This window comes from Calliphora vicina, chromosome 5, assembly GCF_958450345.1.
Source record: "Calliphora vicina chromosome 5, idCalVici1.1, whole genome shotgun sequence".
Taxonomy (NCBI): domain Eukaryota; kingdom Metazoa; phylum Arthropoda; class Insecta; order Diptera; family Calliphoridae; genus Calliphora; species Calliphora vicina.
The window spans coordinates 90622555-90694643 of record NC_088784.1 but is presented as its reverse complement, the minus strand read 5'-3'; the positions used below and the strand labels follow the sequence as shown (position 1 = coordinate 90694643).

The 72089-nt window shown below is 30.3% G+C and overlaps 3 protein-coding genes across 3 annotated transcripts in view; 2 read left to right on the top strand and 1 right to left on the bottom strand.

The window, feature by feature from the left end:
• LOC135960224 (dymeclin) overlaps positions 1-2736 on the top strand; it is a 5331-nt gene extending 2595 nt beyond the window's left edge. Inside the window, exon 5 of the mRNA XM_065511460.1 lies at positions 2550-2736. Within this exon, the coding sequence (XP_065367532.1) occupies positions 2550-2699 (150 nt within the window). The 3' untranslated portion in view covers positions 2700-2736. The remainder of the gene's footprint in view (positions 1-2549) is intronic.
• Positions 2737-20003: 17267 nt separating this feature from the next.
• Positions 20004-20832, bottom strand: LOC135960518 (kunitz/BPTI-like toxin). Its single transcript, XM_065511823.1, has one exon. It carries the CDS (start codon positions 20797-20799, stop codon positions 20443-20445), a length of 357 nt encoding a protein of 118 aa, XP_065367895.1. The 5' UTR covers positions 20800-20832; the 3' UTR covers positions 20004-20442.
• Positions 20833-25356: 4524 nt separating this feature from the next.
• Positions 25357-30566, top strand: LOC135961455 (uncharacterized). The gene is made up of 5 exons (XM_065512955.1): positions 25357-25404; positions 25466-25525; positions 29943-30095; positions 30182-30340; positions 30414-30566. Exons 1-5 carry the CDS (start codon positions 25357-25359, stop codon positions 30564-30566), a joined length of 573 nt encoding a protein of 190 aa, XP_065369027.1.
• The last annotated feature ends 41523 nt before the right edge of the window (positions 30567-72089 follow it).

Sequence of the window (72089 nt, the reverse complement as noted above, 5' to 3'; positions counted from 1 at the left end):
TGAAAAAAAAATTTTAGTAAAAAAATTATTTATTGGTGAAAAAATCTGGTTAAATAATAGTTTTACCGATTTTGACCCATTGTCGGTCCGAATTCCTATGTGGTTATATAGTCGTTGGAAAGGTCTTTGAAATGTCAATTAGAAATGCCACACTCTTCCAGGACATCCTACAGTCCATAATGCATAATAAAACGAAGATATGGATGGTGAACTATCTGAGTGACAAGCAGCCGTTCATGGAGTTTACGGATAAATGCTCAAAACACCGTAAAGTTAAAGTGGTCCTGTCGCCACTTCTGTTTAACTTCTACCTCTTTAAATCCCACTGCCTCCACAGGGTGTGGAGGTAATCTTCTATGCGGACGACAGCACTATATTGGCAAAAGGTCATAACATTGATTAGCTTTGCGGTATGCTAAATGGTTATCTCAATGATATTCACAACATTTCTCATCACGTAGGTAAAACTCAACTTAGGCATCATGGTCGACGGCGTATAAATTCCGACAGTGAACCACCCGATAATCTTGGGAATAATTTTGATAGCCTTTTTACATCCTCAGCACACGCTACCGCAATCACTCATAAACTACGAAATAGGAACAAGGTCCTCAAGGCACTAGTCGGCAGCACTTGGGGTACCTACAATATGATTGGTCGGGCAGTTGTCAACTACGCATTGGAGAAATGTTTAAAGCTGTCAACATGCAGCCTTGAGGACCGTCACAGGCTGCCTTCAAATTACCTCCGAACAAAACCCTCACGAGGAAACTAAGGTTCTACCGGTAAAGGAACACATGTTGACGCAACAGTTCCTTCTGGGATGCCACCGTAGGAGTTATACAAACTTCGACTTCACACAGTTTTGAGTCTCTCCCAAGGATCTACGCAAATACGAGGAGAGTATGTGCTGGATCCATTTGATCGCCGATTACAGCTTTGAACGACATTCATAGAGACGCCATCAATTCCGCGGTAGCAGGAAACCGTACGAATGTCGTGTTGGAGGTCCCCCAACACCGATAGCAGACGCCGAGAAGATTCTGCCGCTTCAAACAAAAGTCGTTCTGGCACAACTACGATCAGGATGGAACAACAGGTTTAATGCCTTTTCGTCCCATATAGACCGCGCGGTCCTCAACTTATGTCCTCATTAACCCTTCACATATTCAACTGTTCAGCCAACCCTACTTTACTACCTCCTGTGGATTTATGGACTCATCCAGTCGAAGTAGCACAATACCTTCGTCTTGAACATCATGCAGAACCCCCGGATTAAATATTGTAAAATTTGTAATGCTGCTACAACAACAAACTGTAATGGCGCTTAGACAGATTGACAGGACTTCACTTTTTAAGTGTCATTCACAATAGAGCAAATAACAGGCAGAGCGACGGAGGGCCACAATTTTATAATAGAGGCTCCTTCTCGATGTCGAGGAAATCTTCTTCTTTGATATCGGCGGATCGGGCCTCAACAATCACAGTCTTTACGAAGTTTTTAACGACTTAAAATATTTGACTTTTTATACTAAAAATCGATTTTTGGTATAAAATATGTGTGATCACAGATTGAGTTTGTTTTCTCTAAAATCGCTGTATTAACGATTGAAGACATTTGAGTTTTTTTATAAAAAAACCGATTTTTGGTTTAAGTGATCACAGATTGAGCTTATTTTCTCTAGAAATTCAATATTTACGAAGTTATTAACGATTTAAAATATTTGACTTTTTTTATACTAAAAATCGTATGAAAAATTTTGTCATTCTGACATTGCTATTTAAAATCGAGAAAATCGGCTGAGATATAAGGAAAAAACAAGGACAACCTCGATTTTTGACTTATTTCTGATCTATGTCATTAATATAGACAATATGGATATCTAATGATAGATATTTCAAAGACCTTTATAACGCCATAGTAAGTCGGACCTACAATGGATCAAAATCGGAAAAAAATATTTTTTAACCAACATTTTTTTTTTCAACCAAAAATTTTTTTTTAATCAAATTTTTTCCACTAATAAATTTAAAAAAAAAAATTTTTTAAAAAATTTGCACCAAAAATATTTTCAATTGACAATAAAATAAACAAAAACAACATCGAAAATGATACCAAACATCAAATAACTAATTCCAATAGTTATATTAACATAGTTTTTAGGCAAATTATTTTTTTTTTTAAAAAATAGGTATAAAAAGTTTTTTTTAAAATAGCTCTCTAGTTTATACTAAAATCGATCTTTGGTTTTCAGACTGATTTTTTAACAAAAAATTAAATTTTCACAAAAAAAAAGTTTTCAGATTTTTATTATACCCATGTCCGTCTGTCTGTTGAAATAAACTTCCCAATAATAATGATACCAACATTTTTTTTACCTAAATTTTTTTACCCAAATTTTTGTTCACCAATTTTTATTTTTTTATAACAATTTTTCTCACCAAGAAATTGTTTTTTACATTTGGTGAAGGGTGACTTTTTAAATTTATATAAAAGAATTGTAAATTTTAAAATAATTTAAAATTTTAAAATTTTGTTTCTTTTTTAGAAATTTCCAGATTTAAAATTCAAATACGTCGAAGAAGATGCACCCGAAGAATTTTTCATTCCATACGTCTGGACGTTAGTGTGTAAATATGGCTGTGTACACTTTAGCTCTGAGAGCATTAAAGGTGTGACCACTGAAATTTCCTGCTAATATACACTCGAGTTTGAAACATGTTTATAATAATATATAACAAAAACAAACAACTTGACTCCTTTTAAGTAGAATTCATAGTTTAAACTTTATATACAACTTTAAACGCTATAAAATTTAACTTAAACTCTATACTATCTATAGTCCAAAACATTTTTTTTACATAATACATGTATATTTAAATTTAAAGCTTTTTGTGTTTCTATGTATTTAATGCTTTTTTCGTTGCTGCTTTTTAAAAGAACGTTTTTATTTTGTATATCTTTGTTTTTCTTAAATTATTTCATTCTGCTTTTATAAATTGCTATTAAATTTAAGCCATTTTTCTTTTAAACAAACATTTTGAATCCACTCAATTGATAATAATTATAGAAAAACCATAAACAAAACAAAGTTACAAAATATATTTACAAATTATTAATTATAAATATTATGTATGTATGTTGAATCTTATATTTAAAGAAACTTATAATATGTATTTAACCAATTCCAAAATCCTTCTTTATATTAAAATTAATGAGAATCCACAAAATCGAAAAAATCTGTCCATTGGAAATGTAAAAGAGAACAAAACAAAATAAAATAAAATGAAAAATTGTATTTAAAAAAAAAAATTATGACCTGTAAAAATACATACAACTTCTTATCTTATACCCTGTAGGAAATCAAACTAATTTATAAGTAACTTAAAACTGGTTTTTTAATAAGCACATCTAGTTGATTAAGTGACTATTTTCCTTGTCGCCGACACATTATTTTAACATAGGCATGTCATAGGCGGTAGTCATCAATTGGCCATCTCTGCATGACTTTTAAATTGACTACAAATTACTTATTTTTCAACCAATTTGTAGTGAATTAGAATATAGTTAATTAAATATTGGTTTATACGAAATTATTTAAAAACCACTTTTTTTAAAATTCAATTATAAACAGTTTTATTTATGTTAATTTTTGGAAAAATGTATTACTATAATAAAAAATACAAAATTAAGGTATACCTTTATAAGGTGTTTGATGAGATTAAATTAATAAAATCAAGTACATTTCATGACTTAAAAGTAGGAATGAAAACAAGTAAAATGAAAAATAATGAAAATTTGTACTGGTGGAAAAAATTGGCCATAATTGCATTTTTGAGCTTTTGAACAATGGAAGGCCGTCAATATTAATGTCAACCAATATTTCGTCACAATCTTTCAATAAATGCGAAACCCTTTCTAATTGTTTGGAAATTCCAAAATGGGAATATAACCCAGGGGAGATTTGAGAAACGATTAAACAATCACTTTTCTTGCAAAATGCATTAGCACTTAATGGCACATCTATCCCTTCTCCTTTTAAAATTGCCAAGAGTTCATCAAAACTTTTACGCGATGGCTTATTTCTATGATACCACTCTCCTAATTGTTCACGTAAGGTTTTCTTTTTGGCATTACTAAAATAATTAATTTCCACATCTTCTTCACAAAAATTAGTTTCACTTGAATCTTCTACCACTTCCATTATTGAAGGATCACTTTTTTCAGAATTTTTTTTTCTTAATTTCTGTAAATATTTTTCTTTTTCTGCTTTTAATTTTCGCATTAAGTGCCTTTTACTATACATTTTTTTAATTAATTATTTTATATGTAACAATATCACTTTTATGAATTTTATAACAAACTTTTAGTATTTAATAGGTTTTTTTTCGTTATTTTTATTAAAATTGAGCACTACCTAAAAGACGTTGTTGGCTTTATTGACATTTGATTTCATGACATGCTTCTTTTGTTTTCATTTTGTTTTTATTTTTTTTATTTTCTTATTTTGCTTTTATTTATTTCTTATGTTTATTTCTAAGCAATACGTTTGGTTGATATCTGCATGAGATTTAAACCAATTTGTAGTCACTTGAAAAATAGTTAATTTATAATTAGCGTTTTTAACAACCGACTATTTTATTTCCTACAGGGTATTAACTACAATAACATATTTCAATAAAACAATTAGACATTAATGAAATATTAATAATATAGGAAAAATAAATTGCAATAAAACTATATAAACAAATATAATGAATTCAATTTTATTTTTTAATATATGCATTAAAAAAACAATATTATTTAGTTACTAAGCTATTTAGAAATTGACATAGATTCTATTATTTCTAAAATTTCTTTTATTAAGACATTTTTTCGTTTAGAAAAGTTTTTATGCTAACATGTACGTAGTACATCAACACGAGCCAACAAATTAAAATTCGCTGCCAAACATGCGCACAAAATTTTATTGTTTACAAACTGAATGCCAACTTTGGAGTTCAACGACTTTGATTAAATATAACTTGCCACTGCATTGAGTTTTAGAATTAGTTTTCGAAAAAGAAAAACTGCAATAAAAAATTATGCAAATTTGTATAAAAATAAACCAAACAACCGTCATTTAATAAAATAAGTGCGTAGTGTACGAAGTAGAACATATCCTACAGCCTCAACCCATAGAGTCGAAGAAATCTTTTAGAAATATTGTTTTTACGGTGGCAACGCATCTTTATCTCAGCAGGAAGAATATCGAACATTAGACCAAATTATCCATCTCATGCAGCACGATTGCAGCAACAGCGTGATATCCTACGTAGTAGCAAAATCAGCCAAGGAACAAATTGAGCAATGGACGGCAGAGTTTGATCGTCTCGGAAATGAACATTTAATGCAGCACGATTGCAGCAAAACCAACTAAAGAACAAATTGAGCAAACGACATCAGAGCATGATCGTCTCGGAAATGAAAACCTAATAAATGGTGAGAAAACCATTGCTCAAAATGTTCTGGTCTACCATAAAACAGTCTATCTGGAACTAAAGAGCACAGAGACCTCGCAGAAATCGCGTTTGATAATAGGCTTCCACAGAGCATCTCCATCTTACTCGGTTTGCTGCTGTTGTTTCCACGCCTTCCCACTCGAATTGCATTGTCTTAGTTCTTAGAGTATCGTTGCCGTGGGATTCCACTCTAGCGCCATACTTGTGATACTATCGGGTAACTTCCTGATAGTATGGCCTATCCACATGCATAATTAGCGTTTGATTTGTTTCAGTATGGGTTCCTCATTGGTTAAGTTCCAGAGATCCGTGTTGCTGATGGTGTTGGACCAGAATATCCTGCATATGATTCTCAGGCACCTGTAATTTGTGCGTGATTGTGATCGATATTAGCAAAGTTTCACTTCCGTACAACAGAGTAGAATTTATACATGTATTGAATATTCTGAGCATGGTTCGTCTGGATATTTGCGAGTTTCTCCATACTGAATGCAGTCGTCCGAAAGCCCCTTTCGCTTTGCTTTGTTGAGCCTGTTGCTTGCGTCTGTTTCTGCGCCGCCATTTGTTATTACTTTACTGTCTAGATTTTATTTTAACTGGTTGGTCTTGTAGCATGTAGGTATAGCTTTGGTTTTCTTGATATTTATCTTAAGTCTAACATTATACGCTAATCTTTCCAGATTTTGTAGTTTCGTCTGCATATTGAAGATTTTGTGCGAGAATAGAAAAATATATCCGCATAATCCAAATCCTCGAGTTGGCACGAGAGACTCCATGTAATTCCTCTTCTCTCTAAACAGACTTCGCTAATTATATCATCCCGCACGATGTTGAACAGTTGAGGTGATAAAGAGCATCCTTGTTTTACTCCAGTATGAAAAGGTTGACTGATGTTCCCTTTGTGAACAACTAAGAGTTCTGCATCATCGTACATAGCTCTGATGATTCGAATTATTTTCAGGGGTACTCCTTTCCTACTCAATGCTATCCATACGGCAGTTAGTCTGATGGTAACGAAGTCTGATGGATGAAGTCTATGAACAATAGATTCTTTAAATTGCTCTATTGTAATGCGTAGAGTATTGGCATGATCTAAGCAGCTCCTATTTAGCCGGAAATCTGCTTGTTCATCTCGCAGATTGTTCTACTTTTTTCAGTTGTTATTATTCAGCTGCAGCTTAAGTTCACTTTTTTGAGAAATCGGGTTGCATGTGTCGTCTGATATCCAGGATTTTCTTTGTGGTTGCACTGTACCCAGTGTTATATCTGCGACTTGTTTTTATCCTGACACGATATCTTTCCACGAGTGAGGTTGAGTCAATGGTAATTGTTCACGAATTGTTGTTTCTAACTCCACAACCGTGCGTTCCAATGGTAGTGCGGATTCTGGTATTGTCGCTTCCTATCTTCGCGTTAATGTTGCCCATGAGTATTATCATATCACTTCTTCGGATCTCGCGTCTTCTGTTGGTTATACTGCTATGCACACTACTGAGTTTGTGGTTTTCTTCGATATTGTAATATGCTGCATGCAGATGGGAAAAAGTGAGCAATTCAGGATACTAGTTCTCGCGTTCGTATACAATCGAATACATATTCGAACGTGCGAGTTCCTTTTATTTTCTCTCATTCGATGTCGAATAAAGTGTATAGAAATGTATATTGATGGCATTCGAAAACCAGCGAGTTTTTACTCGAGGCTAAAATTACATGGTTCTCAGCAGTTGCGAGATTATCTGAGAATTCCAATTCCAATATCTGACACAAACTCAACGGTGTTCCTCGTCAGCTCTTAGATCAAGCAGGTTCTCGACATATCGGTCGAACACAGACGTTTTCTACCTTCATCGGAAGGTGAAGAATACAAATAAGGATATGAATGTGTATAGAGACGATTGTAGCGAAATACAAGACATCGCTACCGGTTGTTTCAAGATGACGAAGGTGGATCATCTAAACCATAAGTCAATGGGGTCAGTTAGTTGACCAAATTGGAAAAATTAACAAAAGTATAGTATCTTAAGGTTTTTGGAGAAAACGGGAATAATTCCCTCACGTTAGCTGATTGCCACAATTTGCTCTATCCATATCCGTCTCCATTTGGTTTCCAAGAAGCTGTCAGCAACTTGTGTTGCTCTTCAGATTCTAGTGCAGGATCCTCTACGCTGAGACATCCGGAGATGAATGAAGCTGGTTGGTGCAATATTATTAACTGCTACCATGAGCGAATTGTTCCCTGTTTTTCTCAAAGCCATAAAAATACTGTTCAGTTTTCATAAATGGCCGACTAACGGCCCCCATTGATTTATGGTTGATCTGAGGTGGAACAGATTTTCTCCAGCTCCCGTTACCAGTGTTCTGTCTGTTTTCCCCGATTGGACGACATAATGTGTTTAAGATTAACGTGCGTACCTGCCCGAAGGCCGCCATTGTGTGACTTGCAAGGAACACACAATTGGCAAAATTTCGTACATTGACTGCACAGATTAGTGCACTAGTGCACGGCTATCTAATCCATGACATATAGCTAGCTAGTCAGTCAGCAAAGCCCAGGAAGTATCTGACTTCCATGTTGATAAAAGTCAAAGTGGTTCTGACTCCACACACAATAAACCTCGACCGAGAGAAATGACCATTATGTCACGAATACCACCACTCCAATACATGTCATGAGTACGCAGCCAAATGATATCTGTTACTTTTAATGGCCCAGTTGAGTTGAGTCAGCAACAGTACCTAGTAAGCTACAATTGGTTTTCCGAAATTTGTCACTAGCACAAACATCAGTCATTTAATCAACAATCTTCTAAACGCTTTGGATTTTAAACCACAGCCATCATGTGTTCACTGAAGTGACCACACCATCGATTCAACAGCACAAGATGAGACTCTAGTCAGCTGCGAATTTAAATTAATAAATTCTAACCAGGAATGAGCCCCGTGCATCCTCGGAGCCCCGCATTCGCTCCATATTTACCTTTGAAGCATAACATCAAGGGGTGAGTTTTTACCAAGCTGTACCCACCATGCCCCAAAGGGGTCCAGAGTGAAGGACACGCGATTTCTGTTCATACTGCTTACAATCTCAGAAAGATAAATCCTGTTCATCGAAAGTAGTCAGTATGTTTGTGATAACCGCCAACTTATATATTGGTATATCTGCACCGATATTCACAAAATCTAGTAGGATGCAAAGTACTGATCTGTGTAAGATTTTTCTAATGTGGTCCCATATGGAAGCCAGCACCAATTATGACCGAACTTCATAAAATTCCGTACAGCGATTTCTATATAAATCGGGATTATTTACGTCAAACCTGATAATGGTACTTGTGTGATCTTAAGTCGGAAGAAATTTGTTCGACGGCTACGATAAATCAACCATGAAACCACATATCGCCTGGATCAATTTGATCCATATTTTCAAATATAAAATCATTGATCATGGTGCGAAAACGATCTCCATTAATAGTAACACAAGCTCCGGCTTCATTTTTGAAGAAATAAGGTACGATAATACCATCAGCGTGTAAACCGCACCAAACGGTGCATTTTCTGAATTGGATGGAGTCTGTAGGATCTGTTGTGGATTGGTCTCACTCTTATTTTATAAACAAACCCGTTAAGCCAAAAATGAGCCTAATATCTAAACACAATTTTGGGATAAAATAGTAGTCTATAAGTAGCGTGAATCGATTATTGATTTTCAAACTAAATTTGGAAATTTGGTAGCGTTTTTCAAGCGTAATTTCTTAATGATGATTTGCCAGAGTATACTGATTATAAATGTCAAAAAGTGAGCTCAGTATGATAGTTCGTTTGACAGTTAACCCTTTCGTAAGTTCTATTGGGCTTAAATAACACTCTTTACAACGGGGAGTTGACAAATCCACAACATTTAGTTGTCAATTCTTCGTTGAAAATAATAGAGCAATGATGCTATCATTATTTTAACTGGGTGTACGAATTGTTACGGTTTAACCTTTTTAAAATGTTGGTTTATTTCCTTTAAATAAATCAGATACTTTTGATTGCAAATAAAAGCCGTTTAGTAGTTTAAAAATTGTAGCAACCCTTTATTTATTTAAAATGTACAACAACAACGAAATTAAATAGTCACTGAGTGTTTTTATACACGTTTATAAATTCGCAGATATACAGACTACTTTATAATGTACAAGAATTCACTGGAAAATACAGTACACTTTAAGGCACTCAGTTGATGTTTATTTACATAGCGTCTATCATGAACTAACTGACGACTGCAACCCCTGCCACTATTTATACACACGCCATCTCTCGTGAACATTCTACAACGATCTTAACGGACAACTTCTATATCCGAATTCTAGAGCTTTCGAAGTTAATGTTCAGTGTTGCCATACTTTCAAACAATGCTAACAACAGAATGCTATCCACATTCCATTCTACTGATGGAAATGTTTATAAACACTATGAATGTTGATGGCAGTTGCTACCGACCGTTAAATTCAAATTGCTAGTGCAAATTCGTAACAGTATTATAGTCGAACAATCGGTGGAATGGCAATCTCATTACTTAATCTTATTTCAAAATACATTCAATAACTGACTAAAGATATCTTCAATATATAATACATTAATGCAACAGTAGCTCACTACATCACTATTAGCAATAGTTACAAACTATTTTTAGTTATTTATAAACATTTTTGCTCAAACTAAATGCGGGTTAGTTATAGGTTATTGACTTTTACCACAAATATATTGTATTGTATTGTCTTGTTTATGTGTTATAATGAACTTTGGGAAAAACCCGGAAACGGATACAAAAAAAAGTGAAATAACAGTTAAGAGAGTCAGAGAAAGATAAACATAAACAAAAACCAAAAGACATAGAGAAAGAGAGCTATTAAGAGAAATATGTAGCTAGATAGTAAATGAGTGAAGTTCATTTACTTGTTGGTCAATTGTTTGCATTAAATATTACAGGTTATTGACTTTGACTATAGCAACTACAACTACTGCACAATTGAGATCGTGGCTAAACCTTTTTGGCTTAAAGCCAAAACAACTAATTTATTAATTTACAACTTTAACAATGATTATGTGTAAATAACATTTATACAAACTACAATAAAACTTATTATTTGCAAGTATGTAATTATTATTATTTATTATTATAAAAAAACACTTTAGAAGAATTCTCTAGAAAATAAAAGCTTTATATTGCAGTCATAAACAACAAATGTAAATGGAAATTTAAACAATAAATGAAAAAAATAAATAAAGCAAAGATATATTGCAAAAGATCATGGTAAATAGTACTCAAAAATAAACAAACCATGGCTAATAATTATGATAATATATCTACAAGAGCCAACCACTAACACCAACAACATCATAATAATCATCGTCATCATCATCATCATCACACAGCCATTAGTATCTATAACTTTGCGCGAATATTGTATCTATGGATAAAAACGGAAAATAGTAGAAATAAAATACGAAATTCGCAGAAACTATAAATAAAACTATGTAAAAAAATAAACACAAACAAATATAAATATAAATAAACAATGCCTAGAGTCATTATAAAAACCAGCTAACAAAAAAATAAATCACTAATGAATGCATAGTTTATGAAAAGACGGACGGATGGACAGACGGATATGATAAGTTTGTAGTAAGCAAACCAAACGATTTTTTTTAAATCAATGAATGGTTTAATTTTTGGAATCATAAATAAATATTTAACGGTTACATTTTTTGCAATACATACTTCTTTTTCCATTATTATTATTTATTTAAAAAGATTTGTTAACAAACCTTAAACAGACATGTATAAAAATAAATAAATTTAAGAGGCAGTACCCCAATTGGAATTTAAGTTCTGCAATAATAATGTTACGTTTCATAAAATAAATGCAGTTTATGCATTTATAATAATTATTTTTGAGATTAATGAAATTTAGAAACTTTAAATATTTGAATTTTGTTTTTAATCACATCTTTTTATACCCTTTCCTATATATAAGTTTGTCATTCCGTTTGTAATTTCCACAATATAATTTTCCGACCCTATAAAGTATATATATTTTGGATCCTTATAGATAGCTGAGTCGATTAAGCCATGTCCGTCTGTCTGTCTGTTGAAATCAATTTTCTGAAGACCCCAGATATCTTCGGGATACAAATTTTCAATAATTCTGCATTCGAGAGTTTCCTATTTAAAATCAGCAAAATCGGTCCACAAATAGGTGAGATATGAGGAAAAAACCAGGACAACCTCGATTTTTGACCTATATCTGGATTACTAAGTCATTAATATAGACAATATGGATATCTATTGATAGATATTTCAGAGACCTTTGCAACGATGTATATAAGACCATAGTAAGTTGGACCTACAATGGGTTAAATTCGGAAAAATATTTTTTAACCCGAATTTTTTTTAAAAAAAACTGAAAAAACAAAAAAATAAATTTCGTTTACCTAAAAATATTTAAAATTTGTATTTTGAAGTATAATTTGGTGAAGGGTATAAAAGATTCGGCACAGCCGAATAAAGCTCTCTTACTTGTTTAAAATTTAAACTGGATTCAATATAAAACTAAGGAACAGTTGGTTAAGTAGGCGAATTCATCTAAAAACATCTAAATTGGATATTTATAAAGGTTGGATACCGATTAGAAATGGTTAAACGGTAATGTGAACCGCTATTTTGGATTATTTCGGTAACGGTGCACTGTGGGATCGATAGGAAAACTGTGGTAATAATGAATCTGAATCTTCTAAACTACAGGAGGGAATGCAAAATGATGTACTAAGGAATCGTAGAGCAGGACATAGACATTCAGAAAATGTAATTTGTGGCCACTCTAAAAGAAAACAAGGTATGTACAGGCTATCAAAATCAATCACCTCTGGTTGGCCATTTTCTGAAAGACTATGTCCTCTTCTACGACTCATTCGTATATTATTTTGCTATAGATCTGGTGGTTTAGAAGATTCATATTTATTACCACTTTTTTCCGATCGACCTCAATGTCTGGTGCTATATTCCGCTGTGGTGAACATTATATATTGGGAAAATCATAAATTGTACTAAAAATATTAAATTTTTTAATTTCTAAGACATTGTTAACCCATCTATATCTGGGGTCAAAACTATCCAATACTAGCTGTATTGATCTATATCTGGATTATTAAGTCATTATATAGATAATATGGATATCTAATGATAGATAGATATTTCAAAGTCCATAGTAAGTTGGACCTACAATGGGTCAAAATCTTAAAAAATATTTTTTAACCCGAATTTTTTTTTCACCAAAAGTTTTTTTCGCTAAATATTAAAAAAAAAAATTAAAATTTAAAAAAAAAATTTGAAAAACAATTCGAAACATTTTTTTTTCCAAAAAATTTTAAAAAACAACTTTGAAAAATAAATAAATTTTGTTTACCTAAAAATATTTTTAATTTAAAAAAAAAAAAATTTTTGGAAAAAAAATTCGGGTTAAAAAACATTTTTCCCGATTTCAACCCATTGTAGGTCCAACTTACTATAGTCTTATATACATCATTGCAATGAACTTTGAAATATCTATCATTAGATATCCATATTTTCTATATTAATGACTTAATAATCAAGATATATGTAGATCAAAAATAGGGCAAAAATCGAGGTTGTCCCGGTTTTATCTTTATATCAAGAAATTAAGGCAAAATCACGCCGCCTGACCAAAATCCTCATCACACAGCTCCTCGTTGTGGGTGCATTTATTTCTCATGTTTTGCATGAGGATTTTCTGAGCCTCAAATTGGAAAATTGTGTGCCATTTGTGAGCCGATTTTGTCGATTTTAAATAGCAACCGAGCCGGAAGAATTCCCGACATATTGATGTATGAATCATGTATGTAAGTTATTTGGGGGCTAGGGAAAATTGATTTCAACATACAGACGGACATGGCTATATCGACTTTGCTATCTATAACGATCCAGAATATATATACTTTGTGGTGTCGTAAATGAAAAAATGTAGAAATTACAAACGGAATGACAAACTTATATATATCCTTGTCACTCATAGCGATCTTTGTGGTCAGTTGACATCAAAATTTCTTGAGATAATTTGTTCTGCAAGTCGTTGCTTGAGCGGTGTGGCAGGTAGTGGTGTCTTGCTGAAACCACATGTCTTCCAGATCTATGCCTCCGTTATCTTGTTCCTGTAACGAATTCCGTTCACAGTCACTGCAATTTTGTCCTTACCAAAATCCGCACCATACAGTTCCTTGTTGTGGGTGCATTTATTTCTCATGGATTGCATGAGGATTTTCTGAGCCCTAAATTCGACAATAGTGTATATTCAGGAAGCCATTCAGATGGAAATTCGCTTCATCATCAAAGATTTTTTCCGGAAAGTTGGTATTGACTTCACTTTGCTCCATTGAAAGAATTGCCGGCGCATTTCATGGTCTGCTGTTTACCTGAAAATATAAAAAAAAAGAGGGCCAGATAGAGATGAAAAGCGAAAGGGGAAATTCTGAAAGAATAAAGGATTAGAAGAAGTAAAGAAGGAGGATGTCAGAAGAAGAGAAGTGAAGGGCGATGTCCCACAAACCTAATACGTAGATCTCCTAGTGAGGGACAATGGCAAAGAAGATGATAAATGGTGTCATCATCCTCTTCATTTTGACAAACTTCTACAGAAGTCGTTAAAGGGCAGGCCAAGTCTCCTTTGTCAAATATGCAGTATCCGGTTATAACCGCCACTAAATTGCTTAATTGTGAGAGTGTCAGGCCAAGAATATATGTTTAGTCGGGGCCATATCCCGATCTTGTCTGAGCGAGCTCATAGTAAAAGTTACTAATTTCTTGATTGTAATTAGATAACGGAATCCCGCATAGGAAGATTATGACTTCGTCAGGCATCATGGCACCTTTTTTCGCCAGAAATTTAGCAACACAGTTGCCCAAAATATCTCCGAGTCTATGTACCCACATGAGTACGACTGTTGAATGTCTCGCCATCCTATTTAATTATGCCTGGCATTCCTGAACTATGTTCGATGTTGTGTACTCACCTGTCAGAGATTTAATGGCCGCTTGACTATCAGTATATATACCATTATCCCTGCCTGATATCTTGTTATAACTGAGACAGTTAGCCGCCCTCTTAATAGCCGATTCTAAAAGATAACCAAATTCCGAACTCCTGAATATAGACATCTGCGCGAACTCCATCTCCCTTCCAAAAACCATCCATTCATTCCATGTTGTGTGGAATTGAGAAACCGAAGTTCCTCGATAGGAAGGGTCTGGAAGTTCAATAATCAATATTACCTGAAAGATTCAGGCATTTATCCTGAAGGCCGTAGTAGAATGCCATTTTTCTGGCCATTAAATCCACAGGGATCCAGTTTAATATAGTAAAGAGCGACTTTGTTGTTAAGTTAAAAAGATATAACATGACTACTTGATTAACTACTGCGTAGTGTATTTTGATTACAGCCACAGATACGAAACAAATGACAGTTCTCAAAAAATTAATATCGAGCCATATGAACCAGCTGATTCATATCTGTGTAATCTGTGATTATAGCTATCGAGTTCGAATCAAATTTTTACCATTTAGTTTCAAAAATGGTACTTTCAAAGATGAACCTTAAAAAAAAACATTCTTATCCTGTGATCTGTGTTAGTAAAATGAGTTCTATGACTAAAATGATCGAATTGACAGTTTTAAAATGAGCCAAACCTCATTTTGAGTGGGTGATCGAAAACGTGTTATTATTTTGCGGTATGGAGGTCGAGCCGGTCTTATTTACATATACATACGCCTTTGATTTTATGCAAATAAAAACAAGATTTCAAAAATAATATGTTTTTATTATTTTTCACACATTTTCTTAATGAATGAACGAAAACGATAGTAAATGCAAATATTTTTTATTATTTATTGACATTGCTGTCTTCCCCAACTAAATAATTGACAAAATATTTGGAATATTTTTGCCAATTTGAAATAAATCTCGTGTGTTATTGTTGTATCTAAAAAAAATGTGGCTTTATTAAAACGATTTGATTAACACCTTTAAATTTAATTAATTGTTTTATTTTGATATTTTCTTGTTTTTTATTTGGTTAAGGTTTATTCATACATACATATGTACATAAATACATATTTTTATTTATCTAGCAAATTCGAACGTTATATCGACCGATATTATTGTTCACAAATTAATAAACAAAAATAAAACGTTTGTTTATTTGTCAAGCTGTCTCTGTTTGCTTTGGATTGTGGACATTTTAGCCATTATATCTATATATTAAGCAAATTATTAAATCTATCTATCTATTTTAAAATACAACCAACATATTAGCAAGTAATTCTTTTCAAATGACTGCTGCCGGTATTATTATTATTATTATTATTATTATTATTATTATTATTATTATTATTATTATTATTATTATTATTGTTGTTGCTTATTGTTATTATTGATTTAGGAGTATATTTTCTATTATTATTTTCGATTTGTTTGCAAAATTTGTTTATTATTAATTTTTATTTCACGTTATTTGGTTTTTCGTTATTATTTATTTGCATTTTTCGTTGGATTTTGGTTTAAAGCGAAGTTGTTAACCTAGACCCAACTTTGGGTGCTTGGATTGTTTATTTTTATTTTATTTTTTTTTTGACGGCCTTTAATTATTTGTTTAATTAATGTTAATTGTAATTGAGAAGCTCATTTGCTTGCTTGTATTAATTACTATATACATAAATATTATTTTGTATATGCTTAAATTTGTTTTATTTGTAATTTAATATGTCATTAATAGTTTCATTATTCTTAAAGCAGGTGGTGATTGCTTAGTTTTAGTTGTTATACCCTACATCAGGCGTTTGTGCTGATGTTTGAAAGCACAACAGATATTAGTCCATCACACACCTTGAGACATAACGATCGACTCAGAATCACTTTCAATGAGCCGATTAAACCATGTGTGCAAAGTACATATTGCAAGATATTTCGATCAAATTTTGTACATACATTGTTTTCGGCCCAAGGACAAAGCCCCCATACAAATGTCTACCCGAAACAGGATTTTTTTTTGTCATAATTGTCTGATTTATATAGGTATCCACACAAACTCCTACACAAAAGTTTTATATAAAAGGAAATCAATCCATGATTACTCATAGCTCCAATATAAGGCCCACTTCCGAAAATCACTTTAACGAGAATAAATCTCTTAAAAATGTTGATAGCCAAATAAAATTTAATAAAAAAAGTTTTTTTATGTAAATAAATCACACGAACTAATTTCATGGCGATCATTTCATTTTTCTCATAGCTCCCATATAAGGATCACTTCCGAAAATATCTTTAACGAGCATAAATCTCATAAAAATTTTGGTATCCAAATAAATTTTAACAAAAATAAGTTTCATATAGAAATAAATTAGGAGAACTATATACGGTCCTCTTCCGAAAATCACTCACGAAAAAACATTATTTAAATTTGTCTTTCATTTCTTATTTACTAGTTTTTATATCTGGATTACTAAGTCATTAATATAGACAATATTGGTATCTAATGATAGAAATTTCAAAGTCCATTGCAACGATTTATATAAGGCTATAGTAAGTTGGACCTACAATGGGTCAAAATCAGGAAAAATATATTTTAACCCGAATTTTTTTTTATCAAAAATGTTTTTTGCCATAAATTCTTTTTTTTAATTTTTAAAAATTTAAAAAAATTTTAAAAACTTTCAAAATTTTAAAAACAAATTTGGAAAAAGCTTTTTTAAGAAGGATATATAAGATTTGGCACAGCCAAATATAGCTCTTCTACTTGTTTTTCAGAAAGAATTTTAAAAAAATTAAAAAAACTTGAAAAAAAAAATTTGGTAAACATTTTTTTTTTTAATTTTTAAAAATTAATTTTGAAATTTTTTTTTTAAATTTTGTATACCTAAAAATATTTAAATTTTGTATTTTAAAGTACAATTTGGTGAAGGATATATAAGATTCGGCACATCCGAATACACATAGCTATAATACGTTTGTGTAGATGTTTGTAACGCCCAAAAATATTAGTCTAACACCCACCTTAAATTATACCGATAGACTCAGAATCACTTTATGAGTCGATTAATTTGGAAGACATTTCGATAAAATATGGTATATACACTTTTTTTAGGCCCAAGGACGAAGTCTAGTTTCAATACTAGCTGAAATCGGTCCATTATTTCCCCTAGGTCTCATACAAATGTCCTCCCGAAATACTTTATACTATGGAAATCATGTCACCTAATTTCATTCCGATCTTATAATAATTAGTCTATAATTAGTCATAGATCCCATATAGGGCCCGCTACCAAAAATCACTTTAACGAGCATAAATCTCTTAAAAATGTTGGTATACACATAAAATTCAACGTAAATAACTTTGATGGCGATCGGTCCATAATTAGTCATAGCTCTCAATAAGACCCTCTTCCGAAAATTACTTTTTTAAATTTTTAAATAAAAAAATGGTTGCTTGTTTTAATACATGTCATTGAACAATTTGACAGAAATGGATAAACTGTACTTTTTATAGGGACTTATAGCTTTTTCTTGTAATAAATTGTGATAAATTGGACTAAGCGCTTTTGCTCATCACTACAAAACAACAACAAAATGCGAGATAACTCCAATTTTTTTCTTTGTAATCAATGTATTTTTACTTATTGTACATTACTGCATTAAAATCTCAATTTCTAAAAAAAGTGGACTTAGAGCCTTTGCATGTTAAGCCAGCGATTTGCTGATTTTATTAGAAAATTTAAATTTTTAAAATGCAATACAATTCATGTTTATTTATCTTTTTTAATGAAATTTTACAACCTTTTCTCAAGCAACTTTTCAAAAATCCGAAATTCGATTTGCAATTAGCCTAAATTGAATTTCGGAAGGCTCTGGACTAAGCAGTTATAAAAAGTTTGAAATTATTTTTCATTTATATTGCAATATTTTCCAAAATGTTAAAATAATAAAAATAGAAATACAATTGATGTATTCACATGGTCAGCTATTAGTCGTATTGCCATAATGTCGTAATATATTATAATAATTGTCGTTGTGTTTTAAACAAAAAAAGCATTATTTTATGACAAAACAATAAACATAGTTCAAATATAAGTCTTATTAGTTTAGAATTTCTTTGTTTGAAACACAACAAAAATTTGTTTAAACTATCATAATATATTAGGACATTATGACAATATGACCAAATAGTAGACCGTGTGAATACCCCAACAATTTTTTATTTTCTTTATTTCCAAATTTTATTATTGAAAAATTCACAGACATTTATTGTTGGGGAATAAGGTAGTTCATAAGACCATTTCTGCTTAGGGCAGATCATCAGAAAATCTTTTCCCAAAAGCTTTAATGTAAAAACATTTTTCGAATAAAAACTACTTTTTTATTTTATTTTAAAAGTACATAACTTTAGCCTCTGTATTGATTTTTAAACAATTCTTGTTCATAAATACTTATAAATTTGTTGGTAGATCTCTTCTAGTATATACCATATACATATATTTCAAATATGATCGAGAACAAAAATTTGCCATCATTTTTAATTTTTCAAATACCCGAGGTACCCCAATTTGAGGCATTAAGTCTCCGTCCTCCCTTGGGTTTTAAAGTTCAAATTATAACATTTATCTCATCTACACCTCCTCTTTAGCTATGGAAAATTTTATTTAAATCGGACTATCCGTTTGGAAGTTACAGATTTATTTACACTTATTTTTATTTTATAAAATAATTTAGTGGCAGATTTCCTTAAAACAAAATGGCGGTTCAATTTTTATAATTGTTTGATTTTTCTACAAACTTTTCTTTCACGGTTTTTGGTAGCTCTAAATTAGAATCTAAAGGTAAAATGCGAACTGGAAGAAGATCTATGTTGTAGATCACCTTTTAAAATGTCTTTATTTTTTGAAAGCCTGTAAATAATTTCAAGTAGAACTTAATACTTTTAAGAAATTTTTCCGGCATATTGAATCTGTTATTTGCAATTTTGATAATAGCTGTTTAGATTCTTATTGAATGGAGTCGAACATGAAAAGTTTAAAGTGAATTCGATTAATCGAAACATTTTGAGTTGTGGAAATTCAACTTTGGATTCTTAACTAGAGTTTAGCCAATTCAATCGCTTTTCTAATTTTTTTTCGAAATATTGAATTTCAAAACTATTAATTTTCACATATTGTTCCAAATATTCAGCTTATTAAAAAAAAACAAATTTTAAATTGCTAAAAAATATCGCCCGGCTGAGAGAGAGAATTAAAAAATCCTCAAAAATCAAAAGTGTAATTAAGCGAAAATAAAACAGAAAATCTACAAATGTCGTGGACCAATCTTTTAAATTATTATTATTTTTTTTTTATTTTATTAAATCTAAAACGTAGACCTAGAGTTTGAAATTAAATCAAAAACACAACATATAAATCTTTTTTTTATGTAAATATATTTTTTTATTTAAATTTTATATTCATAGTTTTTTTTTTAATAAATATGTATATATTCTTACACACTAGCTTAAAATAAATACTAAGATGTTTTTGTTTAAAACTAAAAATGTTTACAACCCAAAAAAATATTTGAATTATTGTTTGAAAAAGCTTCAAAAAGATTATAACTAAATAAAACCAAACGATCTAGAAATATTTTTCCGGGTTATGGGTTCCATTTTCCATGAAATGCATACAAAACTATAAAAAACATTTTATGATTATCACACGAAAAAGCAGACTTATTAACTACAAAATAAAGTTAAATAATTCAATATGAAGCTTAAAAGTAAAAGTCTTTAAAAACTAAAAAATAATAATTTGGTGAATAAAGTTTTTGGGTTTCTTTTAAAATACAATTAATGTTTTTTTTGGAGATTTACATGCCCTGACAGGTGGTCATGCAGGCCTTAAAGCTGGGGAAGTTATTTTCATTGCCATCACAACCGCCAAATTTGAATTCAACACACTCTTTCTTTTGCGCATCATAGCTCCAGCGTGGTATGAGGGCACGGCAGACGCCTTTACGGGCTGGCATACGGCAGAATTCTTTGGGTTCCATTTGATTTGCATCTTTAGCACCGGGTACATCATCCAAAGACATGGTATCAAAGAAAGCACTAACATCGTCATATAAATCCCAGGGTCTGGCCATGGTGGGTGTTGAAATCAGGCTTACTATCAAGCTGGTGGCAAATGCCAAATATAAAATTTTGCTGGGCACTTTGGAGAACATTTCTAGTTTGTTTATTATTATTTATTACACTTTCTATTTGATTAACTTTTAGTTATGAAATTGTTTTTGTTAATGTTCACTTTTTAAATTTATTATGATATAATTTTCAATATATTGTTTAAATTTTGTTTGTTTTTTGTTTTTTTCTGTTTCTGCTTTGTTTCACTGTAGGATTTTGTTTGGTAACTGAACATGGTCTGTATGCTGCATGTGGTTATATAGTTTTTCGCCAACATTTCTTTTGCCATTTGCGATGACGTGCTGTTGTTGTAAGCAAAAACAAACAATCGAACGAACGAACGAATGAACAAACGAACGTATCTACATTTAAATTTACGAACAAAACGATCGCTAGTCAGACACCTTTCAAATGTGTGTTAAATAGCTGAGAACCATCATGAACGATGATGGTAGTTAGTGATGGGCCTGGTGGACTCTCTTAAATTGTTTTATTATTGTTGTTGTTGATTTTCTTAGTGTGGTATTAATGTAGTGTTGCCAAAGCTTAGGTTTTTATACCCTACACCACTATAGTGGGGAGGGTATTATGCGTTTGTGCAGATGTTTGTAACGCCCAAAAATATTAGTCTAACAGCCACCTTAAAGTATACCGATCTACTTAGAATCACTTTCTGAGTCGATTAAACGATGTCCGTCCGTCTGGCTGGCTGTCCATGTAAACCTTGTGCGCAGAGTACAGGTCGCAATTTTGAAGATATTTCGATCAAATTCGGCACATATTATTTTTTCGGCTCAAGGACCAAGCCTATTGAAACTGGCTGAAATCGGTCCACTATTTCACCTAGCCCCCATACAAATGTCCTCCCGAAATTGGACTTTATCGGTCATAAATGTTTAATTTATATATGTATCTCCACAAATTCCGCTCCAAATAAGTTTTATATACACAAAATTCATGTCACCAAATTTTGTTACGATCGGTCCATAATTAGTCATAGCTTCCATATATGCCCGCTTCCGAAAATCACTTTAACGTTGGTATACACACAAAATTCAACATTGTTAACTTTCATATAGACACAAATCACACGACCTAATTTCATGGTGATCGGTCCATAATTGGTCATAGCCCACATATAAGGCCCACTTCCGAAAATCACTGAAAAATATAAATTATTGAAATTTTTAAAAGAAAAAGCTTTTGCTCTTTTACTTAGTGTAGGGTATTATTTGATCGGGCTTGACCGACCATACTTTCTTACTTGTTTTATTTAAGTGGAATACTTACTCATTAGAGCGACTCATTTTCTATGGAGAGGAAAAAAGTGATTTTGTTACCCCTCTCTAAATATACCATGATTTGTTTTAGTATGTCTCCCAACATATTTTGGGAGACATCTATCTAAACTTTTTCTGATTTTCTTTAAAAGTATAGACAGACAAGCCCCACTATATAATACCCTATACTGCACAGTGGGGCAGAATCAAAATTTTTTGGAAATAAATCTGGCATTTCTAAACGGCTGCTCCGATCGGGATAAATTTTGACATCGACGTAGACAGCGAATATTTGAGTTTAAGTTATTAAAATGCTCCAGGGGCGGCGCTATGGGGGCTCAAAGTAGGGTACCTTCGACATGTAAAATTTTGGTCTTGAGAAACATGCTTGCGTGTGCTTATGCGTGTGCTTATTTATCTCTTAAAATTTCCGAGTTATAGGCATTTGAAAATTGAAATTTAAAAATTTTGTCATACCTCGGTCCGCTTTTTTAAAAATATAATCTACTTTTGGACCGAATGGACACGATTTTTTTGTTAGTTAGACAACTAAATTATCAACATTATACAAAAGATTTCAGAGCAATATGAATTATGGATCCAAAAATAAACGATTTTCAATTCAAAAATTAAAAAAATAGTAGAGTTTTGCTTTTGGGCGAAAAGGAGACTTGACTCTATTTGTACTAAAAAAACTGTAAGGTAACATGTCCTATTATTTTAAATATATCGCCCTAGGAATATGACCTATTTTTTGTATCAAAATTTCACATTGCCACATGTTCTAAAATCCCAAAGCTCGGAATCAGAAAACGAAAAGTAGTTTTGGAAACCTTGGTGTGTTTCCTATTTATCCCCAAAGTATTTTCTCAGCATCGAAGGAAATGTGGACCCTATGGGCAAAAATGTAAAAACACCATTTTTGGTATTTTTGCTCAAATTTTAAGGAATTCCAGGATTCACTTTGACCTTTGACAAGTTTTTTTAAATTTTGTTATTTAGAATGACAAATGTAAAAAACGTTGAAAATTTCATTGAGTTTTGTTAATAAATAAAGATTTTATTACATATTAAATATTTGTTGAGTTTCTAAAACTAAAATTGTGTCAAAATTTTAATAGGATTGCAAATATTAGGTACAATTTGATCAACATTTATTTCGAGCTAATTTTTTAGTTTAAATAAGTTAATTTTTGGTCTTACAAAACAAATTTCAAGTCATTGTCTCAATTAGATTCAAAAATATGCCACTTTAAAACTCCGGCCTTCAAAAATATTGCACTTTTTTAAAATAAAAAATTTGTAAAATTTTCTTAATATTTTTTTCAACAACAAATTTGTCCCGATCGGACCAACCGTTTAGAAATGCCAGATTTATTTCCAAACATTTTTTTTCTGCTATATTAGGCTGTGCCGAATCTTATATACCCTTCACCAAATTATACTTTAAAATAAATTTTTTAAAATATTTTTAGGTAAACAAAATTTAATTTTTCTTTTAATTGTTTTTTAATTTTTTTTAAAATTTTTTTAAAATTTTTTTGGAAAAAAAATGTATGACAAAATAAATTTTTTGATGAAAAAAAAATTCGGGTCAAAAAATATTTTTCCCGATTTTGACCCATTGTAGGTCCAACTTACTATAGCCTTATCTACATCGTTGCAATGGACTTTGAAATATCTATCATTAGATATCCATATTGTCTATATTAATGACTTAGTAATCCATATATAGATCAAAAATAGGTCAAAACTCGAGGTTGTCCCGGTTTTTTGCTCATATCTCCGTTATATATGGACGGATTTTGCTGATTTTAAATAGCAAACTTCTCGAAAGCATGTCTGACAGAATTATTGTAGATTTGGATCCCGAAGATATCTGGGGTCTTCAGAAAATTGATTTCAACTAACAGACGGACAGACAGACGGACATGGTTTAATCGACTCCGCTATCTATAAGGATCCAGAATATATATAGTTTATAGGGTCGGAAATGCAAAATGTAGAAATTACAAACGGAATGACAAACTTATATATACCCTTCTCACGAAGGTGAAGGGTATAATAAAAAATTTTGGTTCACTTGACATGAAATCCCCCACGTAATGATATAATCAATATACCCCTCATATTTTTCGATTTTTATATCCTTCACCTTCTTGAGAATGGTATATATAAGTTTGTCATTCCGTTTGTAATTTCCACAATATAATTTTCCGACCCTATAATGAATTGAAATTCTGGATCCTTATAAATAGCGGAGTCGATTAAGCCATATTCGTCTGTCTGTCTGTTGAAATAAATTTTCTGAAGACCCGAGATATCTTCGGGATCTAAATCTTCAATTATTCTGTCAGTCATGCTTTCGAGAAGTTTCCTATTTAAAATCATCAAAATCGGTGAACAAATGGCTGAGATATAAGGAAAAAACCAGGACAACCTCTATATCTGGAGTACTAAGACATTAATATAGACAATATGGATATCTAATGATAGATATTTCAAAGACCTTTGCAACGATGCATATAAGACCATAGTAAGTTGGATCTACAATGGGTCAAAATCGGACAAAAATGTTTTTTAACCCGAATTTTTTTTCTCCAAAAAAAAAAAACTAAAAAAAAATTTTAAAATTTAAAAAAAAAAATTTAAATTTAAAAAAAAAAAAATTAAATTAAAAAAAAAAAATTTTAAAATAACAATTCGAAGAAAAAAAATTTAAAAAACAAAATAAAAAATTTTCTTTACCTAAAAATATTTTTATTTTGAAGTATAATTTGGTGAAGGTTATATAAGATTCGGCACAGCCGAATATAGCTCCGAAACCGATTTCACACTGGAGGTGATCAACGTTTGAGACCCTGTATTTCAATCAAGTCAGGAGTTTCGAATTTAAATGTTTATTAGATTTTTTTACAATCCGTCCCACTGTAGTGAAATGTAAATTAGTTTCATATAAATTACAAACAATTATAATTGTATTATTGAAGTAATAATTAAATATATGTTATTTATAACTAAATATAACATTAATTCATATTCAATATTCATAAATATTTTGATAAAAAATCCATTTACTATTCAATAATGTTTTCATACAGCAACGTTTTTATATGTGTTATAATTTTAATATTTATTTGCAATAGATGTGTAGTAAGTATGAGTAAAATTAACTCAATTGAAATAATATTGAAAATAATAATTTTGATACAGCATACACGTGTACGTTTTACAAATATTGTGTGTAAAAATTTGGATCCTTCTTTTGCCAATATCGAACGTTGTAAATTGATTGCAGTTTCCAGAGATGTTAATTATATGGCGCTGAAGGCTGTTTTACTGCAAACTCCAGTCACAGATTTTCAGGTAAATCAATAGATTACAAATTTTGCTCTAAATAAATAATTTTAATTTATTTTTCTTGCAGTTGAGAATCCAAATTATGAAAAAAGCCAATGGCTGGAAACCATTTCTATACGATGTAACAGTAAGATGTAATTTTACCAAAAAATTAAATCCCATTACCAAACTGATGTGGAATGCAGTTCAGAATTTTTCAAATATTAAACATGATTGCCCCTATAATGTATGTATGTTTAATAACGAAACTTAATTTTATATGTTTTAGGGCCATTATTACAACTTGCCTTTATAGTTAAAGGTAACTTTAAGCCTTAAAGTTAACTTTAACTATAACGGCAAGTTGTAATAATGGCCCTTAATGGAATTTCTCTTTATTATTGAATATTAAAGCAAATTTTGGAAGCTGATAATCTGAAAAATGTAATCATAGAAAAGGCTTTAATAGGTCTGCCAGTTCCACCGGATGAATATGCATTTTTTACAACTTGGAAGGCATATAATCTAACGAGAGCAACAGTGAATTTTTATGGAGTTTTTTATTAATTGAAAACCATGGTGATCGAAGCGGTTTAATTCGATTCGTTTTGGGTAAATTTGTAAACGGTAAATTAGTCATATTTATATAGTTCAAATTAAAATTTTTTTTATATACATACAGTTGTTGAAAAAACAATGGAAACTTTTTCAAATATTCCATATGTAGCCCAAAATTTAAACAATTTTTTTAAAATAAATTTTTTTTTTTTAGTATTTTACTTGTATAGTTTTATTTATATAAATTAACTGAAAAACAAACAACATAATTAATTATATTCTGAAAAAAGGGAACAAAATTAAAAAAAAAATAAATTCACTACTTCGCTACTGACAAAACAATGGAAACTTTTAAACTTCTGCAAGAAAGAAGTGTAAAACGAAAATAATATTTAAATGAACGATGTAAAAAGCATCCTGTTTACAGTTATTTTATTTTTAAATTCTGGTAATTTTTTCACAATTTCTTTTTCTAAGTTTTTTGCAGAATTGCTTTTTTTCAAAGTTAACGAAAATGGCTAAAGTTAAGATTTGTGAAGACTTAAAAAATAAAATAATTAACGATTTTAAAGCTGGTTTAAAACAAAAAAGTATCTGTGACAAATATTCAATAAATAAATCAGCAGTTTCAAAAATTATAAAGAAATTTCGTGAGACCGGTTCTGTAAAAACTCAACATTTAGGTGGAAGACCTCGTAAGACTACTCCTAGACAAGATAATTTAATAGCGAGAGAGTTCAAGAAATTCCCAAAAATAACTGCTCGAGAGGATGTTAATAGCCTAAAATTAGAAATAAGTACCCGAACAGTTAGTCGCAGGGAAAATGAGGCTGGTCTTGGTTGCTATCGTCCTGTGAAAAAACCACTCATTTCTAAAAAGAACCGTTCTGCTCGTCTACAATTTGCCAGGGATCATTTAAATTGGTCGATACAGAAATGGAATACTGTCCTCTTTTCCGATGAATCCAAATACAATTTAAGAGGCAGTGATGGGAGAACATTTGTCCTGTGAAAAAACCACTCATTTCTAAAAAGAACCGTTCTGCTCGTCTACAATTTGCCAGGGATCATTTAAATTGGTCGATACAGAAATGTAATACTGTCCTCTTTGCCGACGAATCCAAATACAATTTAAGAGGCAGTGATGGGAGAACATTTGTAAGACGACCAAAGGGAAAAAGATTGGACCCAAAGTACACAAATAAGACTGTAAAGTTTGGCGGTGGCAATATTATGTTATGGGGATGTTTTTCAGGGCAAGGTATGGGCCCAATTCATATTATAAAAGATACCATGACAGGTATAGGATACATAACAGGTATAGGATACATAACCATATTAAACGATGTTATGTATCCATACGCTGAGGAAAATATGACCCTAGTTTGGAGATTCCAACACGACAACGACCCGAAACACACCTCTAGGGTTGTAACCGAGTGGTTACAATCCAAAGAGGTACTTGTTTTGAAGTGGCCTGCCTAATCGCCAGATCTCAATCCCATAGAAAATCTATGGGAAATTGTAGATCGTAAAATAAGGACCCAAGAAAGGAAGATTTATCGGAGGCGGTTATAAGGGAATGGCAAAATATTTCAAAGGAGACCATTGACTCTTTAATTGGTTCAATGCATCGTCGATGTGTAGCAGTTATAAAAAATAAGGTATACCCAACAACATATTGAGTTATTGCAAAGTTTAGACCATATTTGTTAAAATAATACCTAAGTTTCCATTGTTTTGTCAATGAAGTAATAAAGAAATCTTTTAATTTTGTTTTCTGATTTTTAGAATTTAATTAATTATGTCCTTTGTTTTTTGTTAGATTAAGTTAATAAAAGTATACAAATAAAATACTACAAAAATGTTAAAATTTTTTAAAAATTTATTTTATATTTTAGGCCACTAATGAAATATTTGGAAAAGTTTCCATTGTTTTGTCAACCACTGTATTTTAATGAATTTAATTATTGAGAGCGTGAACCTTATTGAAATCATACAAATTTATTGTAGTATAAATACGGTTGACTACCATTACCGCTAACGTTTTCCCTTTAATACCCTTCCAGTTCGATTGCCATTACCGCTAACGTCGGATAACGTTTAGAGGTTGACCATTTTATTTGAAGTTTTCGGTCAAAGTAGTAAAACAAGTAAGAGAGTGTTGTTATATTCGGCTGGACCGAATCTTATATACCCATCACCAATTATAGATTTAGAAATCATGGACCGATTCTTATCATTTTCAAGAGAGTGGTGTCTGTCTATCTTTTGAAATCAACTGGGGCAAAATAATAACTTGTTCGTCCAATATACATACAAATCAGTTTTTTTACGAAGCAAAAATTCGATTTAAAAAAGTGAAAATTACTGTGTGGTGTAGGCTATTATATCATCATACTTACATATTTGTTTTAACTTTGGCTTATAATTAATTACATAGAATTTTAAAATAATAATAATTATATAAATTAATTATCCATTAAATAAATTGTAGCTACAATTAAACTTTAACAATTAATTTTACCATATATATATGCATAAATTTAATATAAGCAAATATTTCAATAAAAAAAATCATTTAAAATTCAATAATGTTTCCAAAAAGTAACGTTTTTATATTCTTTATAATTCTAATATTTATTTGCAATAAATTTGTGGTAAGTACAATTAACTTAAGTTGAATTATAGTTTATATACAGCAAAAACTTTGGTATTATTCAAATAACTAGTTATATGTAATGACTTTAATAATGGATTGATTGTAAGGACATCCAGAGAGAAAGAACGCTTGGTTAGTTATTGTGGTACGATACAGATCAAGTGACGGCTGGTTGTGTACTTGGATAAATATATAGTGAAGTTTAAGATAAGGAAAAACAAGTAAGAAAATATGGTCTGTCAAGTCCGACCATATAATACCCTACACTAAGTAAAAGAGCAAAAACATATTTCTTTTAAAATTTCAATAATTTATATTTTTGAGGGATTTTCGGAAATGGGCCTTATATGGGAGCTATGACTAATTATGGACCAATCATAACAAAATTTGGTGACATGAATTTTGTATATATAAAACTTATTTGGTGCGGAATTTGTGGAGATGCATATATAAATAAAACATTTATGATCGATAAAGTCCAATTTCGGAAGGACATTTGTATGGGGACTAGCTGAAATAATGGACCGATTTCAGCCAGTTTCAATAGACTTGGTCCTTGGGCCAAAAAAATAATATGTATCAAATTTGATCGAAATATCTTTAAAATTGCGACCTGTACTCTGAGCACAAGGTTTACATGGACAGCCAGCCAGACGGACATCGTTTAATCGACTCAGAAAGTGATTCTAAGTCCATCGGTATACTTTAAAGTGTGAATATTAGACTAATATTGGGCGTTACAAACATCTGCACAAACGCATTATACCCTCCCCCTATGGTGGTGTAGGGTATAAAAGCGTAAACTATTTGCGGGTTAAAAAAAAAACTTTTAATGGCAGCGTTTGAGGAAATCAAAAAAAAAACTTTTAATGGCAGCCTCAGAGAGGAAATCAAAATTCCGAACTGTTTGCATGATATAAGCCTGAGAAAATGAACAGTTTTTTGCTTTATTTTTTTTCGTGTTGCATTGCACAGTGGTGCAGAATCGAATTTGTTTTTGGATATAAATCCGGCATTTCTAAATGGCTAGTCCGATCGAAATAAAATTTGTTATTAAAATGGGTCCTACATATGCTCCATGGTTGGCCATAAGGGAGCTCAAAGTAGGCTATTGTCGAAGGTATTTTTTTTGTTTCCCATCCGATTTGTCCCATTGAAAAGTATGTAAACTAGTAATTGCAAGTCGTTAGCAAGTTTTATCAAGAACTTGCTAACGACTTGCAATTACTAATTAACATACTTTTCAATGACTACTACATACCGCATGCATTACCTAGATGTGGTCTTGTTATGAAATACTAAAATACATTAATACTGAAAATATTGCCATATAATTTCGTTGCAGTATACACGAGTACGTCTTACAAATATTGTGTGTACAAATTTGGATCCTTCATTTTCCATCATTGAACACTGTAAATTGGTTGCTGTTTCCAGGGATGTTAATTATATGACCGGAAAGGTCATATTGCTGCAAATTCCAATCACAGATTTTCAGGTAAGATTTAACCCAGTAAAAACTTTTTATACATTTTTGAAGCCGAAACAGATTTTTTGAAATATTAAATGAATTTTTTCTTGTAGTTAAGAATCCAAATTATGAAAAAAGCCAATGGCTGGAAACCATTTCTCTACGACATGACGGTTGGATGTAATTTTACCAAAAAATTAAATCCCATTACTAAGTTGATATGGCATGCAGTTCAGAATGTGACAAATATTAAACATGATTGCCCATATAATGTAAACTCATTTATTTTATTGCAAAATTCTTAATTGTTTAATTTTCTTTATATTTCTTTCCTTCATATTTAAGCAAAACCTGGAGGCTGATCATTTAAGCAATTTATTTGTGGCGAAGGCTTTATTGGGTTTGCCAGTTCCTCCCGGAGAATATGCATTTTTTACCACTTGGAAGGCATATAATGTAACTCGAGCAACAGCAAATTTTTATGGAGTTTTTTATTAGTGTAAATACTTTTTAAAGTTGCAATGAAATTTGTTAATTACTTTTTAATAAACTATTATTTACTTGAGAAATATTGCAGGCATAGGGTAACATAGAGACGGGACGTCAAACAAATGTGTTTAATCATATGGTGATCTTAACACCGGATAGAAACAATGCATCTATCACCGCCATTGAGTGACTTGCAAAGAACAATCAATTGTCAAATTCATGTACATTGACGAGACGTCACACAGTGGACAGAATCCAAATTTTTTTGTAAATAAATCTGGCATTTCTAAACGGCTGGTCCGAGATAAGATTTGATGCGGTCTTAGCCAAGGAATATCTGAGTTTATGTTATTAAAATGAGCGCCACAAATGCTCCAGGGACGTGCCATTTTTTGTTTCCCATTTGCTATTTATCACTTATAATTTCCCAATTAAAGGCATTTCAAAATTGAAATTTTAAAATTTTGCCATACCTTGGTCCCCCTTTTTACAAATATAGGGCGTACTTTTGGACCGAATGAACTCGAATTTGCGTTGCTGGTTAAACAATTAATTTAGCAATAATATTCAAAAGATTCCGAAGCAATCTCAATTATGAATCCAAGACTAAACGATTTTCAATTTAAAAATTCAAAAAATAGTAGCTTTTGCTGTTTTTTGGGCGAAAAGGTGACTTAACTCTTGTTTTATTAAATAAAAACTTTAAGACAGTTTAACAAGTTTATGTTTTTCTGTAAAGTATCTTTACGGAGAACATTTTGATGTAAAAAACATTTACGCCCTTCGGAAAGGGTATATATATTTTTGTCATTCCGTTTGTAATTTCTACATTTTTCATTTGCGACCCCACAAAGTATATATATTCTGAATCGTTATAGATAGCGGAGTCGATATAGCCATGTCAGTCTGTCCGTCTGAGTGTTGAAATCAACTTTCTGAAGCCCCCAAATAACTTACATACACGAATGATACAACAATATCTCCGAAATTCTTCCGGCTCGGTTGCTATTTAAAATCGAGAAAATCGGTCCACAAATGGCTGAGATATAAGGAAAAAAACAGGACAACCTAGATTTTTGACCTATTTTTGACCCATATCTGGATTACTAAATCATTAATATAGACAATATGGATATCTAATGATAGATATTTCAAAAAATTTTTAACCCGAAAAAATTTTTTTTTAAATTAAAAAAAATGTTAAAAAACAATTTCGAAAAAACAACTGGAAAAAAATTTAATTTGGTTTACCTAAAAATATTTAAAATTTTTATTTTAAAGTATATTTTGGTGAAGGGTATATAAAATTCGGCACAGCCGAATATAGCTCTCTTACTTGTTTTTATTAAAATTGCAACTTTGGGCCACATGTTCTAAAATCCCAAAGCTGGGATCAGAAAACGGAAAGCAGCCTTGGAAACCATGATGTGTTCCCTATTTATCGCCAAAGTATTTTCCAGCCCCGAAGGAAACGTGGACCCAATGGATAACATTTTTAGGAATTGCGGGATTCCCTTTGACATTTTTTACAAGTTTTTTTACACTTCTAATTATTTAGAATGACAAATTTAAAAATCGTTGACAATTTCATTGAGTTTTGTTAATAAATAAAGATTTTATTATATATTTATTGAGTTTCTAAGACTAAAATTTGTATCCAAAATTTTAATAGGATTGCAAATATTAGGAACAATTTAATCCACATTTATTCCAAACAAACTTTTTGTTTAGATAAGTTAATTTTCTTACAAAGTCAATATTGGTATTTAAAGTCAATATCACAATTAGATTCAAAAATATGCCAATTTAAAACTCCGTCCTTCAAAAATATTACACTTCGGATGGAAAGCAAAAAAATGGCAAGTGTTTAAAAATTGTACATGGTGAAGTACCCTACTTTGAGCCCATATAGCGCTGCGCATGGAGCAATTATTCATTGTCTACTCAATTTTATACCGATCGGACCAGCCGTTTAGAAATGCCCGATTTATAGCGATAGCGAAGTCGGGTGAAAATCGGGAAAAATATTTTTTAAACCGAATTTGTTTGTCAAAAAATTGTTTTACTATGTATTAAATTAAAAAAAAAACACATTAAAAAAAAATTGTCATAAAATTTTTATTTTAAAATATAATTTGGTGAAGGGTATATAAGATTCGGTACAGTCGAATATAGTTCTCTTACTTGTTATACCCTTCACCATGAGTGGCAAGGGTATATATAAGTTTGTAATTCCGTTTATAATTTCTACATTTTTCATTTGCGACCCCACAAAGTATATATATTCTGAATCGTTATAGATAGCGAAGTGGATATAGCCATGTCCGTCTGTGTGTTGAAATCAACTTTCTGAAATTCTTCCGGCTCGGTTGCTATTTAAAATCGAGAAAATCGGTCCACAAATGGCTGAGATATAAGGAAAAAACCAGGACAAACTCGATTTTTTACCTATTTTTGACCCATATCTGGATTACTAAATTATTAATATAGACAATATGGATATCTAATGATAGATATTTCAAAGACCTGTGCAACGACGTATATAAGGCCGTAGTAAGTTGGACCTACAATGGGTCAAAATCGGAAAAAATATTTTTTAACCCGAATTTTTTTTTTCACCAACATTTTTTTTGACTAAATATTTAAAAAAAAAAATTTAAAAACTAAAAAAAAATTGTTTAAAATTAAAAGAAAAAATTATTAAATTTAAAAAAATAGTAAAAAACAATTTCGAAAAAACAACTGGAAAAAAAATTAAATTTTGTTTACGTAAAAATATTTAAAATTTTTATTTTAAAGTATATTTTGGTGAAGGGTATATAAGATTCGGCACAGCCGAATATAGTTCTCTTACTTGTTTGTATTAAATTGGTTTCGCTTCCTGAGGACATTTTTTCTATAATGTGAGTCTGGCCGATAACAATAACTTAAAAAAAACTACACAAAATTTATAGGAAATTTGTACACAAGTTGTTTGACAGATCAAATGCACTTAAAATATTAACTAGTATTTTTTCTTGCCCCGGGAATTCCTTATTTGTTATGAAAAAATCCCAAGACTCAACAAATTTATGGGGTATACAAAAATCCCCTCTTTATTTAACATCAACAATAAAACTCACTCTCTTTGCCAACATATTTATCATGTACGAGAAATTCATTCATATGTTGTTTGAAAAAAACTCTTACTCTTTGTTTGACACTCACTCTTTACAAATTTCATTGTATTTTGGCCAACTGCGCATGCGTCACGTCTTACACTTTTCCTTGTTGATTAACTTGTATTTATTTATGTAAATATATGCTTGTAGATAGACGTGTATTTAGTTATTTATTGTATTGTATGTTGTTGGTGGGGTATTCTTCAAATGTATCATTTAATTTTAAATACAAACACCATCCATCCATCCGTCTGTCTGTTTGTTTGGTAGTTGGCCTTTAGTTCTTCAAATGAATTTACCCACTTTATAAGCGATGTGTTTTGGTTACGTGACGTCATTTTCTCTGTAATTACCAATTTGCAATTGTAGTTGGTTTTTATGCCTGTCTCTTTGTTGGCCTATCTGTTTGTCCGTCCGTCTGCCTGTCTGTCGTATACTAGTAGTGTTGTGGATTTTTTTTATTTAATCATCACTTCGCTTTTGCTGGCGCATTTAAAACGTAAGTAAACAAAGCCATGACGTTTTATTTTTTTTTTAATTTTTTATATTTTTTTTGTACAATTACTTTAACGTGCAAATATTTACTACTTGTAGCTTCGCAATAAACCAACCTGTGTGTGTGTGTTTATGCAGGTGGGGATTTTTCTAGCCATTATGCTTTGTTTCTGAAGTGTCTGAGGTTGTTGATGCCATTCCCGGTGGTAAAAGTATTACATTTTTTTATATTATTGTTAAAAGTACGGACAACAATATAATTTTTTTTCAAGAAGAAAAATTTAAAGAGGAATTAATTTTTTTTATTGTAAGAAAGTAGTAAAGTACTTTTATGGAGAGCAACAAATAATTAGATTAATGAATTATTTTTATAAGTGAAGTTTAATTGTGTTAAAATAAGAAACAGTTAAGAGAACTAACAAAATTTTGTTGAAGCTGAAATTTAACAGTGAGGCCAAATAGGCAAAGAGCTCCATTTAACGTATCACATTGTAAGATTCTTGCAATCATTATCCGCATTCGGTTTTCATTCTCAAATCTATTTTTACACACCATATAGTAGTATTTTTGATGTTTTGTGTGAATATACAGATATAGTTTTATACAACTTCCCCGCCAGTTTCGTTTTCCTAAACTTTAAAAATCCAAATCTTGAGCTCCAAGCACTTTTTTAAAAATTTTCTTTTTGATTATGAATCGTACGAATTATAACTATTTTTTTAAAAATATAAAAAATTAAATTTTTAAAAATAATTTTTTTTTAAAAATAAGATAATTTCTAAGTTACAAAAGTTAGCAAAAATAAAATTTTGTTGAAGTTGAAATTTAACAGTGAGGCCAAATAAGCAAAGAGTTCCATTTAACGTATCACATTGTAACATTCTTGCAATCATTATCCGCATTCGATTTTCATTCTCAAATCTATTTTTACACACCATATAGTAGTATTTTTGATGTTTTGTGTGAATATACAGAGATAGTTTTATACAACTTCCCCGCCAGTTTCGTTTTCCTAAACTTTATAAATCCATATCTAGAGTTCCAAGCACTTTTTTAAAAATTTTCTTTTTGATTATGAATCGTACGAATTATAACTACTTTTTGAAAAATAAAAATTTAATTTTTCAAAATTTTTTTTTTATTTTAAATTTTTAAAATAAAAAAAATAATTTAAAAATTTTTATTTCCCTAAATTACAAAAGTTAGCAAAAATAAAATTGATCGATTTTGATAATTTTTTTTTAAGAAATTGCATACAATATGAACTAATATCAACATCTACATAGATTTTCTATTCAAATTGCTCTATATTTCAAAATAAAAATTTTGATCAAAAAGTTATACTGAAATACAAAATTAATATTTTGGTAAGTATTGTGCAGAATTTCCAATTACATATTGATAAATTCACTGAAATTTATTGTTGGGTGATAAGCTAGTTCTATAAACATAATTAAACTTTTCATTAAAACCTTTTTTGGTATTTTCTCCCACAGCGCCGAATCCTTTATACCCTACACCAAATTAAATTTAAAATATTTTTAGGTAAATAAAATTTAAATGTTTATACCCTACACCACCATAGTAGGGAGGGTATAATGCGTTTGTGCAGATGTTTGTAACGCCCAAAAATATTGGCCCACTCCCACTTTAAAGTATACGGATCAACTTAGAATCACTTTCTGGGTCGATTAAACGATGTCCGTCCGTCTGGCTGGTTGTCTGTCCATATAAATCTTGTGCGCAAAGTACAGATCGCAATTTAGAATATATTTCGATCAAATTTGGTACATATTATTTTTTTGACCCAAGTACCAAGCCTATTGAAATTGGCTGAAATCGGTCCATTATTTCACCTAGCCCCAATACAAATGTCCTCTCGAAATTGGAATTTATCGGTCATAAATGTTTAATTTATATATGTATCTCCACAAATTCCGCTCCAAATAAGTTTCGTATATACAAAATTCATGTCATCAAATTTTGTTACGATCGGTCCATAATTAGTCATAGTTCCCATATAGACCCGCTTCCGAAAATCACTTTAATGTGCATAAGTCTCTTAAAAATGTTGGTATACACACAAAATTCAATACAAATAAGTTTCATACAGACATAAATCACACGACCTAATTTCATGGTGATCGGTTTATAATTAGTCATACCATCCATATAAGACCCACTTCCTAAAATCTCTCACGAATATTAATTTTTGATGTTTTTGAAAAGACAAATTTTTTGCTCATTTACTTAGTGTAGGGTACTTGTTTTTTTTTCAATTATAGTTTTTTTATTTTGTTTTTTAATTTTCATTTTATAACTGTTATTTTCAATGATTTATTTTTATCACAAAAATATAAATCCCAATTTGGGTTTTTTTGTATATGGACGAGTTATTTTCGTTCTCTGGTTTTTTAATTTTTTTTTTAAAAAAAGTTTTTTCCAAATTTTTTTAAAATTTTTTTTTTATTTAAAAAAAAAATTTGATGAAAACAAAATTCGGGTTAAAAAATATTTTTCCCGATTTTGACCCATTGTAGGTTCAACTTACTATAGCCTTATATACATCGTTCTATCTATCATTAGATATCCATATTGTTTATATTAAAATTTTTTTTGGTGAAAAAAAATTCGGGTTAAAAAATATTTTTTCCGATTTTGACCCATTGTAGGTGCAACTTACTATGGCCTTATATACGTCCGTCTGTATGTTGAAATCAGCTTTCTGTAGCCCCAAATAACTTACATTCGATATATACGCTATAATAGTATATAGCCACAAATGGCTGAGATATTAGGAAAAAACCAGGATATTCTCGATTTTGGGCCTATTTTTGTTTTCTATGTATATCTGGATAACTAAGTCACTAATATAGACAATATTCATATTTCAAATACATTTCCAATGGCGTATATAAGGCCAAAGTAAGTCGGACCAACAATGGTTCAAAATCTGGAAAAATATTTTTTACTCCGAATTTTTTTTCACCAAAAAAAATTTTAATATAAACAATATGGATATCTAATGATAGATAGAACGATGTATATAAGGCTATAGTAAGTTGAACCTACAATGGGTCAAAATCGGGAAAAATATTTTTTAACCCGAATTTTGTTTTCATCAAATTTTTTTTTTAAATAAAAAAAAAATTTAAAAAAAATTTGGAAAAAACTTTTTTTAAAAAAAAATTAAAAAACCAGAGAACGAAAATAACTCGTCCATATACCAAAAAACCCAAATTGGGATTTATATTTTTGTGATAAAAATAAATCATTGAAAATAACAGTTATAAAATGATTTTTATTTAAATTGTTTGGTATGACCTTTATTCGTTTTTGTTGTTTTTTAATGGTTTGGTGTGTGATAAACAATTCATTTGTTTTTGTTCTTAACACATTGACTGCCAAGGCACTTTCAGTAAATAAGATGCTGGGGGCCACAGCATTTTCTTTGCGTAATCTATTCGAAAACGTCAATATTGGAATTTAGGCTACTGTCAGTAATATTTCCTGCTTAGAAACAGATTTTTTTTATAAATAAGAGGGTCTTACGAAATGTCGAAAATAATTTTTTTATTGGATACTGAGTTAGAAAAAATATTCAGTACAAGTTCAGAAAGTGATGAAGAATGTGAATATTACAGTTTTGATGAGGAACTTCCAGACAACATCGAAACAATTGTTAAAATCCAGCACTATTGTCTGACATGGCTAGAGAGAATAAAAGTCGTGTCGGACATATGTGTCCGACGTGGCGTAAACCGCATAGTGCAGTGTCACACATATGTGTCCGACGTGGCAGTCAATGTGTTAATAACTGTTACTTTCCTTTTATTTACATACCATAATTAGTGATTTTTAACAAATTATGGAAATAATATGATAGGTATGGAGTAATGAAGGCTGAGTAACAGAAATTAGAATTTTTTTAAAATTGTTATTAATCTTTTGATAAATTTTTTTCATGTTCGCAAATAAAAGTCACAAGCTGACCTTTACGAAAAAAATAAATTATAAATCACTCATCCAGATTATTTGTGTTTGTTTCTTTCCTGTTTCTCTTAACACCAAACCTAAAATGTTCTCGAATAAATCACTATCTCAGTGATATATCACAAAAAATTATTTTTAAATGGCTGCGAATGAGAATTTACCATTGAAATGAAAGTGAACCCGTTATTTTCAGTCTCTGGAAAAAACTTTTTCAAAAAAAATTAAAAAACAATTTCCAAAAAAAAAAATTTTAAAAAATTTAAAAAAAAATTTAAAAAAACTTTTTCCAAAAAAAATTTAAAAAACAATTTCGAAAAAAATAATTGAAAAACAATTAAAAACAAATTAAATTTTGTTTACCTAAAAATATTTAAAAAAAATTTAGTTTAAAGTCTAATTTGATGAAGGGTATATAAGATTCGGCACAGTCGAATATAGCTCTTTTACTTGTTTTGTAATATTTAAAAAAATATTGCTTCTCAGCATTTAATTTTAAGATCTTGGAAGCATCGAAAATAAGGGCCACCTTAATGTATATCTTTCATGAGCTCTTTTTAAATTAACAATTTTATTAGCGTAATATATACATATTTATTCTTCTCTAGCTATATCATTGGGGTAATATTTATCATTGTAATGTTCATAAATAGTTTTAGTTGCGATTGGAAATTATTATTGTCGCCAGACTTACATGTGTACAATAGGATGGTCCTATTTGTAATAAAACAATATCAAAATCTTAAATTTTATCAAAATTTGCAGGCAGATATTAATACACTACGTTATAAGTTAGTTGATGATTTAGTTGATTAGCTTTCCAAAGATATACTTATGTATAAAATTTTTATTGTGTGCACTCTAATGTAAAGGGATATTTGTGTGTGCAGAATGCGCGTACAGTTTATGCCACCACAATACCAGCCAGCCAGCAAGCAGCCCAAGAAGATGCCACAATAATTCATTCAATTTCTTTATGCTCGACAAACAATTGTTAAATCTGAGAGTATCTTGACTTGTACACTGATTTGTTTCACATCCAAAGGGAATAGCAAATGTTAAGGACAAACACACAATACAAGTTCCTAGATAACCAATGCTCATACTCCTCCTGACCACCCCCACTCACTCTCTAACTTCCTTTAAACTTCTCATACAAATCTATATGACATAATCAGATAACGTGTGGTGTTTTGTACGTCTGCTTTGGTAACAACAATACATATCTGAGAATTAGTGTGCAGGTGTAGTTTTAACCCTTCAGTTTGTGTGGTGATAATGTACCTCTTTTAGACAGTAATTCTCAGCAATGTCTTGTAACATGGCTGATTCCAATATATATTCTGGATCATTATAGATAGCGGAGTCAATATAGCCATGTCCGCCTGTCCGTCTGTATGTTGAAGCCCCCATATAAATTATATACACGATTGATACATCAATATATCGGGAAAATCGCACCACAAATAGCTGAGATACCTAGATTTTTACCTATTTTTGACCTCTATCTTGATTGCTAACTATCGACGTACATATATATTGTTTTAGGAAAATGGGTCAAAATGGCTGATATCGGTCCATTATTTCACCAATTTTCCCCATTTTCAACTTTTACCCAGAACTGCTGGGCATATTCAGCAGTTTGCAGGAAACGTGTGAAGTTTGTTGCTGCTGCTGCAGCAGCAGTTGAATAGCATTTGTTTTATGTTATACTATTGGTTTTAGTACTTTTGTGGAAATTAACTAAATTGATAGTCAAACATACGAGTTGACATCAGGTGTGTTTTAAATTGAGCGGACGAAGTGAAAATAAAACGAGATGAATGTCTTGGCGTGTTAGGATTTATTGTTTGAACGTACTATGCGGTATTGGAAGAGAGAAACTAAAGTTATTGAATATTTATGTGGTCTATAAAGAAAATGTTTTTTTCTTTTTAGTTTGTTTTCAATTTATAGAGTTGCATAATAAATTCTGAATTTATGCAAATGTTTCCATTGCGATTTATAGGAAATGAATTGCGTTTTAAACATTTAGTTATTTAAATTTTTATCTTACTAAATATATATTTTAGAGGGGGGTTTGATGATCATAATTTTATTTGCTAAAAAATATACTATTTTTTTCTCGCAATTCTATTCGTTTTTATACATATTTATATTATAAGCTAAAGGATTTTTAAAGGTTAATATATTTCAAGGGCCTTTAAATTTATTTATCAATTTTTAGTATAAAAAAACTCAATTATCCTAAAACTGTGTAAATACTAAATACTCAATCAAGGATCATTCATACTTTATACCAAAAATCGTATTTGAGTTAACAAAAAATTGGAAAACGACCCAGCGTGGTTATAGGTCTTGCTGAGTACATTACAAATTGTGACTAAAATTTTCAAAAACACCCTCAAATTCAGAAGTTATTCCAAAAAAACTTTTTCAGTGATGTTCGTCAATTTATCGACCTTTAACTCAGACAGTTTTAGTCCATCTTTAAACTTTTTAACGGGTTTGTAAAGAAATAAATGAATTTTTTGACGAAAAGCTTATAAAGCTAATTTAGCTCTTAACAAAACGTGGTTTTAATTTTTCAAATCGAATGAAAATTGTAAAAGTAATTCAATTTTTCATTAACACCTTTTTTAGTATTTTCTCCCCGTGTATTTCTATCATGGTAAATGTTTTCGAACTTTTTTCGAAAAAGTTTAATACCTTTTGCAAATATAACCGATTTTAACAAGTAATGTCTAATTTTTATACCCTCCACCACCATAAGTGGTGAATGAGGGTATATATAAGTTTGTCATTCCGTGTGTAACATTGAGAAATATTCATCTGAGACCCAACAAAGTTATATATTATTGATCCTTATGAAATTCTAAGTCGATTGAGCCATGTCCGTCTGTCTGTCCGTCTGCCTGTCTGTGTAAAACACGCTCACGTCCAAAATAGGCAAACAAAATTGGTAGACTTGCAAAAAAAATGTTTACTGTTCTCCTAAGCAGTTTGGTATTGAAAATCAGCAAAATCGGTTCAGTGGAACCAGAGTTATGAACCAAAATGAGAGACAACCTAAAAAAAAACATGATAATATTAAAATTGTTTTCCTTATTTGTGCAAATATATTGCAGATAATACCATAAAATTGCACACACGTTATTTTTATGTTAAAGGGACTAACTCTGACGAAAATTATAAGAATCGGTCCATGATTTCTCCTAGCCCCCATACAAATTCTTTCCCGAAATATGGTTATTAGGTCTGTAAATGCCTACAAAATTGCAGTATCCACACAAAATTCAGGAGAATTAAGTTTCGTGCTTAAAAAAATTACAACCCCAATTTTTTTGTGGATCGGCCCATATTTGACCGTAGCCCCCATATAAAGTTCATTTCCGAAAATCACTTAAATAAGCATAAGTTGAAATTCATCATAAATAGTCCCCATGTATACCAAAATCGCTGTACCTAATTCTATGAAGATCGGCCGATAATTGGTTATAGCTCCCATATAAGGACCACTTCCGAAAAACACAATAACCTACATAAATATCTAAAAAATATCAATATCAAAACAAAATTTTACATAGATTCATAATTTATACTTAGAAATCATACTACAGGATTTTGTGAATATCGGTCCATATTTGACCATAGCTCTCATATAAGGTCCACTTCCGAAAATCAGTTAAGTACTCATAAATCTCTTATAAATATCTTTATCGTGCTAAAATTCGACAAAAATAATACTCATATACATAGAAATCACTGTACTAAATTTTACGCAGATTGGCCGATAACACAGTGCAACAGTGAAAAAAACACACGATCATGACAGTATAGATTCGACTCTACTACCAAAGGGTAGTAAAACCCTATACTCAGTTTGCCCATTTTGGTGACCGATTTTTTTTTATGGGCCCCCAAAGTTTCTGAAAATCAGTGGGGCCTCTAAAAAAGGTGTCATCAGGTTTTGGTTAACAGCTAATTCAGACTTTGTGCTACGGCTTAACTTTATATGGCAATAATATAGCTAAGAGTCCGCCAAATAAATTTTGTTAAAATTTGTTTCCAAAAAATAGCTTTTTCGTGCACTTTTGTTGAAAGAATATAGGAAGAAAAATTTTTTTTTTTACTTTTTTTAGAATAACTTCCAGGGACTCCTAATTTTTCAATAACAATATCTCGCAAAGTTGTAGCTACGGTAAATTTGAATAACTCTCGTGAACATATCAATGCAATCCGAACATACCTAGGTATTCTAAATAGCTGTCAAAAATCACTTTGTAGCTTAAAATTTGTAGTTTTTTACTAATTTTTGACTCTAAAACAATAATTTTTTGTTAAAAATGTATGTTCGAGTGTATACTTCTCTATTGTGCTGGAATAACGAAGAATGGACAAATCATTATCGGTATGATCCGGGCGCATAACTTTATCCAATCTTGATCATGCAAGACCGGCTTGATGCAAGATATGAAAAAACTTTAAAATTTTTGAAAGTGGGCAAGGTTTGTGGAACTTCTGAAGTGTAAATATAAGCTTTTTATATAAGTTTTTGATATCGGTGGAAACCTTATGACTTAAAGATTGACATTTTAGTGAAATGAATAATTTTGTGACGTCATTTACCTTAAAAACTAACTATATTATAAAATGGTGATTTTCCATCAAGAAAAATAAAAACTTTGAATTAATGTAAAATTTGAACAGTTACAGACATAACAATAAAATTTGGAAGTAATATAGACCTAAATATTCGTAAGTCAATGGCATCACTAATGTTGCCATTCTTTGTTTTTAAACACCGAAATTCCTAAAACGGCGAAAATTTGTTCCAAAAACTAAGTTTTTTTTAGAAAATAGCCCACTTTGACGTTATTTACAGCATGATAGTAAAAACGTTCTGTATGTATATAAACAACATATGGGGCTATACAAATGTCATGAGGTTTTGAGGGTCGGTGTTTTGCGTTTTTAGAATTTTTTACTCAAACCTAATTTTTTTTTTTCAAAATTGCCCAAGTTTGGATAGGGCTGGGGGGTATAATGTCCGCTTAAGTTAGTCAAATTTTACCTTATATGTTTTTGCATTAAGTTCTCTTTCCAGATCATAAAAAAATTTATATAGTCCCGAAGAAAATTAGTTTTTTATAAAAGAAAAAATATGGGGACTTTTTTGGGAAAAAACTTAAAAAACACACGCATACAAAGTTGAAATATATAAAAAGATGCTTCAACTTTGGATGCGTGTAACTTTTTATAGGGTAAAAATAATTTTTATCAGATTTGTTTTATTTTCTTTAGCATTTTATCGCAAATATACGTCATATATAAAAAAACAAATTTCGACCTTTCGTAGGCCCATCAAATTTAAAATACGAAAAAAAGATCGGGCAAAATTTAAAAAAATATTAAACCCAAATATCTCTTGAACTAAAAGAGATAACTACAGATAAAATCATATTTTTTGTAGACCTTCTCAAGGTCTATCTATATTTGAAATTGCAGCTCATTCGGATCATAAATGACTTTTTGGCAATTTTTTTATAAATGTGTGACATTGAAGGTCCACCCACTGATCCCCATTCCGAACACCTCAGCCGAGTAAATAATACAGCACAACATAGAAGTGTGGACTTGATAATACTATTTTTACAAAAAAATCTTTGTTTTAGCGTCAAAAAATAGGAAAAACGAAAATTGTTAAGGTACAAAGTGATCTTTATGTGCTATGTAGAGTGACTAGACACATTCAGAATGCATTGATATGTTCACAAGAGTTATTCAAATTTACCGTAGCTACAACTTTGCGAGATATTGTTATTGAAAAATTAGGAGTCCCTGGAAGTTATTCTAAAAAAAGTAAAAAAAAAAATTTTCTTCCTATATTTTTTCAACAAAAGTGCACGAAAAAGCTATTTGTTGGAAACAAATTTTAACAAAATTTATTTGGCGGACTCTTAGCTATATTATTGCCATATAAAGTTAAGCCGTAGCACAAAGTCTGAATTAGCTGTTAACCAAAACCTGATGACACCTTTTTTAGAGGCCCCACTGATTTTCAGAAACTTTGGGGGCCCATAAAAAAAAATCGGTCACCAAAATGGGCAAACTGAGTATAGGGTTGTACTACCCTTTGGTAGTAGAGTCGAACCTATACTGTCATGATCTTGTGTTTTTCCAAAAGTCTCCATTTGTTGCATAGTGTAATTGGTCATAGCTCCCCTATAAGGCCCATTTCCGAAAAAGATATTAACCTTAAAAAATATTTAAAATATATCGATATCAAAATGAAATAACGCACAGGTCAGTAATTTGTATTCAGTAATCATACTTCTGAATTTTTTGAATATCGGTCCATATTTAGCCATAGCTCCCATATAAGGTTCACTCCCGAAAATCACTAAAATCTTCATAAATTTGTTACAAATATAGTTATCAGGTTGAAATTCGAAACAAATTTATACAATATATATAAAAATCGATGTACCAAATTTTATGAGGATAGGCCCATAATTGGTCATAACCTCCATATAAGAACCACTCCATAAAAATCTATACTGAACCAAAATTGTACACCGATCAGTAATTTGTATCCAATAATCGTACTACAAGATTTTTTAAATATTAGTCCATAATTCGGCATAGCTCCCATATAAGGTCCACTCTTGTTAATAGCGTTGTTTATATGAAATTCTACAAAAATAGCCCTTAAATACTTAGGACCATAATAGGTCATAGCATTAATATATTAAACCAAAATAGTACACAGATCAGTAATTTGTATCCAAGAATCATAATACTGAATTTTGTGAATATTGGTCCATAATTGGCCACAGCTCTCATATAAATACATAAAAATTACGTTAAAATATTTTATGACAATCGAACGATAATAGGTCATAGCTCCCACATAAGTCCCACAACCAAATATTTTGAAATTTGTCTAAATATATTTGTATACCCTTTTTTATACTCTGTTTCTTCACTTGATGTTAAAAGGGAAAAATGTTGATCCAAACGTATTAAATAATTATATAAATTGTTAAAATTCATACGTTCAAACAGGAATTTTAGTTATAAATTGCTAAATTAGAAACAATTGTTTGTACATTTGAAATAAAATATCTTCTGCGTAAACTAGTCTTTCTGACAATTGTTATATTATTTCAGTTGTTATACCATCATATTTAGGTGGAGGGTATTTAAGATTCGGCACGGCCGAATATAGTACTCTTACTTGTTTCTATATAAAATTGTCTTGAAAATATTGTGCAAAAGAAAAAAGATTTTCATAGAAAAAAATTAAAATAACTATCGTTGAATTTAAAAAATTAACAAAAAAAAAATAAAAAGAAATGCGAAACTTTTTATAAAAATTTACCTAATTTTTTGTAATATACATTTTATGAAAGCTTAATTCTTTGCCACTCTATAATTGTTTAAAATTTTAAAATCGGTCTAAAAATGTGTGAGTTAGAGGTACTAAGGTACAGGCAATAATAGGTGATTATATAAACAATTAAAAGTAATTTTATTAATTGGAACAAAATATATGTATTTCAACAAAAAAGTTAACAAAACCTCAATTCCTTAAAAAAATATTGATGAAAATTAAAGAACATCACAAAATTCATATTTCACTTAAATTCGTTCAATTATATTAAATTATAATTAAAACTTTAAAAATTAAAAAAAAATTTAATATTACATAATCCTAATACTTTGTAGGGTATCATTTGCTATTTTTTAGTGCCTTTACGATTTTAAATGAAGCGTTGATATTCTGGGCACTGACAGTCTTACCCAATTATTTTATTTGTGGATAAGGGCAATTCAAATTATACCCAATTTTCTGATAGGTAATAGCACACACAATATAAAAATATTATTTTAAAATATTTCCAAAACATCAACTTTCTAAAACTAATGAATAAAATTTGACTACGATGGTGTACGATTTTAAGTGACATTCACTGTATATTATAGCCAAAAAACTAAAAAAAAATATTTTTGGGATTTTTTAACACTTTTTTGGGAATTGCGGGATTCCTGATTACAAATTTAAAACATTGGACTCAGTAATGATTTTTAAACAATTCTTTTTTTATTTGACATATAAATTTGTTTTTAGTTCAATGAAAGAAAAATGCCGCAAATCGGGAAATATTCGGACCCGCTATTATCAAAAACTGGAGTAGGGTGGGTAAAAATGTTTAAAATTTAATTTTCAAATTCGAATATCTAAGCTATAAGACTTAATTGATAGCTAAGATGATGTTTTTGCAGTGCTCGACGAGGAGATTCTAAATATGATTTTTTTTTAAGCAGAAGGCAAATGAAAAAATAGTATCGTATTAAATATTTAACATATCCGAGGTGTCCTAATTCGCCCTTAGTAGGCCCATGAGGTCCTAATTCAAAACTTTAACTCGACAACACTTCCTCTTTTCGTATGTCAAATTTCATTAAAATCGGACCAACCGTATAGAAGTTACAGATTTATTTCCCTAGCGTGAGTTTTAGGTAAAAATAAATATCAAAAATAGTACCGTAGTTATTACCGAAAAACCAAATGAAGTCAGGATAAAAACAAAACAAGTAAGAAAGTATGGTCGGTCAAGCCCGACCATATAATACCCTACACTAAGTAAAAGAGCAAAAAAATGTTTCTTTTAAAATTTCAATAATTTATATTTTTGAGTGATTTTCGTAAGTGGGGTTATATGGGGGCTATGACCAATTATGGACCGATCACCATGAAATTAGGTCATGTGATTTATGTCTATATTAAAGTTAACTATGTTGAATTTTGTGTGTTTACCAACATTTTTAAGCGATTTATGCACGTTAAAGTGATTTTCGGAAGCGGGTCTATATGGGAGCTATGACTAATTATGGACCGATCGTAACAAAATTTGGTGACATGAATTTTGTGTATATAAAACTTATTTGGAGCGGAATTTGTGGAGATACATATATAAATTAAACATTTATGACCGATAAAGTCCAATTTCGGGAGGACATTTGTATGGGGGCTAGGTGAAATAGTGGACCGATTAGGCTTGGTCCTTGAGCCGAAAAAATAATATGTACCAAATTTGATCGAAATATCTTCAAAATTGCGACCTGTACTCTGCGCACAAGGTTTACATGGACAGCCAGCCATGGACAGCCAGCCAACCGATCTAAGTCGATCGGTATACTTTAAGGTGGGTGTTAGACTAATATTTTTGGGCGTTACAAACATCTGCACAAATGCATAATACCCTCCCCACTATGGTGGTGTAGGGTATAAACATGTAAGAGAGCTATATTCAGCTGTGTCGAATCTTATACCAAATTATTCTTTTTAAATACAAATTTTAAATATTTTAAAGAAATTTTTTTTTTATTTTTTAGTGAAAAAAAAAATTTATACCAAACAAAATTTATAAAATTTATTTTTTAATTTGTTTTTATTAAAAAAAAAATTTTAAAATTTATTATTGAAAATAATTTTATGACAAACATTTTTTTGTTAAAAAAAATTCGGGTTCAAAAAATTGAGGTTGTCCTGTTTTTTTCCTTATATCTCAGCCATTTGTCGGCGGAATTTCTCGATTTTAAATAGCAACCAAACCGGGTCTATAGTGGATATATTGATGTATGATTCATTTATTTGGGGGATACGGAAATTTGATTTCAACATACAGACGGTCAGACAGACATGGCTATATCGACTCCGCTATCTATAACGATCCAGAATATATATACTTTGTGGGGTAGCAAATTAAAAATGTAGAAATTACAAACGGAATGACTAACTTATATAAACACAGAGAAAACAGATTCGTGATAACAACGGAATGTGTTGCCAATCGAATGATTCTACTTTAGTGACCGAATTTTACAGTGGTGGCTACAAAATTTTAAAAGGGGTAACAAAAGTTTGGTTGCTTTAACCGAAATTCTTCTTTGTCAAATGACTTTCTGTTAATAGAACCGAAAAAATCTATGTATGAAACCGAATCATTCGATTGGCAACAAATTCGGTTGCTATCACGAATCTGTATTCTCTGTGTTCCCACTCATGGTGAATGATATAATTATTTTTTAAAATAGTTAGAAGAGTTAATTTAATGGAAAAAAGTATATTTTCTTTGGTTTCCTATTTGCTTGATAACAAAATTTCATTATTGAAATCTCTCCATATTTGTAGAAGTCTAAAAGCTTACGTCCTCTAGTACGATTCCATTGTATACACCATTCTGCAATCGGATTAGTATTTTTGAAGATATTTTCACATATTTTTTGTTTCATTTTTCTAAGTTTCTTCTTAAGGCCCCGTAGCTCAGTATTTTAGTATTTAGTTCATGTCTGATATCTTCTCTTTTCTTCTACCTCCCAGTCCATTTGTTAGTTTGTACACGCAGTTATGTATTGAAGCAACAATTTAATGCCTTTTTACTCCTATCGTAAAATGTTGAAATTATAACCGAAATGAGAATTTAATCGAAGTACGTGAACAGAAAAATGAAAATTTGACTGCATCTTGGGAATATGCACGTACTTACGTATGTACGAACGTCTATATGTACGTATAACATGCAACATATCAGACTTGCCACAAACACAAACACCTGAAACATGAATATATATTTTATTTTGCCACATTACCTTGGCAGTGCCTAAGATTTTTTTCTTACAAACAATACTCTACTATGTTGAAGAAAAGCGCAAAAATAGAAAAGTGCAGTCACTTATGAATAAAAAAAGGAAAACACTTTCGTAATAGACTTTCACACTAGCAATGATATAGAGAAACCTACAAACAGAAAAAACTTTTTTAACCTGATAAGAAATTATTCAACAATATTATGATCACTGCAGTCATTTATATATCTATCGGAAGCATTGACTTGACTGCTGCAGTCACCAAATAATTTGGAAAAACATACATCCTTAAGAAAAAAGATAAAACACAATTTTGAACCTGAATATAAATTAGTCAACAATATTATGATCACTGCAGTCATTTATATGACATTCGGAACCATTGACTTTCCAAATATGTTTGCAGCGATGAAGTATGTTTTTGCCATAAGCATTTCTATGATAAATATTTATTTATATGACTGTCGGAACCATATTATTTTATATTTACCATTGACTTGACTGCTACAATCATATATATGTTTGTAGGGATAAAGTATAAGTGTGTAGTAATCATTTCCACGTCTAATAGGAATATTAAGTCTCTTTTTTAAAAAGGACCTCCTGCATTTCGTTGTGAGATTGATAAACAAGTATTTCCGTGTTTTCCTTCTTCACTTTAAGAACATTTCCCAATATATCGCAGTAAATGTAAACAGATTCTTTAAAGTTTATTTTTTATCCCACTAAACCCCCAGAAAACTGTTGCTCTGTTGCCTCGCAAAAAATCTTTATTTGTTTTTGCAACTGGTTGTTTCTTCTATTCTCCTTGTTTAATGCCCTGGGGATGCAGCAAAGAAGCCAGAAGGCTAAATGAGATACGAGTTATACTACAGTTTCTTTGCAAAAACCATCATCTTGCTTTGGACTTCAAATGAAATGCTACTTGATGTTACATTTTTTTACTACATATAGTAAGTTAAATTTAAAATTATTACCCCAACTTTGTCTAGGTAAAAAATTAATGCTCACCATTTGCCCATCACTGCTAGATACTTGATTTCATCAGTAAGTTTTCTTAGCATTTGATGTCATTTGGTGGTCATTTTAAACAAGTCATGCTAAAATTGCTTCAAGCTTTAAGTAACAAAGTCATTGCCACCAGAATAGATTACAGGTATGAGAAGAAAACAATGAAAAAAAAGAACCAAGATGCAATTCTCTAATGAATCGACAATAAAATTGTTTATTTTATTGATATGTAATTTTCTTATACATACTTTTTGTCTATCATTTTGGTCCTTCTTTTTATACCCTTTTAAAATGCGTGGTAAGGGGATATATAAGTTTTTCCTTTATTTCCACATTTTTTATTTGGTACCCTATAAAGATATATATTGTGGATAGTTATAGATAGCGGAATCGATACAGTCCGCCTGTCCGTTGAAATGAACATTCCGAAACCCCTAAATAAGTTACAAATCTAATTGATGCATCAGTATAACAAGCATAATCATGGTTTGGCAGATAATTAAAATCGGCCCACAAATGGTTGAATATAATAAAACTTATATGTATTTTGGAGGGTATATATCTGATATTTATTCTCACTTAGATATTGAACTTATAGTGTAAACGACAACGTTATTTTTTGCTTCGAAAATGTCGAGTTTTGTGTTAATAAAAGGTCATATGAGGGAAGTTTTGCTTTACTTCTTTAATTTGAAAAAAGTGCCTCTGAAGCACACCAATTGCTTACCAAAGCTTATGGTGAATGTGTTCCATCGGTTTCAACGTGCGAGAGATATTTCGTGCGGTTCAGAATTAGTGATCGCCCGGTCCAGCCAAAAAAGTTTGAAGACCATGATTTGGAGGAATCACTCCATGAAGATTGTTGTAAAACTCAACAAGTACTTGCAGAATCATTGGGAGCTACTGAAGCAGCAAGTTTAAAACGTTTGCGAGATGCAGAATTCATCCAAAAGCAGGGAAATTGGGTACCAAACGAATTGAAGCTGAGATACCTTGAAAGACGATTTTGCATGACCGAAATTATGTTTGGACGCTATGAATGAAAATCATTTTTGCACCAAATCAGTACATGCGATGAAAAATGGATTTATTACGATAAGAGATCATACGTGAAGCACGGTCAACCAGCCAAATCGACAACAAAGTCAAATATCCATGACGCTAAGGTAATTCTCTGTATTTGGTGGGAGCAAAAGGATCCTATGAGGGTCTTATGAGTTGCTGAATGCAACTGATTCGTTTGAATGAAGCATTGGCACAAAAACGCCTAGAATATGCGGCAAGATATGAAACTGTAATATTCCATAATGACAACGCACATTGGTTGAAGTTCATAGAACGAGCGGCTTAAAATAGAAGAAGTTGTCAAAGGATAATGAAACTTGGCACATAGGCATTTTTTGTTTGAATCAAGAAAAAAAGGCCCACTTTTACGCCCATCTCCCATACAAAGTGAAAATTAAATTTTGAACTACGGCATTGTTCATTTGTGTGAAATTTGAAAAATATCCGCCCACTTCCCATACAACTTGTATTGAAAAAGTGGCATAACTCCCTTGATTTTTAATGCATCAACTCAATTTTCACAAGAAATAAATACCTGATCCGCCCACTTTTACGCCCATCTCCCATAGAAAAACATGAATAAGTAATTTAAGCATACATAGTCTTAATATTTTGAACATCATTAACGTACTCCATTTTTTGGATTTGCAGCTTTGAACGAAATCTATTTATAAATGGATCTGCATTACGTCTCGGGTTTTTATCCCGGGAATTCCCGGGACAAATTTCCCGGGAATTTTGCCAATTTTTCACTACCCGATTCCAGGGATTTTTAGTCCGGATTCCCGATAATTAAAAACTGACGAAACTACAAAGAAAAAAAGTGAAAGTTTTTGTTTTACTGAATTGTATAGAATTGATTTTGGCCTTGAAAGGAAACACAGCAATAGTCCTTGGTAACAATGTCAGCTTTATAATGAGTGTGAAATATCTGATATTTTCAGATGTTGTACAATAATTTGGAAATTTTCGAGATCAACATAAATTTTATCTTTTAACTATTCAGTTAAATGTATTGAATTCATTCCTTTTACTAAAATGATTAAGAAATTTTTTTCAATTCATTTTGAAAATGATTAAAAGTTAAATAAAACTGAATGAAGAAAAAACATTCAAACTCCATTTGTAGTAGATTTGAATCAACAAAAATTTAATCATTCAAAGTTTGTATAAATTCTGTTATTAATTAACTTCAAAATTAATTCAATTTAAATGAAGCTTTTGAAGGAAGCTAAAGAATTAGATATTGGGAAAGGATGTATGAAATGAAAGGCTGACATTTTTTAATTACGGATTAAGATTTTAGTGAATTAAGCTCAAACTGAATTAATTACTACGAAGTTCTATATATAATGATTATAACACTAAGTTTGTATATGAAATTTTACTATAATATTCATAGTTTACAGTATTATTATATATTTCGGGAATAGCCGGGTACCCGGGAATGTAGAGAAAAATTGTACCGATTCCCGGGAATCAAAAAAGGTCGGGAAATTAAAAACCCTAATTACGTCTTCAGTAGTGATGTAATCATAGGCTCTATAGTCTTTATTCCTCGCTTCCTGAGCTTCCTAGGACAGCATACCTGATACAAATAATCAATTAAAATGTAAAAAATAAAAATGAAATCATTGAATAAGGGCCTTTAGATAGAGACACACCTATTGGCAGAATAGCTTCTGCTATAATTTTGCTACCATGCACCAGAATCTTATGCACAGCTACAGGTATGTAGTACCAGCCATATGGCAACAACAACATGCATGAACGAAAATTCATGTTTTTTACTTTATCACTTATAGTTTTTACTGTTTTTTTTTTTTTTGGAAACGAGCAGGCAGGAGCAGCTGATTTTTTTTAACTTTTAGCTGAGACTTCAAGATGTAATTTGAAAAATTCGAATTTTGGTCAGAAATATGAGTGATCGCAGATTGAGCTCCTTTTCTTGATTAAACACTTAATGGCCAAGTTATTAGCGAATTTAGATATTTTGAGTTTTCATATAAAAAATCGATTTTTGGTCAGAAATATGAGTGATCACAGATCAAGCTCGTTTTCTTGATTAAACGCTTATTGGCCAAGTTATTACCGAATTCAGATATTTTGATTTTTTATATAAAAAATCGAATTTTGGTCAGAAATATGAGTGATTCAACGATTATTGGCCAAGAATTTAGATATTTTGAGTTTTTATATAAAAAATCGAATTTTGGTCAGAAATATGAGTGATCACAGATCGAGCTCTTTTTCTTGATTAAACGCTTATTGGCCAAGTTGCTAACGATTTTAGATATTTTGAGTTTTTATATAAAAAATCGATTTTTGGTCAGAAATATGAGTGATCACAGATCGAGCTCCTTTTCTTGATTAAACGCTTATTGGCCAAGTTATTAGCGAATTTAGATATTTTGAGTTTTCATATAAAAAAATCGATTTTTGGTCAGAAATATGAGTGATCACAGATCGAGCTCTTTTTCTTGATTAAACGCTCATTGGCCAAGTTATTAGCGAATTTAGATATTTTGAGTTTTTATATAAAAATTCGAATTTTGGTCAGAAATATGAGTGATCGCAGATCGAGCTCCTTTTCTTGATTAAACGCTTAATGGCTAAGTTATTAGCGAATTTAGATATTTTGAGTTTTCATATAAAAAAATCGATTTTTGGTCAGAAATATGAGTGATCACAGATCGAGCTCCTTTTCTTGATTAAACGCTTATTGGCCAAGTTATTAGCGAATTTAGATATTTTGAGTTTTCATATAAAAAAATCGATTTTTGGTCAGAAATATGAGTGATCACAGATCGAGCTCCTTTTCTTGATTAAACGCTTATTGGCCAAGTTATTAGCGAATTTAGATATTTAAAAAAAAAAATCGATTTTTGTTAAGAAATATAAGTGATCACAGATCGAGCTCCTTTTCTTGATTAAACGCTTATTGGCCAAGTTATTACCGAATTTAGATATTTTGAGTTTTTATATAAAAAATCGAATTTTGGTCAGAAATATGAGCGATCACAGATCGAGCTCTTTTTCTTGATTAAACGCTTATTGGCCAAGTTGCTAACGATTTTAGATATTTTCAGTTTTTATATAAAAAATCGATTTTTGGTCAGAAATATGAGTGATCACAGATCGAGCTCCTTTTCTTGATTAAACGCTTATTGGCCAAGTTATTAGCGAATTTAGATATTTTGAGTTTTCATATAAAAAATCGATTTTTGGTCAGAAATATGAGTGATCACAGATCAAGCTCGTTTTCTTGATTAAACGCTTATTGGCCAAGTTATTACCGAATTCAGATATTTTGATTTTTTATATAAAAAATCGATTTTTGTTCAGAAATATGAGTGATCACAGATCGAGCTCCTTTTCATGATTAAACGCTTATTGGCCAAGTTATTAGCGAATTTAGATATTTTGAGTTTTCATATAAAAAATCGAATTTTGGTCAGAAATATGAGTGATCACAGATCGAGCTCTTTTTCTTGATTAAACGCTTATTGGCCATGTTGCTAACGATTTTAGATATTTTGAGTTTTTATATAAAAAATCGATTTTTGGTCAGAAATATGAGTGATCACAGATCGAGCTCCTTTTCTTGATTAAACGCCTAATGGCCAAGTTATTAGCGAATTTAGATATTTTGAGTTTTCATATAAAAAATCGATTTTTGGTCAGAAATATGAGTGATCACAGATCGAGCTCCTTTTCTTGATTAAACGCTTATTGGCCAAGTTATTAGCGAATTTAGATATTTTGATTTTTTATATAAAAAATTGAATTTTGGTCAGAAATATGAGTGATCGCAGATCGAGCTCCTTTTCTTGATTAAACGCCTAATGGCCAAGTTATTAGCGAATTTAGATATTTCGAGTTTTCATATAAAAAATCGATTTTTGGTCAGAAATATGAGTGATCACAGATCGAGCTCTTTTTCTTGATGAAACGCTCATTGGCCAAGTTATTAACGAATTTAGATATTTTGAGTTTTCATATAAAAAATCGATTTTTGGTCAGAAATATGAGTGATCACAGATCAAGCTTTTTTTCTTGATTAAACGCTTATTGGCCAAGTTGCTAACGATTTTAGATATTTTGAGTTTTTATATATGAGCGCTTTAAGCTGGTTTATGCTGATAAACAATTGACCCTACTGGCCAATATTGTTCGTGTTATTCGTGGCCCAAAATGCGTCGTATGCCCGAAATTATTTTAAAATGTTAATGTCAGGTATTGATCTTTCGAATTAACGTTTATTTTGATTAAAATTTACTTGTTTATGTTATTTTTAGCAATTTCAAGTTCTATTTTGCTTAAAAAACCCCTTTATGTTGTAGTTTTTTAGAACGCTTTTAATCGATACAACAATTCTAAGGGGAGTTCCGGTTTGCAAATTTTCTTTTTTGTAGCAGTTTTTTAAACACTAATTGCACATTAGCTTATAATGTATTACAACATTTAACATGTCTTCTTTAAAGGTCAAAAGTTATTTACTTTAAACTGTAAAGCGGATAATGTCACTTATTTTCATATTAATGATTAAATTATGTCATTCAGTTTCCATCATTCCTGACCATATTTTGTTATAATGTTATTAAAACATTATAAGAGATTTCATGAATAAATGCATAACCGTTTTACATTGAATGACGATGATTTAAATTCCATTCATAGCTTTACATACGTCCGAGGGAGGGTAGAGGCATTTACAACATGTTGCATGTAAATATATGGAAACTGCATAAAAATTTACATATTACTTTTATACTAAATATATAAACAAATTTCTGGTTCCTTTTTTTGTGTATGTGGTTGTAATATTCTGCTCTTGCCGTAAAGGAAATTCAATTAAGCAAATTAAAATCATAATTATATTATAGTGATACATACGTTTTATGTGTTTTTGTTTGCAACTTTTCAAGCGTTGCCTGTATGACAAATAATAACAACTGGAACAAGCGGGGCAATGGGTTTATAACTCGTATTTATTTACATACATAAAGGGTGGGTTTTTTAAGCCCGATAAAATTTAAAATTGAAATAAATAATACAAAAAAGTAAATTTTAATAAGAGACAGATCAATACATTGCATTATGTTTGGGCATATGGCCACAGCGGCTGTTCTTGACGATGCGCATTCTGGACGTCAAATTATGGACCACTTTTTTGATCATTGCTGGATTCACGAATAACACGAACAATGTTGGCCTCCATGTCGTCAATTGGTGCTGGTTTATCAGCATAAATCAGTTACTTCACCTGGCCTCACAGAAAGTAATCGAGAAGTCTCAAATCGCTCGACCTAGGGGACCAATTGACTTGACCAGTTCTCGAAATCAAATTATCGCGAAATTTTTATTTCAATAAATCGATGGTTGCGATCGACGTATGGCAAATCTCACCCGGATCCATGTTATCCATATTTTCAAACAAAAACTCATTGATAATGCTGCGATAACGATCTTCATAGAGAAACGCACCAAACGGTGCATTTTTCTGAATGTAATGGAGTTTGTAGGGTATGTTGTGGATTGGTTTCACTCCATATAAAGCAATTTTGTTTATTAACAAACCCGTTAAGCCAAAAAATCAGCCTCATCGCTGAATAGTTGCGCGATTCGATGACTGATTTTCAAAGTAAATTTGGATAATTTGGTAGCTTTGTTCAAGCGTCAATCTATTCATGATGATTTGCCATATTATACTGATCATTATTGTCAAAAAGTGAGTGCACTATGATAGTTTGTTTGATAGTTAGACCTGTCGTTAGTTCTGTTGGGCTTAAAAAACACCCTTTATATGTATGCAAAGATTCGTGCGTATATGTTGCCACCAAAATAAATTCTATTGAACGCTTACTGTGTATAGGTAGAGATAAATAAAAATTCTACTGCATTCAAATATAAAAAATTTTGTTAAGCTCAAATATTTATTCATAAGCGAACCCAATTCCATACTTTATACGCATTTTTCATTGTTTTTCCTTTACTCGCAATACTTAGTTAGGGTTGTTCATTATTCGATTTTAATTGCAACCGAATAAAAGTTCAAAATACCATAAGTGTAATGGCATTATAAGTTTTTCATTTTTGGAAAAAATTTTAATTTTCAAAAATAATTTTGAATTTTTTTTTAAATTTTGTTTACTAAAAATATTAAAAATTTGTATTTTAAAATATAATTTGGTGAGATTCGGCAAGCTGAATGTTTTTATTCATATGCGCTGCACAGTGGTTTAGAAAAGTTGTTTTTGGGAAATAATTCGGTATCTCGGGAACTATTAGAATTTTTACGAAATTTCACAGAGGTATTTTCAAGTTGATTTGCAGTTGTTCAGCTTCCTAGCGCTAATGGGGGCCACTGCGTTCTAGAGGGCTCCACAAGCACATTCATTTTGTCGTCTACACTGAATGACATGCTTCAATTCACTCGACACTGCTGTACGCTTGTACTCTACATCATATTCACACTGACAAGTGAATGAATAGTGTGCGCAACGAATTTGAGTTTGTTTTGTATATGATCTTATGCTTACATGCCCTTTCACGTATATGTTTTTGAACTGTCAATGCTATGATACAACGTTTGTATGCACTATTTCAAGAATGATTGGAATTATTTCAATTGATGAATTTTGCTATGTATGCATTACAATGTATGCGACCTTCGTGGATTTTTTTCGCTGTTTTTTTAAGATTAAAACATTAGCATTCAATTAAAATTCCAACAAAATGTTCAAGTGTTTGATTTGTAAGGGGCTTTGGTGCATATTGGAATATTTGCTTAAATATTGTATTAATTGTAATCAAATGTCGAATATTCGATTATTCGAATGAATCAATTATTCGAATATTTTTTATTTGAATTGTCATTCGATACCATCTCAATGAAATATGAACACTGCAAATCAGTGATGTAATTTATGGCCCCGTTGTCCCAAATTTAATACTATAAAGATGTGCTTGGATACATTTGGAGATAGTCACACTGCAGTTTTAATGTGAAAGTATTAAATAATAAAAAACAACATTGTTTTTTAAACATAAACATTTTTAAATTTAGTTCTGTAAAATGTTTATAGGAATATATAATTTTTTGCTTCATTCAATGAAATATATATTTAATTTTGAGACAGGCTAGACGGTAGTTTATTATTTTTTCCCAAAATACGTCACACTTTTAAGAACAGTTTTCTTCAAAATTTTAAAGATTTTTGATATTTTTTTTTATTTTTTATAATTTTTTTTTAATTTAGCTCAAGTTTATTTATTGTAATTACTCTATAATAATTCTAAGAATATATGGTTCATCTATATATGGGGCATTTCATGTCAAGTGAACCAACTTTTGAAATCGATGTCTTCCAAGGTTAGTTCTATTGGATATTTAAAGGAAAAGACCTAAGGTTTCTTTTGAGCAAAAAAAAAATTTTTATTGGAAAAAAATTTCGATTTTGCAAAAAAAATTAAAAAATTGTATGTCTTGCGTTACAAAATATTTATTTTGATAGATATCCCACTGGCATCCCACTAAGCCACCAAAAATATCTTAAAAGAATGGACCTAGGCTTTCTTTAAATAAAAAATGGTCCATTTTGAAAAAAAAAGTCAACAAAGTTTTTGATTTTGCGAAAAAAGTAAAAAATTTTATGTTTTGAGTTACAAAATATTTATTTTGATAGATATCCCACTCGCATCCCACTAAGCGACCAAATAGGTGTTCAAGGAAAATATCTAAGCTTTATTTTAAGAAAAATAAGGGCCCATTTAAAAAAAAAGTCAAAAAAGTTTTTGATTTCGGAAAAAAAATATTAAAAATTTTTATTTTTTTTTAAATATTTTTTTCGAAAGATTGAAGAAAGAGCTATCTAAACTATTTGGGACACATTTTGCTAAAAACAATAGGTAATAAGTTACATGGATAAGAACAAACACCTGCTTGACCAAAATGTCAAACTTTGACCCCCTCTAACTCAAAGAGTTCTTCACCGATCTTGTTGAAAAATTGTGTCTGAGTTACTATATAATAGAACTAACCTTAGATCGGAATACATCGATTTCAAAAGTTAGTTCACTTGACATGAAATGCTCCATATATAAAAATGAAATGGTCCATGTATGTAATGCCATCGCGTGAGAACGACTGGAGCGAATTGGCTTATTTTTTTTTATTCGATTCGAAACTTTCATGGTTTGTAATGAAAAAAAATTCAAAAATTCCGGGTAAAACTCGGGCATTTTTTTCTGAGTCCAGTCAACTGTAATAAAAAAAGCCCACTAAAGTATGCAGTACACATTTAGATATTTTATTTGCAAATATATAAGAACAGGCAGGTGTATGTGGGTTGGTGAAACTTGAAGAACTAACATTAGTAAATAGCTAATGGGCGAAGCCAATTCTAGTATATCCGCAAAAGTCCAAGTTTGGTTGCTATTTAAAATTGATATCAACTCAGATATAGCAAAGTAGGTATATTTTTTTTTTTTTTTAATTTTAACTTTAAACTAAGATATCGGCATATGCAGCTACAAAATTGAGTTCGTGTCATAACAAAAATATTTTTAGTCAAATTCATAAAAAGTTTTGAATTGCCTGTTATGTACATATTTTAGATTTATCATTAAAAATAAAGTCTATTCACATCATTTAAGCTCGTAATTGAGCCTACATATTGCCAATGAAAATAGTTTGTCTATAATATTATTTTTAATACCAAAAACGTACCAATTTGGCACTAAATAGAATATTCCAAATGCCATCACTGCTGCACATAGTAATTCTATGTGCCTATGCATAATGGAGCTAATAGCAAAATAATTGGTAATAACCATAGGGAAACATAGAGCTGAAACTAGAAAAAACTCAAACAAAAAAGTCACTGAAAATAATCACACATATGATTATTTGTGTTCATATATTTTTTTTACTAAAACCTTTTCATCATTTAGGTTTTTGACAACTGAGTTAGGTCTTTGATAGGACAGTTTCCGATCTATGTATATTTATCTATGGTAATAGATAAATTTGGCCCATCAGCAATAGGAAAAAATTTAATTTCGAATAACATTTATTTCATTTTGTATCATAGTGCAATAATTTGGCTTTTGATGATTTTGGAATTTCGGTTTATTTTCCTAAAACTTGTGTTCGCTTTATCCTTCTCAATATTTTTTTTTTTTGTATAGAGTAGTTAGTGTGTATGTTCACATGAAACTGTTGCACAAAATTATATTATTGAGTTTTTATTAATACTCATTAATCCAAACATTTTGTAACGGTTTTAGTAATTGTTACAGTATTACTTAAGTGGGTGTGTGGCGCGTAAAAGAGATGGTGTTTTTCTATTTTATCATTTGAGTATTTGAAAAATTTTCTAATTGTTGTTTTTAGTATTCTAGTGGAGTGTGCGAATGTGACTGTTGCATGTAAAAGCTATATCTAATACAGAATATTTTACATGAATGTGTAGTAGGGTGGCCCTGGAGTTTTGGCTCAAATTAGCAGCAATATTTTCCAAAAAGTTTTAAAAAATAGTTTTATTAAATAAGAATTAAAAAAACCGAGACTACATCGATTTTTCACCAAAATCTTTTTCACCCAAAATTTCTTTTCACGAAATTTTGTTCACCTAAATTTCTTTACATAAAAAGTTCACCAAAAATAGTTTTTAATATTTTCGTTAAAGTATACATTGGTGAGGAGTATATAAGATTCGCCACAGCAGAATATAGCACCCTTAATTTTCTTTTCAACATTTAATTTTTGGAACATATTGCTACTTTGAGCCAAAACTCAAAACTTAAAGTAAAATGTGCAACCTCTAAACATTATCAGAATTTGCTTAAAATTTCAAGATTTGATTTTGAGAAGACAGTGTATAATTTAGACCTTAGGAGCATTGCAAAATAAGGGCCATCCTAATGTGCATGTATACAGAGATTGTGTGGGTATTGTGTTTAGCTTGTTTACGTATTTGTTTATTAAAATATTTGCTAATTTGATTTTAAACCGCATATAAATTAAATCTGTCAACACCACATAATCCAACTATAAACAATAAACACGTTTGCAGCATTACTTTTTAGTCAGCAACATATTGTTGCAATACACACTGGATTCGAAGTACATATCGTCATATAAAATGTAATAGCAGCTCTAACAAAATCGAATGTTTGAATTGAGATAATGATCAATGGTTTACAAAATAATATTGTAACAAGTAAGAGAGCTATATTCGGCTGTGCCGAAAATTATACATAAAAATATTTTTTTTTAAATATTTTTATTTAAATAAAATTAACATTTTTTTTAATTGTTTTTCAATTATTTTAAAATTTTTATTTAAATTTTTTTTTTTTAGTTTTTTGAAAAAAAAATTTTTGGAAAAAGAATTTACGAAAAAAAAAAATTTTTTTGATGAAAAAAAAGTTCGGGTTAAAAAATATTTTTCCCGATTTTGACCCATTGTAGATCCAACTTACCACATTGTCTATATTAATGACTTAGTAATCCATATATAGATCAAAAATAGGGTAAAAAAAGAGGTTGTCCCGGTTCTTTCCTTATATCTCAGCCATTTGTGGACCGATTTTGTCGATTTTAAATAGCAACAGAGCCGGAAGAATTCCCGATGTATTGATGTATGAATCATATTTGCGGGCTACGGAAAGTTGATTTCAAGATACAGACGGACAGACGGACATGTCTATATCGACTTCGCTATCTATAACGATCCAGAATATATATACGTTGAGGGGTCGCAAATGAAAAATGTAGAAATTACAAACGGAATGACAGACTTATATATATCCTTGCCACTCATGGCAAAGGGTATAAAAAAAGCTAAATCTTAATGAGTGGCAAGGGTATATGCTGGATCGTTAAATATAGCGAGGATCGTTATAGCCATGTCCGTCTGTATGTTGAAATCAACATTCCGTAGCCTCCAAATAACTTACAAACTTGATTGATACATCAATACATCGGGAATTCTTGCGGCTCGGTTGTTATTTAAAATCGAGAAAATTGGCCAACAAATGATTTTTGGCCTATTTTTATCTATATCTGGATTACTAATGATAGATATTTCAAAACGCATTGCAATGATGTATATAAGGCTATAGTAAGTTGGACCCACAAATGGGTCAAAATCGGGAAAAATATTTTTTAGCCGAATTTTTTTTTTCAAAAAAAAATTTTTAATTTTTTAAATTTAAAAAAAAAATGTTGAAAAAACTTTTTTAAAACAATTTGGGAAAAAAATTAAATTTTGTTTAGTGTTTATAAAACACAATCATTTTAAAAAACCGGTTTGTCGGTTAACTGAAAATTGGCCTTTTTTAGAAAATCGGTTTTTCGGTTAACCGACATCAAAAAAAACCGGTTAAACCGGTTAACCGTCATATATATGTAGAAAACATAAAATTTCCAATAAAGTATATACAGCTTTAAAATTTGTGATTTTTAGTAGTCAGGAATGGTTAATATTAAATAACTATAAATATACAAAAGTGCTAAGTCCATTTATTTTGTAAAAATTTCAAATTATCTCAGTCTTGTTTTAATTATTGGTTTATTCATTAAATTTCAACCAAAAAATGTAAATCAATTTTTTAATTAAATATTTGATCATTTTGAAATTTATTTTCACCTCGACTTTCTGATAGAAACAGAAAATGTTACAAGTCCCAAAAAAGGACCTATAACATGTAAACGCACTTCCTCTTAGCTGTGATTATTTGTCATTATAAAAAAATCCATTATCAGATTTCAATATTTCAAATAATGTATTTTAAGCGGGTTTTGTCTCTCCTGTAATATTTCTGAAAAGCTAACGAAATGATTAATAAATTAAAATTTTAAGAACAAAACACACTAATGAAGTCAAATTTATTGAAAGAGGTATGTACATCAAATTCAATTAAACGTTTGGCAAAATCATCACTAAGTTTTTAATGAATCATTACTAAGATTTAGCCTAAACTTATAGAAGTATGCGGAATTAAATTTTAATTTTTAATAGTTTCATTATATGAAATTTATTCTGAAAAAGTTTTTAAATACTAACCTCATCGTCCTCTACTATTTAGAATCATTGTAATTCTTAAAAATATTAATCTAAAGGGGTTAGTATTGTAAATCAGCAGTTTAGGTTTCAAATCATACCAATAATGTGTATACAATGAATATTAAAAATGCACAAAAACGTCAGATTTATCAATTTTAGTCCCATATTTTAAAAACCGATTAACCGAGTGATAAAAACCGGATAAACCGGTAAACCGAAAATCAACATTTTGAATTAACCTGTTTGCAAAAAACCGAGATTTCGAAGAAAAACCGGTTTTTCGGTTAACCGGTTTTTAAACACTAATTTTGTTTACCTAAAAATATTTAAAATTTTTATTTTAAAGTATAATTTGGTGAAGGGTATATAAGATTCGGCACAGCCGAATATAGCTCTTTTACTTGTTTATAACAATATTGAAATGATGTTAGGTTATTTTAAATTTTAGATGACGATATGTACGTGCATATTTATGTGTGTGCATTGTTTTCTGCCGTTCTGCTGTCTATTATTGCATACATTTTGTTGGCCAAAATAATCAAATTATTTACGCTTATTTTTTGATTCAATATTACGCTGTGGGTGCTTTTGAAAATGTAATTATTATTGTTTTTTTTTTTTATTGGGAAATTTATGAAATTGTATGGAAAACATTGCAAACGATTGTTTTTGCATGGGTTATTGAGTAGTTTGCTTAAAATAAAACAATTGATTTTTGTAATTGTATAAAATTGAGCAAAGGAATTGATGTGAAATATTTTGGAAACATACAATCAAAGGAGTTTTTACTTATTTATTGTAAATTAATAATATAAGTAACTTAATAAATCCAATGTATAAACAAATATGTAGACTTTATTTTCCGGGGATTAATGAATTTTAGCCATTAATCCTTCAAAATAATTATGCATGTTTTATAATTACTTAAATAATTTGTTATAATTAACTATGTTTATAAATATTTACCTATATTATTGAAGAAACAAAAAATAAAAAAACAACAAAACTGGTCTATTTACAAACATTGTTTTGTGGTTATTGTGGTTTTAGCTGTACTAATGATTTTGTGGTAAAAATTCACAAAGCTAAATAAATAAATAAAATATTTATGAACAAGAAAATATTGACACACTCATTAAATTAAACAATTTTAATATGACATACTTATGTATATTATAAAATAGTTATTAAAAAATGTCAATTTGTATTTAAAAAATTAATAATTTTATGAAATCTATATGATTTGTTATAAATTGTAATAGACCTTAACTAAATAATCATTCATGATTGAAAATTTGTCATTCATATGAAATTTTGTATTAAAATATGATGCTTTATTTACTTGATATGCTGCTGGTACGTATGATTAATAAATAATTAATTAGTCATGCAAGTCAACAGTTTGTATGAATAATATTTAATTAGAAAGTAATTAAATATTAATCATACGTTAATAAAAAAACGTTTGTGGTTTAATACTATTTACCACATTAAGTGGCTCCACTTAATGAGTAGGCAGTAGGATATTCCATCGATTAACCGTTAATCGGTTAACCGATTAATTTTGGACAGTTAACTGTACGAATTAATTTGTCATTTAACCGATTAACCGAAATTCCTTTTTTTTGCACTTTAAACAATTTTTTTGTATTTATTTTTCCGTTTCAATTCAAATACAAATTTCAAATTAAAATTAGATATTTTTGAATATCCAATAAACATGATTAGTGAGTATGTATAACAACTATTTAATTTAATTTACATGTATTTGAAACTTTGTATTTACATGTATAGACGAAACTTTTTTTTTAAATGAGTAAAAGTTATCATAACTAAACGAAACCATTAAATTAATCAAGATCTAAAACAATCCAAAAAGAAATATTATTTATCATGCTTTTGATTTCTCCAACATATACCATCAGCGAGAAAGTTTTTTCCAAGAGAAGTTTTATTAAATCTAAAGATAAATCGTTTAAATTATATTCTTTTTATAACAGATTATTTCAGGTCTCACTAAAACCTAAAAAACTCAAACGTCGCTCATTTGCTGCAACAACGTCATAATTCAAAAAAAGTCGTTTCGAGAAAAACGTCATGCTTATATATATTTTATGACATTTTACTATTTCTTAAGTAAATTTTCAACAAATCATGCGATTTCAGAAATATAAATAGTAGATGTATATATTTCTTATCTGTATTTAACCCAAATTTTTACTTATTAAATATACGAAAAAACATGAATTTTAATTTTGATGTTTACAACAGAAAACACTCAAACAAAAAATAATTGATTTTTTGAAAACTGATGAAAGTATATGAAAGATTATAGAACAGCGCATATTTTGTATTACTCAGTTCATAAAACACGGATTATGAGATATGAAGTTGTTGCAGCAAATAGGCGATATGTTTACAAAAATTTGCTGTTTTTCTACACAAAATTCGTTGTTGTATTTTCAATTTAAAATAGAAATTATTCGGTTAATCGAATAATTTTAAATTAACCGAATAAATCTAAACCTCGATTAATTCAACGTATGTTTGGATGTGTGTTGGTTTCATTGGCTTGCGTATTTTGTTTTTGTTTTTTCTTTTGGTGTTTTGTTTCGTTTGGCGTTGTTGTTGTTTTTTGTGTTCTTGATAAATTTAGGATGCTGTACGCTGAAAGTGGGCAATGTACATACATATATAATTTTTCATTTTATATATGTATGTACATTGCCCACTTTCAGCGTACAGCATCCTAATTTATCAAGAACACAAAAAACAACAACAACGCCAAACGAAACAAAACACCAAAAGAAAAAACAAAAACAAAATACGCAAGCCAATGAAACCAACACACATCCAAACATACGTTTAATTGTATAAAAAACAACAACGCCAAAAGAAACAAAACACAAAAGAAAAACAAAATACGCAAAGCATGCACATCCAAACATACGATTTGTTGCTTTTTTGTCAAAAAAACAACCAAACAAACGTTTAGTTATATAAAAAACAACAACAACGCCAAAAGAAACAAAACACAAAAAAAAAACAAAATACGCAAATCTTGCACATCCAAAAACATACGTTTTGTTGCTTTTTTGTCAAAGCATGCAATACATTGTGTTTTTTGATGAAATTTTCAGAGGTTTTCTCGGATTTTTGCTCATATCTCCGTTATTTATGGACGGATTTTGCTGATTTTAAATAGCAAAATTCTCGAAAGTATGTCTGACAGAATTGTTGAAGATTTGGATCCCGGAGATATCTGGGGCCTTCAGAAAATTGATTTCAACAGACAGACAGACGGACAGACAGACAGACAGACGGACATAGCTTAATCGACTCCGCTATCTATAAGGATCCAGAATATATATACTTTATAGGGTCGGAAATGAAAAATGTAGAAATTACAAACGGAATGACAAACTTATATATACCCTTCTCACGAAGGTGAAGGGTATAAAAACAGTTATTTTATCATCTAAAGCAGTTCTTATTATTCAACGTAAAAATAAAAGTTCGCACGAAACTCTTAAAAAAGAGTTTTGAATAGCTGGCATAAAAAAACTGATTTGAGGAGTTTTATTTTTCCCGTCAGAAAATAAAACTCATTTTATGTAAATTGACACCATTACAGTTTGTAAAGCATCTTGCATTGAAATTTAATAAATTGTCATTAAAATAAAATCAAGTGAGATTTTAATTTGTTATTGTTTGATTCCTATTATCAAAATGTTGTTGTTTTTTTCTTAAACAAATAAATTACTACAAACATTATTCAGGTAGCCTCAATAAAGAAGAATACTAAAAAAAAGTAGAAAATAAACCAAAAGTGTTTTTCTTTAAGACGGAAAAAATAAAACTCCTGAAAAGAGTTTTTTTTTTATAACGGGGAAAAAAAATCTTCAAATTAGTATTTTTATGATGGCTATTTAAAACTCTTTTTTCTGCCCTTAAATAAGTGGACTGAGATATAAGGAAAAAACAATTGCAACCTCGATTTTTTACCTATTTATACCCTACACCACCATAGTGGGGAGGGTATAATGCGTTTGTGCAGATGTTTGTAACGCCCAAAAATATTAGTCTAACACCCACCTTAAAGTATACCGTTCGACTTAGAATCACTTTCTGAGTCGATTAAACGATGTCCGTCCGTCCGTCCGTCCGTCTGGTTGGCTGGCTGGCTGGCTGGCTGGCTAGCTGTCCATGTAAACCTTGTGCGCAGAGTACAGGTCGCAATTTTGAAGATATTTCGATCAAATTTGGTACATATTACTTTTTCGGCCCAAGGACCAAGCCTATTGAAACTGGCTGAAATCGGTCCATTATTTCACCTAGCCCCCATACAAATGTCCCCTCGAAATTGGACTTTATCGGTCATAAATGTTTAATTTATCTATGTATCTACAGAAATTTCGCTCCAAATAAGTTTTATATATACAAAATTCATGTCACCAAATTTTGTTACGATCGGTCCATAATTAGTCATAGCTCCCATATAGACCCGCTTCCGAAAATCTCTTTAACGTGCATAAATCGCTTAAAAATGTTGGTATACACACAAAATTCAACATAGTTAACTTTAATATAGACATAAATCACACGACCTAATTTTATGGTGATCGGTCCATAATTGGTCATAGCTCCCATATAAGGCCCACTTCCGAAAATTACTCGAAAATATAAATTATTGATATTTTAAAAGAAAAATATTTTTACTCATTTACTTGGTGTAGGGTATTATATGGTCGGGCTTGACCGACCATACTTTCTTACTTGTTTTGATCTATATCTGGATTACTAAGTCATCAACATAGTCAATATAAAAATCTAATAATAGATATATCAATAACCTTTGCAACGGCGTATATAAGGCCAAAGTAAGTCGGACCTACAATGGCCCAAAATCGGGAGAAACATATTTTATTCCGAATTTTTTTCACCAAAATTTTTGTTTTATCAAATTGTTTCACAAATAAATTTTAAAATATTTTTTTTAAAAATTATAAAAAAATTAAAATAGAAATTTAAAAAAAAAATTTGCCATCAAATTTTTGTGGTCAATAAATTAAAAAAAAATTAAAAGGGCTTCTCGTACAGAGATCGAAAATAACTCGTCCATATACCAAAAAACCCAAATTGCGATTTATATTTTTGTGATAAAAATAAATCACTGAAAATAACAGTTATAAAATTTTTATTTAAATGGTTTGTCCTCGTAGGATACCGTTAACCTATTCGCAGGTATGACCAAAAAAATTAAATTTTTTTAACGGCAGTTTCAAAACTCCAATTTCAAATTTTTAAAAATTTTGTTAAACAAATTTCAGAATTTTTTGATCATCACATGGGGATTTATTGACAACATAATAGGAAATAAAAATGTGAAAAAAGTATGTCAATACCTCCTATAGTTTTTCCATACCTGCGATATAAATTTTGCGATTTTCGAGAAAAACTAATTTTTTGGCCATATTTTGGGGAATGACCGGAATTTCATTACTGTAATGATTTTTGAGTAAAAGCTATTCAGAATAATATAGTCCAGGTAATTTTAAATATAGTCTGAAAGTTTTACTAAAATCGGAAAACTTTAACCCTTAAATCGTGAAGGTCAAAGGTCAATTTTATCAATATTTGGAATATCACATGGAAAGATAGCGAAATATTATATATTTTTGTGCCGATTTTGATGAAACTTAAGAAAAATATAAAATGAAGTCTGGTATTCACAATAACAGTACAAAAATGGAAATTAACCCTTAATAGCACTTGGGGTCCAAATGACCCTCAACTTTTAAAATCACGAAAAACACATTAATTTTGACCCCAAGTACTCTTAAGGGTTAATTTCCATTTTTGTACTGTCATTGTGAATACTAGACTTCATTTTATATTTTTCTTAAGTTTCATCAAAATCGGCCCAAAAATATATAATATTTCGCTATCTTTCCATGAGAAATTCCAAATATTGAAAAAATTGACTTTGACCTTCACGATTTAAGGGTTAAAGTTTTCCGATTTTAGAAAAACTTTCAGACTACATTTAAAATTACCTGGACTATATTATTCTGAATAGATTTTACTTAAAAATCATTACAGTAAGGAAATTCTGGTCATTCCCAAAAATATGGCCAAAAAATTAGTTTTTCTCGAAAATCGCAAAATTTATATCGCAGGTACGGAAAAACAATTGGAGGTATTGACATACTTTTTTCACATTTTTATTCCCTATTATGTTGTCAATAAATCCCCATGTGATGATCAAAAAATTCTGAAATTTGTTTAACAAAATTTTTAAAAATTTGAAATTGGAGTTTTGAAATTGCCGTTAAAAAAATTTAATTTTTTTGGTCATACCTGCGAATAGGTTAACGGTATCCTACGAGGGCAAAAACTCATATACAAGTAAATGTGGATATATTTTAAGTAAAAATAAGCTTTTATTTTAATATTTCTCAAAATATGTTAATTTTGTTCATAAATTTCTTGTTCTAGTGGCCTGAGACACGTTAATGGCCTGGCGATTTTTTAATAACTTTAACATTTTTTCACCAATTTTTGTCTTTTATATCTTATTATAACGACAATTACGTACACATTTCGATTCTTTTAAATTAAATTGTAAAAGTCATTATTTAATGGCAAAATTTTTACAAAAACTGAAAAAATTGCATATTTTCCCCTTGTAAATGCACCTCAAAACTTCAGCGTCGTTGCGCCACCAGTTAACGTTATCCTATCATCCTAATATTTTACACAATGTGTTTCTACAATACATAGAACAATTCTAGAGGGGGGGACGGTCAAAATTCGCAATTTTATTTTTTTGGAGCACTCTAATGAGTACACACCAGGGAATTTTTTAATTTTTTTAAGATCATAAAAATCATTATTGTCCGTCTTAAATCTTTTTTTTACAACCGAATCTATTATTCAACCCAATATCCAACAAACCAAAGCTTTAAAAATTATATCGTAAAATTTTAGAATTTTCATTATCTTAAAAAAATCAAATAATTTTTGGTGTATACTCACTATTGAGGCTCACTGTAGGTCAAAAAACGAGGTTGTCCTGATTTTCCTTATATCACAGCCATTTGTGGACCGATTTTCTCGATTTTAAATAGCAACCGAGCCGTAAGAATTCCGGAGATATTTATGTATGGATCGTGTATGTAAATTATTTGGGGGCTTCGGAAAGTTGATTTCAACAGACAGACGGACAGATAGACTTTCTCTTTTATTTACATACAATAACATATTATTAGTAATTTTTAACAAATTATGGAAATAATATGTTAAGTATGAAGTAATGAAGTCTGAGTAACAGAAATGGGAATTTTGTTCTAAATTGTTATTAATCTTTTGATAAATTTTATATATTTAAGCGTTGATTTGCATCAAATGCATTTTTGCGATTTATTTTTCATGTTCGCAAATAAAAGTCACAAGCTGACCTTTACGAAAAAAATAAATTATAATTCAGTCATCCAGATTATTTGTGTTTGTTTCATTTCTGTTTCTCTCAACCCCAAACCTAAAATTTTCTTGAATAAATCACACTCTCAGTGATATATCACAAAAAATTATTTTTAAATGGCTGCCAATGAGAATTTACTATTAAAATGAAAGTGAACCCGTTATTTTCGGTCTCTGTCTCTCGGTCACTTTTAGTTTTTTGTCAAAAGCCGTGTTTTAACAGTATTAACAGGAACGTGAAATTTATTGGGTGTATCACTTTAAAATTCGGGATTTACAATAGATGAAGTATGTTTTGAACATGGTTTTTGTTTTTAACAACTAAATATGTAATTTTGAATTGTACATATCTGGTATTTATTCTCACTTAGTTATTGAACGTTATAGTGCAAAAAACAATGATTTTTTTTTGGTTCGTAAATGTCGAATTTTATGCCAACAATGCGTCATATGCGGGAAGTTTTGCTTTACTTCTTTAAGTTGAAACAAAAGAGCAGCTGAATCACACCGATTGCTCGCCAAAGCTTATGACGAAAGTGTTTCAATGGTTTCAAAGTACGAGAGATGGTTTGTTCGGATCAGAAGGAGATTTTGACATGGTAGACAAAGATCGTCCAGGCCAGTCAAAAATGTTGGAAGACCAAGAATTGGAGTCATTATTCCATGAAGATTGTTGTCAAACTCAAGCAGAGAGACCTTGAAGCAGAGAGACCTTGAAAGACGATTTTCCATGTCCGAAATGATGCTTGAACGCTATTAAAGAAAATCATTTTTGCACCGAATCATTATTTGCGCTGAAAAATGGATCCCTTACAATAACCCGAAGCGTAAGAGATCGTATGTCAAGCCCGGCCAACCAGCCGAATTGACACCAATCTAAAATATCCATGGCGCTAAGGTAATGTTCTGTATTTGGTGGGTTCAAAAAGGTCTATTATGAGCTGCTGAAATCTGACCAGACTATCGCAGGGAACCAATACCGAACGTAACTGATTCGTTTAAAGAGAGCATTGTCCGAAAAACGCCCAAAATATGTGTCCACACAAGAATTTGTTTTTAAATTAATCGATCATTCGAATAATGACAAAATTATATATTTTTATTCAATTAAAATAAAACTCGAATTATTGAAAACCGTAGCAGTTATTCAGTCAAAATGAAACTGATTTGATGAATACTATGACTTCTAATATCTATGATAGATTTCCATCCCAAGATTAATAGGAAATAGTAGTTTTTTAAGGTTGTGGGTTAGATTCTTCCTTTAGAGTTAAATTTTAAAATTTTTCAATTTGGTCAACAAAATTATTACAAGATTTTCCAACAAAATTAAATAAAAAAGTTTTAATAAAAAATAAAAAAAAAACATAAAATATATTTTCAGCCCCATCATAATTTTTTGAAAGTTCGCCAAATATTTTAAGACTTAAATAACTAAAACATGTATTAAAATAAAAAATATAGTCCTTAATATAAAAATAGACACAAAATACCACTTAATGTATGCAACATTTAACAAAATACAAAAAAACTGAACAGAAAAAAATCTTCTATTGTTTTGCACTGGCATTGTCCCTTCTTAACACAGCACTAGGAAG

Bases quoted from the DNA above. Each gene is read 5' to 3' on its own strand.
- LOC135960518 (XM_065511823.1), bottom strand. From the start codon at position 20,799: ATGTTCTCCAAAGTGCCCAGCAAAATTTTATATTTGGCATTTGCCACC.
- LOC135961455 (XM_065512955.1), top strand. From the start codon at position 25,357: ATGGCGCTGAAGGCTGTTTTACTGCAAACTCCAGTCACAGATTTTCAG. The intron at 25,405-25,465 runs GTAAATCAATAG...TTTTTCTTGCAG, and splicing joins CTCCAGTCACAGATTTTCAG to TTGAGAATCCAAATTATGAA. The intron at 25,526-29,942 runs GTAAGATGTAAT...ATTTCGTTGCAG, and splicing joins CATTTCTATACGATGTAACA to TATACACGAGTACGTCTTAC.